The sequence below is a fragment of the Coturnix japonica genome, chromosome 1 (genome assembly GCF_054131305.1).
Source record: "Coturnix japonica strain WE chromosome 1, WE-NBRP24, whole genome shotgun sequence".
NCBI classification, from domain to species: Eukaryota; Metazoa; Chordata; class Aves; order Galliformes; family Phasianidae; genus Coturnix; species Coturnix japonica.
Genome location: NC_140663.1, coordinates 90,935,065 through 90,994,308, shown reverse-complemented (window position 1 = coordinate 90,994,308; position 59,244 = coordinate 90,935,065). Strand labels below are relative to the sequence as shown.

General features: G+C 39.8%; 1 protein-coding gene and 1 long non-coding RNA gene across 6 annotated transcripts in view; one reads left to right on the top strand and one right to left on the bottom strand.

Annotated features, from left to right (window-relative positions):
* Positions 1-5,142: 5,142 nt before the first annotated feature.
* CXADR (CXADR cell adhesion molecule) lies at positions 5,143-35,526 on the bottom strand. 2 transcript variants are annotated; one of them, XM_015880569.3, is made up of 8 exons: positions 35,421-35,526; positions 21,982-22,148; positions 21,147-21,351; positions 20,646-20,804; positions 18,540-18,662; positions 18,132-18,270; positions 17,594-17,780; positions 5,143-5,702 (listed from the first exon to the last, which is right to left on the bottom strand). In XM_015880569.3, the coding sequence occupies exons 1-8, from the start codon at positions 35,473-35,475 to the stop codon at positions 5,661-5,663; spliced, it is 1,077 nt and encodes a 358-aa protein (XP_015736055.1). In that variant the 5' UTR covers positions 35,476-35,526; the 3' UTR covers positions 5,143-5,660. The 2 variants fall into 2 exon arrangements, with proteins under 2 accessions (XP_015736055.1, XP_015736046.1); XM_015880560.3 differs by lacking the exon at positions 5,143-5,702 and having other exon boundaries at positions 13,367-17,780.
* Positions 35,527-50,020: 14,494 nt separating this feature from the next.
* LOC107322484 (uncharacterized) overlaps positions 50,021-59,244 on the top strand; it is a 43,642-nt gene continuing 34,418 nt past the window's right edge. Inside the window, exons 1-2 of one of the 4 annotated variants that reach the window (XR_014946090.1) lie at positions 50,021-50,225; positions 51,315-51,427. This is a non-coding gene — a long non-coding RNA (uncharacterized LOC107322484). Of the gene's footprint in view, positions 50,226-50,465; positions 50,617-51,013; positions 51,124-51,314; positions 51,428-59,244 lie in introns of those variants that run through there. The other 3 variants (XR_001558965.3, XR_014946091.1, XR_014946092.1) reach the window with 3 other exon arrangements.

The window sequence follows — 59,244 nt, the reverse complement described above, 5'->3', positions numbered from 1 at the left end:
TCACAGAAACTTCTGCACAAGTCATTAGAATTGATATTGTGAGATAATGTTGGGCCTGGTGCTTCCTCTTTTGGATCTGGCTGAAAAAGCTGAAGATGGTACCTATCTACCCAGCAGCTCATTTTTGTTGCCAGATAGTTCTGCTGGTGTAATAAAAATGATTAAACCATCCTCAGGTTGGATGTCAGGAAAAGGTTCTTCCAGGGTGGCTGGGCGCTGGAATAGGAGCCCCATGGCAGCAGTCATGGCCCCAAGCTGCTAGAGTTCAAGAAGCTTTTGGACAATGCTCTCAGCCATACGGTCTGATTTTTGGGTGGTCCTGTGTGGAGCCAGGAGTTGGAATCAATGATCCTTATGGATCATATCCAACTGAGGATATCCTATGATTCTATTAATACTTTCTTGCATTGAATGTGAAGGAGATTTTGTGGAACTGTTAACAGTTCTCTGATGGTTAAATACTGACCACTGAAATACCATCCTGAGGGATGAGAAGAGACTCCTTTTACCTTAGGATAATCCAAGAAATTTAAATAAGTACATAAATACATAAATAAAAAGAGCAGTAAGTAGGACACCTGCCCTGCCCTAAGAAAGTAACAGCAACTTTGTGCAGCATTGTATTCCAGGGCAAAAGACTGAGGGCTAGGAACTGCCTGGAAACTCGAATATCCAGTAACAGGCCAAGATTTTGTCTCGAGGGAGGGGCTGAGAAAAAATACAAGTTTCCATATCCAAGGGATCTCAAGCCACTCTACCCTGATTGCAGGGATGCAAACTGCACCAGAGGGCACCCAACAGCAGGGCATCAGCTCTGCAGCTCTGGCGTGGCATAATCACAAGTCATTCAGGGTATGATGATTCTTAAGGCTGAAATGTATTGCATGTGTAGTAATAATGGCTGGCAATGCATCTTGTTAACGACAGTAAACTCAGTAAGACTGTACACTAAACTTGAAACTAGCCTAAATTCTTATAAGCAGTCCCATCATAGAACCATAGAATGGTTTGGGTTGGAAGGACTTTAAAGCTCACCCAGCACCACACCCTGCTGTGGACAGGGCTGCCCCCACCAGCTCAGGCTGCCCAGGGCCCCATCCGGCCTGGCCTTGAGAGCCTCCATGGATGGGGCACAACAGCTTCTCTGGGCAGCTGTGCCTCACTGCCCTCGGTATAAAGGATTTCCTCCTAACAGCTTAACTAAATCTCCCCTCTGTTAGTCTAAAGCTATTCCCTCTTGGCCTACTGCTATTCTAATATGTACAGTAAGTCTCCATTTATTTTTTTTTTTTTACAGGCCCACCATTTAAACCATCAAAATTAAGATTTGAAAGTATGAAACTTTTATAGGAGAGGCATCAGTGTGTTTGTTAGTTTTCTATTCCACAGTTTCAGCAACTCAAGTACAGCTTCCTTCAGTGAGTTCTGCAAGGGTTGCATGCACTTCATCCCCATGTTAAAGCATGATTTGATCAGAGAAGCATTAGATTTACAGCCCTTTCCTGAAGAGTAGGACGATTGGAGCCCCTGGCAACGTCTGTTTTCTGATAAAAGAAGGCTACATAGAAAGTGGCCCAAAGCGAGAAAGACAGGTGTGAAGGGAACAGATTCTTCTGCAAGGACAATGCATACTTGTTGCATTAATGACACTTCAGTCAGGAAGACAGACACATGGCACTGGCATTTTAAATACATACTCTCAGGTGGTAAAAAGCAGCATAAGGCAATATTAATGCAGAAGGCAGTAATTCCATAATTAGTTCTCTGTCATGAAAAACTTTCCGAGTTGCATTATTTACAGTTATCAAAACAGAAATTTACTTTGTAACTGGGAAATTACTTATACAGAACAATGTACATACAGTGCATTGTAAGCGTTCTGACACATTCAGTATCAGCTCAGGCTCCTGTTCGTGTCTAGTTGCTTCCTCAACATTAAAGAAGCTTGTGTTATATAAGCAAACAATTCAAAATAAATTATTTTCAATTCTTAACATATTACATTTTCCTGTAGACAATTACAATTATATGAGGAATACAAATGACCTGGAATGAACCACACTGAAGTCTTAGCTATCCATGTTAAAATTCAGTGAGCTGGGCCTTGTGTACGCAGATTAAAAGCAAGCAATCCTTGGACACTGCGCCACACTGCAGTGAAAGATGCTGAATTTTCCTTCTAATGGCTTCCCTCTTCACCTTCCACAATTTACTGGAGTAAAGTTTGAAGCAAGCTGTTCTCTTCACTTGCATTTCACTGCTTTATGTACTGTAAACAACAACACGCCAAGAGTTTGCTAAGAGAATCACACCACCAGTGACCCATCCAAGCTGCCTTTGAAGATAACAGTGATTGGCCCCCGTGAATCTACTTCACAAGATGCCTTAGGGAGAGACTTGGAATTACTTTAGAGTCACATAAAATAACTGTATACATTTTCACAAGCTCATAGTTGAAGACAACATCAGCATTATCAACAACCATCTCCCTTAGTTATGAAAAGAAAAGAGACAGCTGCTGCCAACATGCTTATTCCCAACTCCAACTGGGGCAGGATGTCCTGAGAACACACTCTGTTTTTGTGGAGATGTTCATACTGGCTCATTTGTGTGGCAGCCAACAGGATGCACATACAACATGGCACAGCTTTGCATCCAGTTCAGACTAACTGGTTTCTCAGTTAGGGCCTGGAGCCATCAGTGTCATAAACTGAGCTGCCTGTAGCCTTCAAGCACCTTCAAACATACATGGCAGCCGAGGATCACCAGCTTTGATGAAGGGAGCATTTGAGAGTGTGTGCTTATTTCACAGAATCTCATAACAGTTAAAGCTGGAGGCAGCTCTGCAGTTCCTCTAGTCCAGCTCTTTGCTCAGAGCACCTTTAACACTGCTGCTGAAAGCTGTCCCTCCTTTCCCTCATTCTTTGATCCTTGTTTCCACTTTCACACTGCCTCCTTCCCCTTTTGTCAGCACAAGTGCTGACGCAGTCACCTTGTGAACTGAAAGGATGAACATATTCAAGTTAAAACTAAACTAAACAGTGTGCAAGTAATTCTCAACTAAATCTTTTCTCTGATGTGGCTCACAGCAGCTGCAGCAATGCTTATGCTGACAAAAGATAAGAGGTAGCCCAAGGACAGGAATGAAGAGCCAAGAGCAAAAAGGGCAGGGCCAATTCAGTCTCTAGCATGCTGAATTCTGCCACTTAAAACACACGTGCTAGAGCTACAGTCTGGCATTTTAATTTTTATGCAAATCATTGCAATGATATAAATTCAGGCCTGGAAAGATTTGAAGCAATATGAAATTGCCTTGCACTGGCATAGCTGATTTCTGAGCCTGATGCAGCCACACTGCCTGCTGGGCAAGGTTAGAATGGGAATCAGCCCCCAAACCGCAGGGAAAGTTCAGCTGGTAAAGGACCTGGCCCACCCTAAACCCTGGGCAGTGCAACAGACAACATAGAGGCAGTCTGAACCCATGTTATCAACTCTGGTCTGAGATTGCAACACCCGGTTTCCAACCTCAAACCTAAAGATTTGTGTGACTGGAGCACATGTTATTAGTGAAGAGGAGGCCAGTAAGTGTGAGAACACATGACATTGCAGACATCTGTAATTAAAGACCTCTGGAAGAATTATACTGAAGTGGTCTGAACTAAACAGAGTACTGCAACAGCTCGATCCAAAGATATGTATTTGATAAGACCTACCAAGTAAGCAGTGATAGTGGGAAAGCACTGCAAGTTAGCTTCTCCATTTTGCAGTAAAGATGCAGGCTAGTAGTGTAGGCAACATTTAGGCTTAGTCCATTGGCCAGGTCAGCTAGCTTGCACATGAAAAAGAGATTCCTGGGTGTGGAAAAGAGCAGAGCTGGCAAATAAGCACTGCTTGAACTCTTGTATGAAAAGCAAGCCCGGGCAAGAAGGTCTCATTTTACACCATTGGCACAGGAGTTTTTTTTTGTTTTTTTTTTTAGACTGACATAACACCTTGCACACTAATTCCTACATTTCTCCCCTCTACTAAAACATCAGCAATTAAGCCTTTAGACATTAGCATTCATTGAGGAGGAGGTGGAGGAGGAGAATACAGACTCACAGAATTGTAGGGGTTGGTAGGGACCTCTAGAGATCATCGAGTCCAACCCCAATACCTACCCATCTTAGACACTGTAGTACAAAACTGAAGTTTCATTTACAAACTACTGCCTTATAGATCATCTACCAAAAAAACAATTGCTGCTTCTTGATCAGGTTACTTTCACGCTGATCCCAACAGATTCTACTCTGATTAATTACCTCCCGGATTTGCTCAGGCAAGTTTAGGCAGCATGGAAACAGAAGAGAGGATGAGGAATGTAACATTTTAGCATAAAAACAAGGGCTTCTAAAAGCAAAGAATCTTATCTGCAATTCTAACACAGAAATCAAAGCAGATTTGGAATGACTTAAAAAAATATTGGCTACTTAAGCCTGCGACATTTACTTAAGCCTGTGACATTACTGGTGAACCAACAGCTTCACCAATAAAGCATACAGTTGCCTTCAGAGAAAAGCATAGCTGGTGTCACCGGATTAAGCTTTAAATTAGTAACTGCGTGTAACTGATGAACAATAAAAATAGCAACAATAACAACAAAAACCCCAGCCACACAGCAGAGAAAGATGTTGATGATCAAAGACGGGTTTAAACTTGTCTACCCTCGCTGTTAATTCCTCAGTGCTGGAGTGTCCTTCAGCTTCCTCTGATTTACACTGACTGTGTCATTATCAGAAGACAGTTATTAAATCTGCCCAAATATCAGTGGGGTAGAGGCTCCCACCTCTTTCATCTCAGTCACAAATTCTTAAAAAAAAAAAAAAAAAAGAGAGAGAAAAGTGAATTATTAAGCTCTCATCCACACTATCAATCTACGGTGATCTCCTATGGCTAGGCAGATTTTTATTATGAAATCAATACTCAAAGTTTCACATCACAGAAGACAAAAAAAAAAAAAAAAAAAGTAATTAGCTTCCTTTAAAGAGAGCACTCTTCTTTCTTCTGGTTTCCTGCAGGGTAAAAGCTGAGAAGAAGAATGAGGCAGTGTACAGACATGAATTACTACAACATTGGCATTAACAGATTATGCTGAAGCATGCCTTGACGTTCAAGTAGATTTTATTAAGTATTATAAAATATACACAATCTTAAAATACAGTGCATTTCAAACATAGAATCCGAGTCTTCATTAGTATCACTACAGTACTAAATTGATGCTGCACTTCCTATCGTATCAGCAGGACAGAAGGCTAAGAGATAGACATAAATACTCAAAGTTTAAAACCTCTTTCAGTGTCCCACTGCTTAAGGCTGTATTTCTGCTACCTGGATTGATTTTGTGAACTTGACATGTTTTTTAATCGATTGGAGGTGGGGGGCAGATCAGTGATTGTGTGTGCCTTAAAAAACAGAACCAGTATGAAAAACGTCTGTAAACTTGGCATTAAAAATATTCTTTAACGTACTTGGTACTTACAAAACTGAATACAGCCTACTTTACAGTCTTGGATGTAAAGTGAGATAAAAAATAAAATAAAAAATAAAACAGCACTTCATTATGAACTTCAGTTTCACCATACTTGAAATTCATGCAAAAAATGATGCGTGTTTCTTCACGTTTATACCACTGTTATGTCACCAATCTTGTGTGCGAAGTCAGACTATAAGAAAAAAAGAATATCATTAATCTAAATTAAAAATGGGCCAGGCAGTTTGACATACAGCAATTAAATGCACAATTCAGATAACGATCCAAACGATGGCCTTTCAGGTAAGAATTTATACCAGTGTTGAACATAACACATATGCAGTGGAGTAGCAAGCTAACTGTGTTTATTAGCTAACTTGAAAAGAAACAACTGAGTTTGCCGAGAACACACTTCAAGTCCGCTCAAGTCAGTGGCGCTGGCAACAACAAATAGGATCACTCTTCAATTGGCTAATAATTCAATTTTAATTCATCATCAACTTTATAGTATTTTCAACTAGGTTATTTGAAAATCCTCATTAATTTCCCAGCACACACCCACTAGAGTCATTCTTTAAAGTTTCTGGAGAAGTCTGCTTGGATGATTGTTTCTTCAGTTTCATCCCACTAACCTGAATCATCAAATAATCACGCGCTTTTGTTTACTGCTTGACACTCAAATACTTTTCTTTTTCAAAGTATCCAGTGATGCATCCTTACTCAATAAAAAATAGTCAACCATATTTATTTTCAAGACGTGACACAGAAGCCAGTTCTTCTTAATTAATAACCCACAAACGTGTATACATCTGCTGCATTTACTAGAAAGATCTCATTTTCTTACTCCACCATTCCAACCTATTAAGGCTTTCTGTATTGCCACCCCAGTCCTGGCAGATGCTTAAAAGATGCCTCAGCTCCACCACTGTTCCTCAGTCAGATCTGTAATTATAATGCTGACTCCAGCTATCTCAGCTCCTCACAAACTGTCACATTTCAATTTGAATTACACTTTGAGTAAAACCTTCCAGGTGCCTGTGATAATAAAAACAATTAAGTGTCTTCAAAAAACCTTGCTTGGAAGCATAATTCAAAGCAGTGCCAAGTACTGCTAGGCACTAAGTCATCATATTTGTTGATCTGTTCTACCATCTTGTTCTGGTACTGTTTATAAATTGTTTCCAAAATGTTTTTTGTTAGTTTGCTGTTGTTGCTTTACTTATTTATGCATTTGTTTTAATGAGTAACTACATGGTAAAGTGTGAGAAATCAAATTTTCAGCATCATTAACCTACCATGATCTCCATTTGGGAAGATACTGGCAACATTACTTTTTTCTCCTGGAACTTACATTCTACTCCAATTTAATGCATCTGTCTGTCCTCAACTCTTGTACTGCAGGAACAAGAACACTGACAACAGTCTCAAATTCTATTTGATAGAATTAACTGATATTCTTAAGAGACATATCAATTGAAGTTGTACACTGAGTCAGCAAGCAGCCTTTACTGTCTCTGCTTTACAACAGTCTGTCTTTGCTCTACAGCTAACATGGCAGTCCTATCTCTGACCTTTGCCATCAATAGCTCTCAAATAAGCAAGTGATAATTAGTAGTAATTAATTAGTAATAATAATTATAGGTAGTTAATAATTGCTAATCATATGCTTTCTAAAAAAAATAATTAAGCTGCTCCCCTCACAACTCATCCTTTCCCACTCTACTGGAAAACCCTGAAGAAACAGCTCTCACATATTTTACAAAGCTTGATGGCTGTTCTCAAGGATAAGACAGGCACGCAAGTTGGGGCTTACATAACCAGGGTTCTCCATCAAGTCTGTCCTGCTTACTCCCTTCCACAAATGAGTCTAAAGACAATTAACATCGCCTGCGTGTAAAAAAAAGGCAGTCTGTTGCGTGGCACGCACAGACCAGCTTAGACAGGATGATAGTTTTTGATTGCCCATTTCTTTAGAAGAAGCAGAAGTTAAAAATCAAATTCTTGGGAGAGCTGGAAGGACAACATCAAACAAATACAACATAATCCGCTTTCCCTTCTGCACTGTCCTGATACTTTCAGTCTTCATTTTCTTCTCCTCCTTCTCATCTAAGTAAATCTTTACTTAAAAAAGAAAAAAAGAAAAATGCAGGCTGGCAAGTGAAACCTTGCATGCAGCTAGAAGTTACTCATGAAGCTGCGATAAAGCAACAACGGGAAAGATAATCCAGCCACAACTGCTGTGCCTTATAAACAAAATATGCTAACTGTTCGGAAAATTCTCACAAGGACAAATTGATGAGGAACTGCTGCCTGACCAGGTACCTACAATCATACATAACCTAATGTTTATTCTGGATAAATAGGTTTCTGAAGTATTATGGTGGCTTTAAAGTGCCTAATACCAAAAAAAAACCAAGCAAAACTGTTTAGGAGCAAAAACTATGATGGAAAAGATCAGTGATAACTGTGATCTTCTACAAAAGCTCATTCAATAGCAACACACTACACTCAGAAAAGGGAAAAGCTGCCTAAAACCCATCCCCACTTCAGTGGTAAAATAAATCCAGCAATAAGAAATAAAGGCAGAGCGTAACAGAAAAACAGGAAAATCAGCCATTGGTGGAAGTGGGAAGATGCAGGTAAAGTTGTTCAGAAAGTCAAACCCAGGAGTCATTCACTGCAAACAGTGCCAGCGACAACAAGAAGCGAATCTGCTTCTCTCTGTGTGTAACTAAGTCTGGCTGTTTAAGTATATATGGCTAGTTTTGTTGTTTCCTTTTTTAAATAAGTAGTGTGATGGGCAAATCTAGTTCTAAAGCCTCTAACAGCCAACAGAATGATCTCCGTTCTCCAGGGGCCCTCGGCAGTCAGAACTAATGGCTGGCAAGCCTGCCTCGCCAAGCAGATTGGAACTGGATGATCTTCAAGGTCCTTTTCAACCCAAGCCATTCTGCGATTCTGAGATGTGAAAACTGATGAATAAGGAGACGTTCCCAGTGTTCAAAAAATAAGAAAAACAAATCAAAGCAAAGCAATGACATAGCCAGGACTTCAACTCTAATCCTCTACTTCATTGTCTTGGAACTGTTTTGTTATTGTCACTACTGCAGGTGAGTGTACTTCTGTTGGCCACATGAAACATTAAAGATGTCCTATAGCTCCTTGCGTTTTCAGCCATTTCCCCACAGGAACAAACCAAAAAGCCAGCAGCAAGTTAGATTGTTAATATGGTTGTCACAGACACAGAATGTTGTCAGAATAAAATGCACATGTGTAATGTAATGACCTAATTTTCACTGTCAGTTAATACCCCTCTCAGAGTGCTGATTAAAATCCTAGCTTGCCCAGGTATAACCGAGGGCAGGGAAATTATGCTAATTCAGGAAAAATAGGGCTGCTCAGCACAAAGGCTCTAACACTGCTTTCAGGTCTTTCATCTGGGAATAAAGTATTTTTGAAGGTTGTCTGAAGTTCAGCCCTGCCCACCCAAACCATCCAGTATTAAAAAAAAAACAACATATTGGTATATCTTATTTAAATAATACCACTAAGCTTCAAACAGCAACAATTTCAATATGTAATTGATTAACTTCAATATCTTCCAATTAGGCATGCCTAGCACGATCAGAACTGTTCATTATTTTTACAAGAATCACAATTTCCATTGTCTTGCCCCTGAAAAAAAGCCAACTGCTATAATTAAAGAGGTCTGACAAACTGTTTTGCCCCAAAAGGCCTGCAAATGAAGAAATAACGCTGTTGACACTAACTTCAGCCTTAGCAAAACAGGTATTTTAAGGATCATCGCTAAGCTCTGGTTCACCGTAGTCTGGAATGTAGCAAATTTGTTCCTTACAGCTCAGCAATAGGCTTTGTAAAGCAAACAGGAGTGGCATTTTCCGTCAAGACTGTTAATACCTGTTGAATCCTGTACTCATACCTCAGCTGTTCTGTTCCCCAGAACAATTAGAAAATAACTGTCTAGTATTTAAGAAAGTTACCATGTTCTCTTTTGACAAAATATAACATTCCTTAGCTGTCAGTAGAACTGTACAGTGTCTTTTAGCACCAGCAAAAGGAGGATTAACGGCTGCCAACAGGTCAGCCACCAGAGGGCAATCAGTATTCTCAAACAGAAAATGTATTACTTTGGTCCAAAGTGCTCATATTTAGCCATAATTTTTTTTAAGTCAGCTGGAGCAAACAAGGAAGAACAGAGCATTTTTCAAGTCTTGCACCTTAAATACAGTGAGTTTTCTGTCTTGCATAGAAATACAAAGGTAATTAAATTCAATTAGCTTCCATAAAGGAGTGACCTTAACCAAAACTCAAGTCTGAAGCAAGAGAAAGGCACTGCAATCCTTAATCCTGAATTATAGAATACAGGGATGAAATTAGGGCAACACCGAACAGTCCATTTGAAGGTATTGGCACACAAGGAAATTCCCAGCATATTCAAAGGCCACAAGAAACAGGTTAGACTATATTAAGTAACTACAAGCTTAATTTCGTATTTCATAGCTCTGCTGAGCTTAGATGAATTGTTTCTGCTCTTGGAAGGATTGGAAGTGACATAAAAGGACATCCTATTTATCGGGCCAAAAAAAAACCACAGCGCTGGCAGCAAAAACATAAGCTTTTTGACAAGTTCCACAAAACACCAGCTGTGCCCCAGAGTTGTCACCTCGTTCAGAAGTTGCAAGCTGTTCAATGGTTTTTATGCATTTACCACCAGCTGCCCTCACTTCTGGTTTAAGAGTATCAGTTTCCCTTCCACCTGAGCTTCCCTACCATTAAGTGGAAATCTGAAATAAGTATTTTATCTTATTCTCCTATGGATAAGAATGGTATAGATCAAATGTTTTGACTTCAGCCAACAGTTTCTTAGGAACACTGCCCATTCACGTGACAAGCAAGATGCTGAAAGTCACTGTTGACAGCTGCCGAGACCTTGAACACCGTGCAATTAGAATATTATCAAGCAATATGAAATATGGAGATCTGGATTCCATTATGGGAAGTAGTTTCATTCACAAATCATTAACTATGCTAACGAAAAGCACTACTTTAGTTGTGTACCAGCAACTGGCCACAAAAAGGCTGCAGATCTGTTTCTCTCGTATACACGAGAAACATTAGGCAGCAAAGGTGACGCAGTTGGATGCCATTATACTAAGTGTAGTAGATGAGGGTTTTTTATAGCTCTTCACCATCTGACATGGTGTTCTTGATACCACATTCTGAATTCTGACACCGAATTCTACCTCATAACCTGAACAGTCACTGCACCCCTACAGATGCTTGGAAAGCACCAAGAAACCTGGGCTGTCATTGTTGGCACTGTGTGGGAGACTTTCATTTACTGCAGTTCTTACCAGCTCTAACTGCTTCTTTATAAAGCATCATTAACAACAATATAACCAGAGTTGTGCCATGCAGAAATTCTTCACGGCAGGAAGAGTGCAAGAACTCTGCATTTCCTAGCAGTGAACACAAACTGATTATATGAACAACCTGTGAGTGCTAAAAGGATTAGCAGATAGTCTGAAAATCATCAAGTACTACTGGAAGGAAGTCCATTACCCCCCAGCTACTTAGCTCAACTTTTATCCTGCCTGCCTGCCACTTACAGAACCAAAGCTTCCAGCCCTGAGAAATGGGACAACTGTCATTGCATCACACAGCTTTCTGAGCCTCCCAGTGGACATACTGCCTCAAGAGGTTTTACCCTGAAGAAAAAATTAGATTACTGAAGGTAAAATGATGTGCTTTCAGTTGTTAACATCTATTCTAATATTGCTGTTTTAAAATCGTTACATAATCAAATTGCATAACCAACTTACTCAACTTCTTTGCAGTGCTACCTCTTCCCTCCATCCACCCACTCACCCTAACACCAAATCAAGGTCTTTAGTATGAGCTAAAGAACTGTAGTGTTTTCCAAATATTATGGCAGAAGTCCTTCCTCTGGTCAACACAATTGAAAACAAGCAAGAAAAAAGTTCAAAGACTACACTTCTCCATAAAACAAAAAAGAACCACCACCCAAAATACAGCTACCAGTTCCTGCCACCTAATTATTAGCTTTCTTACTCAAAGTTCCCTGGCCAGTGCCAGACAACTGAGGATTTAAGTATTCTAAGGAGCAGCAGCACATGAGTGGCACTGACTCACACCAATATAAACTCATTTCAGAATTGCAGACCCTTTAGAAGGTCCAGTGTCTCTGTCTGTGACTATTCTAGCACTCATAGAGCCTTCAAATGATTCTCTTAGTGTCTCCTCCGTTGTGTGCTCAGAAAGGCCACTGACAAACAAGGTTTTGCTTTGTTGATTAAATCCTCCTCTTGCATTCATGTTCCCTTTCTGCCACGATGGTGAACTGATTGCTCTGACTTCAATTTCTGTGTTGTTACAGGAATTCAGTGCCTCTTTCAAAACATCCCCCTCCCCAGAACTGAGTACCCAGGTGTAGTCATTCATCAACTGAATAGCAAATTTTAGAATATCTTGAGACCTGGAAAGATGGACAATATTCACAGCTTCTTCCATTCAATTCAGTTTTGCTCCTTGATCAGCTATTTACTTTAGAAGTAGTTCTGTTCTTTTGATTTTACAGATAGAACTTTTATAGACAAGAAAGCAAGACTAAGTTATCTTGCATTAACTGTTTTCTAAAGTGATCTAGTAATTTCTTACCTACCAGTGTAACTACAGAGCCCCTCCATCTGCAAAGTTTGATACAGTAAATCCACATCAAGTCCAAGCTTATTGAAGAAACAAAACAGACCTCATAAGAAACATCATCCAAAGGCACCGCCTGATTGCATGTATGAGGACCACAAAAATTTTGTGAAACTACCTAATGAGTGTCCTCACTTCCTTTACAAGACTATCAGAAAAAGGCTTAACTGCTTTGCTACAATTCCTACATGCAGCTGCTCCTCCAATCCACAATCATCCATCTCTATATAAAAGCACTGGAACAGCTGAAGCACTGAAGTTTATTTGAGAGAAAACTGACATCTTGGGAAAGAAGTTTTGAAGTTACCAAGCTAAAGAGGTAAAGAATGTTCTACAAAGAGCAACAACATGAATCTTCATTTTTGGTCAGGTTTCCTTTTGTATTTAAGCAAATCCCTTAATTTGAAATAGAAAAAAACAAACTGGCTTCTATTCTTAGTAGAAAACAGTGGTACTCCTACTATTTAACTTCTTCTGTTTGTGTACACATTCAACAGATTTAAGATACACACTAAGAAATAACAAGCACCTGATATGGCACAGGTATACATTATCATATGAAGATAAGCATACATTGAATGTAAGTAAATTAGTGCTCAATGGGTACACACAGAACACGATAATAACATAAACGTATCCCTTACTGGGCTCTCTTTCCTGAGACTGATTCTAAGTGCCCAAGATAACACTGGAGAAACTGCATTTGTCATAGATAAAATGATAAATAATCAGTTGGCTTGCAAGGCCAAGGGGTAGAGAACATCCCAGGCCATCTTCATTTGAATTAAAAGAAAAACAGAATTTGATTGACAGCATAAAAACATTCTATCTAAATGTTTTAAGTATAAACATTCTTGTATGAATTCTTGATGAATTAGATTCAGGAATACTTAGTTCTAGCTAAAATAAGAGAAGACAAAAAATAAGATCCTTCCTGGTTTATTGTTTCAGATTTTCTGTTTAAACTGACCACTGCATCAGTGTACTTACAGTCAGAACTCCCACATTAACTGTAGGTTATAAAAGACCTATAAACAGTTTTATTTTCCTTAACTTGGAAGATAATGGGGGAGGGCAGGGGGAATAAAAGAAGCAATAAATGATTACTGCCAGTGCGGTATACACAGCTATATTTATTAGTTCACTTCTAATTACAGACAGAAAGCTGAAGGCATACATAACTGCTGCTTTAGAATAAAGACAGACTACTGTTTTCTCCAACAGTTTTATTTCAAAAAGTACACAAGTCTGTCATGGAACTACAGCGCTTAAAAATTTGGGATTTGTTTGTTGTTTTTTTTGTTTTTTTTTTTTTACAGATTCACTCACAGTACTTTGCATTGTATGATACCATTCCCTAAAAACGTGAATATAAAACCTTATACTGAAATTCATATCAATATTCAAGTTCATGCTTTGTGCACGAGAAGTGTAAAGCAATGCTGCGACATGTCATATTCCGAGAAATGTTATTGCTCCAATTTCATTCGAGCTGTGCCGCACACCAGAGGACCAACACCCAAAGGGCCCTATAAAGCACCTATCAAGTGTATAAAACAAGGTTCAAGTGATACAAATAGTGTCTTTAGACTACCACAGCGATCTGAAACGATCTGGAATATACACAGTTAAGAACAAAACCAAAAAGCTATCCTGGAAAACAATAATATACAATATTCATTATTACAGAGACAGCTTGCAATTGACAAGTCTTATTTGTACTATTAAGCAGGAAGCATACATCTAATACAAACGTGACTATTACAGTTGATAAAGATGTATGCACTGTACATTTGCTCCAAAAATCATCTTTTACTCCTCCAACAAGGCATTTCTGTGCACTACATAGTTAATAAAAAAAGAAAAAGTATTCTTTTTTAGGTAAGGAAGGTTCACACGATTATCTTTAAATATCCATTTTGGAAATTTATGAGAAGGCTCATAGTGTATGGACAAATGTTACATAATCTTTACGGTACTACAAGTCTAATACTATTCAAGCCATGCTAAAACTCAACGATTTCTTCTACACTGTCATCCTTAACAAGCAAGTTTACAGTCATGACATTAGCTAGTAATTTCTTGAGCTCATTCAGACTATTTACATAACGATACCAATCCTCCCTCCTCTATTTTTTTACCCCTCTTTTTAAATAAAATGAGACATAAAAAATGCCACCTTCCAACTGGCATATCAGCTGCCATTACTTCCCAGAGAAGTTATGTTAGCAGGTTTATCTGTAACATCAGACACCTCGTGATTTCTCAGTTTGTGTCCTACACAGCTAAAAACTGCTGCTAAACTAGAGTAGCTGCTTTTGAGAATTAAAATGCAGTGTTGAATTATAATGATGAATCTACTGACTGAAGAAATCATCTATAATAGTGCTATTATGTTGCTGTAGTGTTTTATTCATTCAAAAAGGCATGATGAGAGCAACTTGAGGGAAAGTTTACCCCAAGTCAGAGGTTCTTTATTTCAGATACGGACTATGTCAGATTCCATTCCTTTTATTTTCCATGCCATTACATAAATAGACAGACACTGTCAAGGCTACTAAGCCTAACAGCTAGGCTCTTAGGGCATATCATGCTGTCCTTCCATTCTGTCGATTTTTTGTTTTGTGCAATCTGACAGAGCATTAAAGCATATGTAAACTCCAATCTGCGTGTTTGAGTGAGATAACTACTCTTGAGCGTCCCAGGGCTTACCTGATGGAAAGCACGGAGTCACAGGGCAAACAAAAAAACCAACAGATACAAACAACAAAAAGCCGCACCTAATCTCACATATGTCCATAGATGGCTAAGAATTAAGTTCAGTAGGTTTGCTGCCTGGTTGCTTAGGTCTCTAGCTATTTCTCAGTCTGTGATTCAGTTCTAGTTTTGTACTCAACTTTTATTTATGATCCAAATAACCACACCCTTTTATTTAGGAAAGGCCTTAGTTTCAAGGTAAACAATCAGTTTATGATTAAAATATCCTAAAGTCTCTTCTATCATAGTAATTGGATGCAAGAAGATGTCTCCTCATCTATTGTTCTTCACAAGCATGTGTTTGGCACAGTTTCTAAACCTATTATTCACCACACAAGTGAGAGTCAATCATCCACCTAATTAGTTCAACTGAACAGCTTTCAGGAATATAAACACTTACATCGTAATTATCACTTGAAGGAGTAACTCACATTTTGAAATACAGAACAATACAGAGAGCCACTGAAATCACATCCAGAAACAGGCAAGAAGAGGTATAAATAGTACATAAGAATCAAGAAATCAGATCACAGTGTCATGTTTTAAAAATTGTACCATCATCTAAGCACCTGTCCAAACAGTAAATTTAGGCACCAGAAAGTTCATAAAAACCGAAGATACAATCAGGCAAAGTTTATTGAAAAGGCACACATGAAAGATAAAAAGTCTGATCTCTAACAGTATAAGTTTACAATCTAAAAAAGTTCCAAATGTGTAAAATTGTTAAGTCTAGAACACTTAGTAGCCATTCAAGTATCTAAATTCATTATGAAGGGTATGTTTTCTATATTAACAGAGCCAACCAAAAATTGTGCATCTAACTATACATAAGACAAATATTTAGTAGAAAGTCAAATAATTTATCACAGATCTAACCAGCTACGAGAAAGCAGAACACTAAGCCTAGAAGTTTGAGGAAATCTTATCTCACACTGCTGCTACATACAAACACTCCTAACACCTTTCAACAGGCTCTTCAAATATTTTTTTTTCCACCAACCTCTGTGCCACATACTGTATTCATTTAGTTTTCCAAAAAAAAAATGGGCAGCTTTACATCTTCACCTAGAATAAGCTGAAGGGACTCCTCCCTACACTCCCAAGCACAAGACGAGAAGGAGATTAGAAAATAGGAAGGAAAGTAAACAACAACAAAACCCCCAAAGATTCAAAGAGCCATTAACTTTAAATCCAGCTTCTACAGATATATAGTATCACTCATCAGAAGCTATCAAAAATCCTTAAGTAGGTGTGCAACTAAGATCAGGAATTATCCTATTTCTCCTGTAATATTTTAAGTTTGCAAAAATGGGATGGCTTTTCTTTTATTTTTATTTTATTTAAATGAACTCTTCAAACACCATGTTCCTATCAACAATTCTGGATAACTATTTCCTCTTAGATTCTGGTTGTGTGAAGCTCTTGCTGATGAGAATCTAAACACCTATGAAGAATACTTAGGAGCGTTGAACAGACAAGAAATGAGGAAGTGAATTAGTCTCTTTAGACAATCTGTTGCTTACCTGAATCTAGAAAAGATTTTTCTGAAACAATGTTAGAGCAAGAGCAACTAACAAAAACCAGTTACTTAACAGCTTTAATAAAGCCCATGAAACTTCTAGGTATTTGGGTTAGAAAAAACACTGTCCCAGAATCTAAGCAGGCTTTTGAAAATGTGAGATACAGCTAACTTAAGACCTGCAGAGGTGCATGTTCACTCTTACTTTGACGATGTAACAGTTGAGCTATAGATTTTAGAACTTAGATACCACTAGTAACTACCTAGTAAGACTTGCTACAAAGGATTAATTAATTACCTGACACTACTTGAACTAGTCATTGCAGTAAATTCTGATTTCAAGGAGCTTCCAAAATCTCCCGTCACATTTCTACTCACTGTGATTTTACAGTCAGAAAAGATTCATTAAATTGACCAAACCAACCAAATGACTGGCAGCCCCTGAGATACTAACTCAGGAAACACTCCAGACAAACATCACCAACTTAAAGAACTGCATAAATCCTCTGAGTTTGAGCAGAATTCAGATTCATCCTCAGTATTTCAGCCCCAATGCAAGCTCATCAGCCACAGTGGCCAAATTAGAATAGTCCTGTTACTCCAACATTGAGAATAAAGCTTCAAGAACTCTGAGGAATTTCATGGTCTACACATGAAATGGTTTTGTTACTTCCCAGTTGTGTTACTCTTTCAGATTCTGAAAATGCACATCAGCTAAGAATGTCTCTTCAGTAAGCCACCAGAGATCCAAACACCTTCAGTATCTGATATTTAGGAACTTCCACACTTTCAATAGTTCAACTGTTACACACTAATAAGTTTAAAATTAAAAAATGAGAACTGGTGGCTTTTCAAAAAAACGTGTTCATTTTCTTCAAGGAAAATAGCATGCCATTGTTTAAATGAGGGTTGGAATACTGTAGTTTTCTCTAATACTTACAACAAACACTTAAAAACAAAAAAACAGGACTTAAATTAGTATTTCATACTATGGACCCATCTTTGCTTTGTGCTGGAATCATCACGGGGACAGCTCCCATTCTACTTAAATTAGGTGCAGCTACCTTTGAGGATGCAATGGTTTGGTTTTGACCAGAAGTACGTTCAAAGTCTTCACTTGGAACCTGGCTATATGGGGTTTTGGAGTATCCATCCATATTTGAGGGAGACATTGAACCCAGAGAAGAACGATTGCTGCCTATGTAGCTGCGCGCTGTTGAACTGCGACTTTTTGGAGGCAGAACATCTTCTCTGAAAGAAAGAACAGTTGCACAACAGGAGTTCAGTCACTACTACTACGCAGCTTACATAATAATGTTTCCATTTGTTTCTTCCTATTCTGACTCAGACAAAAAGGTTTTGTTTTTTTTTAATTCTGTTAAAAAAAAATAAAAGGAAGTTTTCCATTATCTTTAAGATCTTTACTGAAAATAGGTAGACATTACTACACCACAATCAAAACAAGTTCTCAGATAAACTGTTAGCATTTTAATAAATTTAGCAGATTAAAACAGAAATTCCAACTATGAGCTATCTTCCTTGCAGAATGACATTTAGAAGTTAATTTTCAAGCAGCACCCCTCAAGCCAGACATGTCATTACCTGATTTCATGATGTACTTCTTTCTCATATTTCTTCTCTCTATGCTTCTTACAGCAACAGAAGACAAGAACAGCCAATAAGGCAAGACCCAACAGAGTTCCCAGAATAGCTCCAGCAATTACACCAGCTGTATTTATAGCTAGAATAGATAAATTAAAGTAGTGTTTAAGCATCAAACCTAGTATATCACTGAAATAAAGGTGTTACAATTCTCCTGTCATTCTAAATCACAGAATCAAATCTTTCCACATTAAAAAAAAATAAATAAATCTTTGCCAAAATACAAATTTAAAGCAGCAACCCTCAGCTGCAAAAGTGTTTGCTGTTTTTAAGCTTTTAAGAATATAGAGAAACAAAATTATTCAAATACACAAAACACTATGTGACTACTACACAGTGAACACTTACGAGGGGTGACATTCAGCTCAACAGAACATTCATCTGTGCCAACTCGGTTTGAAGCAACACAACTGTATGTACCAGAATAGTCTTTAGAGGCATTTTTCAAGAGAAGTTCCCCTGTATTTTTATCTACAAAGAACAAAAAGCAAAAGGTTTACCATTTACCGAAGTTTAATCTCCAATTCAGTGAAACAAAATTATTAATCAAGCACATACATGAAATCTTAACTAAAAATGCCATGTTGAAAGCAATTCTCAAAACCAAAAGCTTACATCGTCACAGAATGCTACTATCTGTAAAAGCCTTTTACTTTAGTAGAAATTTATGCCACAGAAATTGACTTTAGTATTAAGGCCTTCAAGTTGCTCTGCCAATGGAAAGAAAAGGATGCTTAAAATGAAAGCTCCCTCACTCTAGCCTAGAGTTTTAAAATACAGTGGATTAACTGCATCCCAAAGGAATCTCCTTCTCTTCTGTATATTAAGTTATTCTATGCAAACAGCTCAGATGTCAGCAGAACTCACGTTCAACACAAAAGGCTGATCCAGTGGGTGACCATTTAACTCTAGATAGGCTTCCAAAGCAACTGTTTGCTACCTCCGAGATTTTACTATATGAACTTCAAACGGCTTGAACACTTAGACTGTACATAGATTTGCCATCAGCACTTAAACCCCAAGCTGCCAAGAGACAACATCACCATAACAAAGAATCACACAAAGACCTAGCTCTTTCAGCAGCACCTAGGCTCTTGACAGCATATTGAAACCACAATCACAAGCCCAAAGCAACAGTATCTTTATGATGTTACGCACCATTTTCATATACTTCCTCATTTTTGTCCAGCACTATCAATTTATTTATGAGACAAATTTGCAACGTGGATGAAGAGAGAACCACAACAGAAGCTTAAGGTCTTGAGTGATACAGAGAGACATTAATAACTAACTGCGTGCTGTCAAAACAAGAAATAGGATGTATCAAACAGCACAGCACAAGGCAAGCACAATTAATTTTTAGGAGTTATGACCCCTAAGATACACAGATACTGCTGAACTATAGTTTAAGTAGAATGGAGAAGTACAAAGCAGAGTTCAGATGGTCATCTTTGTTTGGCTTAGGTCAATTAAACTACACTGAAGACCCTGAAGCATAAATAACAGGAGGACAGGAGATCATTATGAGAAAGACCCACACATGTTCCTAATCTCTCTCCCCAAGACTATAACTACTCTTGGACATATGATGATACTTTTTGTCCTGTATGTTATAAACACATCTCAGCAAATAATTAAAGGGCTCTATCTGCAAGTCAAGCCTACCATCTCAAGGCTTAAAGAGGTTGTATTTTTGTTGTTTTTGTTTTTGTTTTAACTACAAAAGTAAACAAGAATTGGTACTGCAAAACATAATTACATAAAATATTCCAGAATAACTTTCAAAGTCAGAACTCAGAAACTACCAATGAATTAAACTGATGAGTAAAATCAACTTCTCTAATAAATTTCAGCAACTAAGTTTCCACAAGAAAAAAATCCAGCACCACCACAATAACAATTCTCAATTTATAAGCCAGCGTTTTTAAGAAAATCTTTCCTGGATGTCAGCTCACATAAGAAGAGGGACAACCTTCTCTTTTTCCTTTACTTATAACAATTTCTCTTCTATACACACATATTCTCTCCCCTCCTTAACTAAGCAGTTCCATCACTTGATCAGGAATTGAAGTTCTCACTTCAATCTCTACTAAAATTCAAGTTTCATTTCCATTTTTGAAAATGCAGTTCAAACCAGTGGTGTAGACTCTAATCTGACTCTTCAGCCCATTCATCTGAACAAAAAAGCAGCCAAGAATCAGCAAGTCAGAGCAGTCAAAACATTTGTATGCATAGATGAGCATGAGTCTGCAAACCTAATGATAAGAATCTCTCTCAACTTGGAGTAGCTTGTTCAAATGTCAGTTGTACTATCCACTGAAAGGATAGAAGTGGCACTTCTCTAGACTGCTCTATATTAAAAGCACACGTAAGCTGCTAACAAGTCAAAATTTGTCAAAAATACGAATACAATCTTTATTATTTATTATTCTGAAATACTTTGTTTGACAATACTTAGCACGGAAGTGGCAGGAAGTCCTTGTGTGCCAGTTACTACTTTTCTCCAGTCATAATACAAAAGTGGGGTTCCTTCTTGTGATGCACACTTCAACACGATGTCCTTTCCAATCTCCTGTGATCCTTCAATGGAGCATTTAGTGCTTGCTGGCTTTACTGATAAACAAAGTATTATTGAATTAGTAAGTCACAATCAAAATAGTAATGTTTTAGCTTTTCAGCACACTTTACTATACAAATTTTATACAACAAAGCCTTCTGTAAGAATGAAAAAAAAAATCTATGAAATACGAATCAGATGCAGTATTTTTTAAAATGCTCATTACTCTATTATTTCCATTGCCCGCCCCTGTCCTGAAGACTTAGTAATGGGATGCACTATTGTAGATTCAGTATGACTTTCCCCTACATACATTTTCATTTTATATGTAAAATGAAGGATAGCATAAACACAAATGTGCCACCAAAAATTCATGAAAAAAAAATATACTTGCTTACCAAGTACTCTCAACTGTATTTTTTGGCTTTCAACTCCAGGAGCCTTCTTCACTTTGCACTGGTATGTGCCTGTATCTGCTGACTTTAAATTCAGGATATCCACTGAACCATCACCAGATTTGGGATCAGAATTAGTAAACTGCAGCCTCCCAGCCAGAGCAGGATAATAATGATTATAAATCATATCTCCAGAATATAGAATTATCTGTAAAAGAAGAAATACAGTTCAGGAATCTACTTGGCACATAAACATTTGAAGGAAAAAAAAAAAAAAAAAAGAAAACATCTTCAGATTTTTAGCAGCCTCTCTCTACTGTTTAAAATAATCCCAGGGCATGACGTACCTTTTCCTTCCCCCAAATAACACCACACTAAATGCTCTAACGAATACTCCAATGCAATACCTGCTCAGGTGACAGGATGTCAACACTGTCTTCTGTATTAAAGAAAACTATTTATGTAATCTTCATTCTGTAAAATCTCAGACTTCAGAATAAATGGAAGAGTTAATAACTAATAAAGCCATAATACCAAATTCTCATGAACAACCACCAGCCATCAGGAAAATAATGTAGGCGTACAAGTGCAGAGTTTTCTGTTCTATGAATCATTTTTAATTTTAGAGTTGTTCGCAGTGAATACAGAATTAAGTATAAAATATTGTAACATTCTCACTATTTCAAAACTTCCACATTGGTGCTTCAAAGTAATTTAAGACCACATGCACATCATTTTGAAAAGGTGAAAGTCAAAAGTGTCACCTACAAAAGTTCACACATCAACCAAGTCTAATAATTCATTTACAGCTGCCAAAAATTAAGAAGGTTTTACTTACTGTTTCTTCTTTCTTCTGAATATCTGCTGGTATCAAGACCCACTCAATATCTAGCGTGCCTACATCTTCTTCTGAGAGCACAAAAGTACATGGCAATGTAACTCTCTCTCCTTGAGCTTTTTCAAATGCTGATTCTGCTGAAGTTATAGTCAGGCTCCTTGTAAGACCTATTAAAAAAAAGAATAATTTTTGTTTTACAAACATTTCACATGCAGTTCCCATAGTAAGTGTTCTATTACACATTAGCATATCTTTCTAAAATAAAAATAAAAACAGTCAAATAAATAAAATTTAAAAAGTCAAACTCTGTATATCTGTATGGAAATTATATCACTGAAAAAATCATGTTGAAATTTCATCGCTACTCAATAAATCCTGTGAAATTACTGAACACAATACAAAGTTTGTTACTGTTAGTTTGGAATCATAGCCAATCGGCAGTTGCATCTTTCATCTTTGGCGTACCTCAAGTTCCATACAAAGCTAAATACATGAAAAGGCTGCTGCTGAAAACTTTGACGTTATAGTTATTGGAAAAAGGAAAACACAGGAAATGCCTAATGACATTTGGAATGAATAAAGAAAATTGTTGGTAAAACGAGGGCATGAAACAGTGACAGAGTCAATGAGGACTGACAAAACTATTGTGAATTTGGGACTGCTTTATCTGGAAGGAGTGGAGAAATTAATCCCTTCAAAACATCTCTAAAACTCTTCAGAATGCTGGAATACAAAGCAATTTTCTACTTTATTTATTCTTCCCATTTAGTCAACATTGGAATTACAGGCAGAAGTAGTAAGCATCTTAGTCAAAGGAGATTTCAGAGCCAGCTGGGACTGAATCAAGCACTAGCACTAGGAGGTAGTGGGAGGCGAAACTAGCTGGAAATTCCCTCCTGTAGAGGAGATACCCACCTGCTGCCAGGTATGTTGGCAAAGATGGTTTAGACAGATTCGTTATTAAGAGACTGCCAAGGTTCATCTGGCCCTTGAACTACTACAGTATTATTACTACTATTGTTTGTTATTCCTTTTTTTTGTTTAAATTACTACTACCACCTTCTCTCACTGGCACCCATGCTACTTAAAGACAACCTGAAACAAGAGTGACTACAAAACTGAGGGCAAAGGAAAAGGAACCGGGGGTGCTGGCACTGTGAGTAAACAACTGGCTGCAGGACTGATAGCCTTGAAAAGCTACTACGACTACATAAGCAGTAAAGACTCAGAAAAGAAAGCAAAGACAGTGGTTTAGTGACAGCTGATGTAAGACTAAAGCACTCACTGTGGACTCTGCATACAGCAGGAAAGTAGATGACTGAGGTCACTTCAGTAAATGCATTAAAGATCTATGCAAAGCTAATGCACACAAATGATCAAATGATACTGTCGCCAAACTTCACCCTTCTTCAGTTTCCACTCCAGTCAAAAAGACACAACTTCAGCTCACTCCCCTAGTACATCCCTCAAAACATGAGCAGATTGCCTGTGGCATCTTAGTGCTAGTATGACACTATTAGGCTGAGAGAAAAATCTGTGTTTGCTTTGGGTTAAGGGGGACTAATAAAACTTCAGACTTGTTTCAGGTTCTTTTAACACACGAGAAAGACGAAGAGTGCTCATAGTTATCCCAATTACTCAAAGGTGCTATTCCTATTCAGGTAAAACAAAGTTTAGCAAACTACATTATTACTATTATACTTTTAATCTAGGAAAAACTGAATGTTTGATGATACAAACAGATGGAAATTAGCATCTCTTGTTAAAAAGTCTTCAATACAGAAAACACAACGAACGGAGAAGGCATTCTACAGTGCAACAGAAGTAACAGAAGGTAAATTTTCAGTCTTTTTCTGTATTTAGTTTTTATATATACACATATATACATTTTAATGAAGAATGTGAAGAGTTCAGGATACACTGAAATTCTGGATTTCTGGCTTACACAAACTGTAAATTTAGGCTTGATGTAAATGTTTCTGGCAATTGGATAGTACTGCCATGATAGTGTTATGTAACCCAGAGAACACAATCCCTCCCTAAATAGGTAACATGAGAGAGAAACCATCAGCTGGAACAGAATAAAGTACAGCAACTGAAAAATACAGAGGGGGACTGCACGACAGAGGTAGATCATTTGAAGTAGCACTGTCACCAGGCTCAAAATGAAGGCTGAAGAAACAAACACCACAGAGCACAACTGCAAAGAAGCACAGACAGCTTCCACATGAATTAAGAAATGAGTTCATGCGCTTTGCTGCTGCTCTTAAAATCATAATCGATCCATACGTGACCTGCATTTGCAAAGTACTTCAACTTTACTAACAGGCTCTCCAAAAACATATATTGTTTGCCAATGTTTGCTTGTAAGCAGGAAATGATTTCAGGTGCATTAAAGTTTCCTCATAAAATGAGGTTTTAAAAAGGAAATACCAGTGATAATCAGAAATGTGTATTAGTGTCTTCAGAAGTGCAAGCTATAAAATTCACTTAAGAGACTCTACTTTCAAGCACAGGTTACAGATGTTTGCCTGCACAGCTGTGATCTAATGCTTTGCTTGACAGACTTCACTCTTAAAAAAACAACTCACCACCATACTCATTTTACTTCCAAACATAGCCCTCAACCACAGCGAGTCTATTACTTTTTAATGGCACAGCAGTGCTGCTTCTGTATCTGTAGTGGCTAAGTACCTAAAGAGCAAGTTTTAGTACGCAGTAATTTTAGAGTTCTGCAGATAACTCAGATTTTGATGATAACACAGCACTGCTAAGAGCCAACTGCAAAGCAGAGAAAGTACTGTTAGCTTAATAAGTTTCAAACAGTTAATGTTTAATGCACTAAACAAGCCAATGTTTGACACTGTGCTTATCATACACTGCTACAGCAGATTTCATAAATAAAGCAGAGCTCACAGTAAGTAGCAAAATAAAAAACACCAAAATACCACCTTAGCAAAAATCTGAAACACTTTTAAATCTAACACTTCCAAAGCTACTGACACGAACAAACCACACACCCCTCAACTTAAACCTCAAAAGGGCCCAATCTACAAATAGATCAGGGAAAATAAAAACCTGCCTGCCTAGCTGAAGTCCACCTGATAGGACACACTAATCCGTGAACATCCAGGCAGATGTTCATACCTGCATTTCCTATCTACCAGTATAGTACTTCCTGCAAGTTAACTAGAGCCACACCTCTTTTGCTGTTCAGGAAACATCCCAAGTTTGTGGAGCCAGAGAAATCTTGAATTTTTTACAGACAGTGCCAGGAAAGACAAGATAAAAAACTCTCTTTCACATTTCATCTAATCTGCCTTACTAACAGTGGGATGAAGTTGAGCAATCAAATAGTCAGAGAACTGGTCTAGGTAAGCTTCCATAGCACTTCTTGCACAAACAAGAGCAGCTTATCAACATGAAGGAAGGTTTTGCCATAAGCTACAAAAAGAAAGCTGATGAATGAACAGAGTATTTCAAGCAAAAACAGGGAAAAAAAATCCATGTCAGAATGATCCTGGTGAAGTTATATCACCTAAAGCAGTTCCATGCAGTAGGTTGCATCGGAAAGTGCTCAGGTGGGCTCTGAATAACACTAGAGCAGAAAACTCCACCACCTCTCTGGGCAGCCTGTTCCAGTGCTCTGTCATTCTCAAAGTAAAGAAATTCTTTTTCATGTTTGTATGGAACTTCCTATGTTCCACTTCACATTCACTGCCCCATGTCCTGTCACTGGGCAACACCAGTGCACCTGTCCCCATTCACTTGATTCCCACTCCTTAGATATTTATAAGCATTGATAAGATCTCCCCTTATTCTTCTCCAAGCTGAACAGTCCCACTTCTGCCAGCCTTTCCTCATACAGGATATGCTTCAAGTCCACTAATCATCTTTGCAGCCCTTTACTGGACTCTCTCCAGTAGCTCCCCATCTTTCCTGACCAGGGGAGCCTAAAACTGGGCACAGGACTCCAGATGTGACACCACTAGGGCAGAGCAAAGGTGGGAGGACCACCCTCAACCTGCTGGCCACATTCTTTTTAAAGGCACTCCAGGTTACCATTGGCTTTCTTGGCCATAAGGGCACACAGCTGGCTTGTTGTCAGCCTCTTGTCCACCAGGATACTTAAGTCCTTACCCACAGAGCTCCTTTCCAGTAGTTCAGCCCCTAACCTGTACTGATGCACGTGGTTGTTGTTACCTAGGTGTAGGACTCTGCACTTGCCCTTGTTGAACTTCACAATGTTCCTCCCTGCCCAGTTACTCCAGCCTGTCCTAGTCTCACTGAATGGCAGCACAGCCTTCTGCTGCACCAGCCACACCTCCCAGCTTTCTATCATAAACAAACTTGCTGGGGGTGCAACTCCATCCTTTCATCCAGGTCACAGATGAACATGTTGAATAAGACTGGGCTCCATATCAAGCCCTGGGGGATACTACTAGCTACAGGCCTCCAGCTAGACTTTGCGCTAATGGTCACAACACTCCAAGCTTCACCAGTCAGGCAGTTCTCAATCCACTTGCCTACATACTCACCTATCCCCACATCTCCTAAGCTTACCCATAAGGATTTTATGGGATACAGTGTCAAAAGCCTTACACTGAAGTCAAGGTACACCACATCTGCTGCTCTCTTGATATCTACGCAGCCACAGTAGGCATTATAGAAGCTTACCTGATTGGTAAAGCATAATTTTCCCTTGAAAATCCGTGCTGACTACTCACAATAATCTCTTCTTCCACTTGCTTAGAGATGGCACCCAGAATAAACTGTTCTGTCACATTCCCAAGGACAGAGTTGAGGCTGACTGTCCTGTAGTTTCCTGACTCCTTCTCCATGCCCTTTCAGAAGACTGGAATAACAGGCACCTCTCCCATTCTCTATGACCTTTCAAAGATGACATAGAACAGCTTGGTAACTGCTTCCAGCCAGATCTCTCAGCGCTTCTGGATGCATCCCACTGGGGCTCATGGATTTACATGCACAGAGTTAGTTTAATCTCTGACCAGATCCTCTCTAACCAAGGGGAGCTTTCCTTTCTGCCAACTCTCAATCTCACCTCCAGGCTCTAGGATTCCAGAGGGACAATCTTATATTCCTTTTCACTATCCAGTCCCCAGACTCACTGAGACATGGCTTTAAGCAACGCAGAACCCAAAACTGGACCCATTCTAAAAATTGAAGAGTTTTGCCAATCTAAGCTAACAGTTTTGATAAAATATCTCAAAAAGAACATCTGTAATTCAGAATTTCACAAACACCACCTTAAAATTACCTAAGAAATGTGGCAAAATTCATAAATTCAAAAATAAACGTGAGATTACTGAATCTGAGTCCATCTGAACCCATAAATCCTCTCAACTTACACAAAGGAAAAACAAAACACTAAAACCAACAAGAAACAGGCAAAGCATACTGTCTTTCAGAAGACAAAAGTATTTCTTTCAGTCTGGATATAACCGACTTGTTACAGGAAAGTTCTCAAGGGGGATCAAATTAATAACTTGTTTCAAAAGTGCAGAGTTGCATCCTCAAACTCCAGTTAAGAGACACTGCACAATGAAGTTAGAAGTTGTTACTTCTCCTGATCTCATAAAGAACATTGATTTAAAAAACTCTAAAGAAACCAACAGAACTACAAACACACCTAAGCCTGCAAATACACAGCATGATTTTAAATTTCATTCCCAACTGTAATTGACTGAAATAGTTGGAATAGTTATGCAACAAAGATAACCCAAAAATCACGGGCTTAAGATTACCAATCTTTTTTCACCTCACATTTTACTTCTTTTCCTTTGACATTCTTCAGATTCGACTTAACATTCCCTTCCTTTCCTAACTGTCCTTGTGTTCCTAAGTTGCTCAGTACGTTCTTAAGCTTTTTTTGTAGCTAAACCCAAAGTCATTAGCCAAGTATCCTGGCAACTACAGCAGATGATGACCTTACTTGAGAGGAACACGCTTATCATGTTTAGAGTGGGAGAGCTGGTATCTCATTGCTGAAGTGAAGGACAGGCTTGAGGGGGGTAGGGAGGGTGCCACACAAATAGGGGGAAGGGATATAACAAAAACTGAGATTAAGATTAATTTTAAGTGAAGAAATATTGTTCAGGCAAACACCTAAAGAAAACCACTATGAATTCTGAGTTTTAATGCTTGGTCACATCCAAACAATGAAGTATGGCGCAGTACAACCTGCAGTATTTGGACTTACTGAGAAGCTGCCTTCTCATCCTTAATTCTGATTCCGTCACCTCCTTTTATGCCACTAAAACACTTCATGAAAAAGAAGTAAAAAAAACAAATAGTTGACTCTGATAAAAATTGTGCACATGCAGCATTCTTTCCTTTTTCCTTCCAGATGGAGTTCTCTGAATTAGAGACCCTTACAAGCACATTTTAGGAGCACAAAGCCACACATGTAAAAGCTGTGAGGATACCGCAGCCTTTATAAGAACTTGCTTACTATGCCGCTGTGGAACCCCACCCACAGAAATAAATTCATATTACACCTACACTAACAAAGCTGCTGCCAGAGTAAAAAGCACTGCTCATCCCCATGCTGCACAGCCACAGAGTGATTCAGATTAATGAATGTGTTCAATGAATTAATTCAGCCACTGCACTACACTAACTGTGACAGAAGGCAGAGGAAGAAGGAACCCAAAGCCGTTGCTGAATGTGGTATCAACCTAGGTGGACACATGAAGTTGCACCATATGTAAACACAGCACACCTTTAACGCAACTAGGTGTAATGTGAAAACACACTGTCACACTATACTTACAAGCCTCCGAGGACCCATCCATACATAGGATTCCAAAGAGTAAAAAGAAACGGCACCCAGCCACTGCAAAGACTCATAATCAAAGCTAATAATAATAATAATAAAAAAAACCCCACATTCTGACACTACTAATATACACAAAAGCCTGCCTCTCCTCCCATGTCTATACCAACTGCAGCTGTTTTTTGCTACTAGCCCTGCTGCCAATCACATATTTATCAATTACTCCAACTGATATTGAAGGCTTATAGTCACTAAGCAATCAAGCTGCATGATTCTGTCTTTTTGTTGTTGTTTTTTTTTCCTGACAATTTGATAACATTAAAAAGGCAAATGAATGAAGCAGCCCTTTTGCAGCATGAAAGCATGAGACACATCCGTCAGTCAATGCATTAGGGAGCTCAAGTACAATCAAGCACTTAACTGAGCAGCCATATTACTTTCACTTGAGTAAAGGAGTTTGAGCTCTTCCGAGCTAGTGAACAAGAAACATTTTTCTCTAGCACATGCAAGCTTCACATTAAGACAGAAAGTTATTTTATTCAGTAGTATTGGGTTTTTTAGTTCTTCAATTGTTAATTGCCTCTGACATGGTGCTGCTTTAAAGTGAAGCAACAAAACGTCAGCTCGGTTTTGCTATCCCTTCTCTCTCCACATAGAAGTAAACAGAAGGAAAGGAATATGCTTCAGGAAATAGAACATCCACCCTAAATAGCCAGAAAGTTAAATGCAGCAGTAAGCAGAACTGCAAAACTTTTGTCCATAAAGCAGTTTAGGTGCTCCTTAATGCTGCTGAATGGCTCATGACTAGCTCCAACCCACAGCCAGAAAAATTCACCATCCTGCTCATCTGGTACAATACAGTTTTCAAACACACAATCCAACAAGTGGCCTAAAAAAATAAATAAAATAAAAAAAAAAAAAATAATCAAGCTACCTATCCCACTCAAGTGGATCTGAGGTTACAGACCCTTTTCTTACAGCTCTGTCTAGAGAGCTCATCGAGTTGCATCAAGAAAAGGTACAGGTATAAACTGACCTTACACAAATGTAATGTTCTACTGACTTGAAAACTCCCTGTAGAGGCTCAACATAGACCACATGAATGCCAGCTACCACCTGAAATAAGATGCAAGAATAATTCTTGAATCCAGCCATTCAACTGTCTGATTTAGTCAGACTTCCTAACTAAGATCCCTCAGGCCACAGTTACACATTTTTCTCACATGGGAGAATACTGATAGCACAGAACTCATCTTTTTTTTTTTTTTTTTAATGTTTTTCTGCCATCTTATTGATGATCGTTCCCACCCTGCACCAGGAAAGGCTGTTGGCATAACTCTTTTATGTTTGAAATTATGCAATTTAACTGGTTAAAGTAAAATAAATCTAATGACAGCTTAATGTAGTCTTCATTCAGACATATTCATCATGCCCTTACACAACTAATACATTTGTGTGGTAAAGGAAACTATCAGCAAGAATGCCGGACCTATTTACGTTCAAGCTGATTCTGAAACAGATTTCCACAGAACTCCAGTTTCACTGCCACCTGCTCACTCCCATGACAACAGAGTGAAGTGGCTCTTTTTATATCTACTCCCTGTACAATGAAAACTAGCAAAAAGAGGAATTAAAAGAAAGGCAACATAAGATGACTGTATACTTAGCCAGCAATGACTAAATTGATGTAATTGGCAGGGGAGCTCTTCTTGCTGCTGAGCCATACAACTGTTGAAACACATTTAATGTTTCACACAGCATCTAAAAGCTTCATGAAATGAAGTAGAAGTTACAACGTGAGCAAATTAAATAAATAAATAAAATGAGTCCCTACCATTAAAAGCTCATGAATACATGTAAGAAACAACAAATGATTAATTAAGAAGTATGATGAAACAATATTGGCCCCCAAAAACAAGCTCCTTGGTGTGTATGTACCTCTTGGGTCACTGAGGCAAATGAATTTCAAAACACTCTGAGGGTGAGATAGATCTGAAGATGGTTATGAGGAATTTCTTGACTCACAAATAGAACCAAAGACAAAGCACACAAGTATTCATTTATTTTTTTTTTGTTGTTTTTTTTTAATTAATGAAGGAAGCTGAAAAAAAAAAAAGACATTTAGGTGTGGTAGCTTCATTCCTACACAAAGTGGAATCGGTTATGGAAAATGCTGTGACAAGTACTGAAAGTGAAGACAGGCAGCTGAGGCTTGATCCAACACAGGAAGCTGGCAAAGGAAACCAGCCAGGAGACCAAAGTGACAAGCTATAATAATCTCTGCAGCAGAATGCATCAAATACTTTCAGATAAACAAAAGATTAAATGAAGCAAGATGACTGTAGTTCATATCTCAAGACTGATGTCACAGCAGTAACAACATGTATCAAACCACCTCAGTTACTGCTTTTCTTTCTTACTACTTAATATAAAAAGATTTGGGAAATGCAGGAAAAAAGTCCTGAAATCAGATCACTGTCCACTGACATTAAAAGTTAATAAGGACGTGAACTCTGAAAACTGTTAAAAGTTACTCCTCAGCAGACCAAATGCACCAAGCTCAGCATTTAGAGACTAGGATAGCAATGACCATTTAATCCCAGAGGTAGTCAAATTTCTCCTAGTTTAAGCATCACTGAGATCCCATTGCTGCATAAAAACATGAAGAGGTTTAAGTTCCCACTTATACATACCTGACAAAGTGTGCTAGCCATCAAATGCTGACTTATCACGTTCTGCTCTCCATGAGCACTGTCAGAAATACTCACCTAAGTTTTATGAATACTGTTTAATGATAGTTTTTGAGAAAACTGTATAGTATATATATAGTATAACTGCCCTATCCAAACATTATATAACTAAAAGCTTGGTCTTCTATTAAAAAAGCCTCAAACAATGCAGAATTTAATAGGGTATAAAGTTACCCCCTACTATTGTAAAAAACAATTTAAAAATTAAAGTCACACAAGGGCAGCAATAACTACCACTACGGACCAAAGAGATTCCTGCCATGCTGAATCCAGTTTTCAAGGCAAATAAACACTTAAGGATTTATGTGCAGCACATTACTACCTTTCCTGAAGGCTAAAAGGATCACTGCAGATGTACAGATATTAAGAAGCGTTAACATTGATGAGAATCTATTTCTGCAATCATCTCATAGCTATGGAAGGCTTGTGTTCTGCCATGACACATTAAAAAAAGAAGTTAATATCTTATTTGTTAAATCAGGGTTGCAAGTTAAGCAGTTATATTTATTCTCAAGCCTTCTGAAACTCTGCAGAAACTTTATCGTGCTTCAAATGAGATGATTCCTCCTATATTGTACAACCAGGAAAGAGTAACAAATGTACATACAGTTCCTGTTTGTGTAAGTAAATACATGCTCAATGCCACTGACAATCTCAGACTATGACTCCCTTATTAGCTCTTGAGATGATCAAGAACTCTAGAAAGCTTAGGATTAATTAATAACAAAAAAACTCAACACACCAATTTGCATCATCATAAGACCTACAAACTGACCTGCCACTGAGTTTCCACCCCGCTCCTTACACCAGAACCCTGCATCATTCTTTGGAGAACAATTTAATACCAATTTTCCTCAATAAAATACTTCAACATCTGCAGAGGTACATATTCAATGTTTCTTTTATCCTAATCCAGGATTTGTTGGTGACAGCTGTACAATATTAATTTAAAGAGAGTTTGCACATTTCGGAAATCCCCAGCTACTTGACATGACCGGTTGGTACTTAACTACAATACATAACATCAAGTTGTCACTTGTCACAGGCTTGGCGTGCGTTTAAAACAGCTTTAGAAAAGATCATACAGTTGCAGAAAGCCATCCAAATGTGAAATTCATATCCTAAGTCTTCAAGAGAGCAGAAGGCTGAGCCTCACTACACCGACCCATTCTGTGTGTGGGCATTCACCAGCAGCACCAACTTAAGAAACCGCCACAGGTTCAGTTGCACAACCAAGTAATGCTGAGGCAATTGCCAAAGTCAGCACAGGACCAATTAGAATGATAGGGGTGAAAAGGACTGTTCTCCCCTTGTATCCCAAAACATTCTAGGATGAATTCTTTCCTTCCTGAAAGGGAAAGCTCTCAGTTTAGTTATTTATGACTGTGAATTTGACCTCAGCAAAGAGATTACAGACCTGAGCAGGGTTCAGGGACAGCTTAAATTCAAACACTTTTCTCTTTCAACACAAAATGGCATAGCTCAGTCGCCTGCTGAGCGTCTGTTTTGTACAGTCAAGATAACTAATTTTGTATAGATTAGGAGGTTTATTTCCGACCTTCAACTGTTAGTAACGTGGAAACAAGAAACATTAGGCTTACAGGGAGGAGTGGGAAAAAAAATGAGTACACAACACGGACTAAGCCCTGAAGTACCATGATAAAATTACTCCACTACCACAAACTCAAGGACTTCAACAATGAGACAGCTCTCTATCGCCAGCAGCTCCCATACAACTGCACGTGAGTTCCTTTCCTCTAACTCCAGTCCATAAAGAGGTATCTATTTCCTCAGCAAAGGAAGTAGCATCTGCCAGGAACACCAACAGAAATATTAACTCACCCTGGCGGAGGAAAAAACACCAGCAACCTCTGATGTTGTACTAACTCCAGCGATACACAGATTTAAGTTACTTCCTTTGAAGGACTATGAGATCTGTGTATCTTTCAGGCTAGTTATTCAACTAACCACGCCAACAAACAAAACCACTCCTAATCAAAGCATACATGCAGAAAGCCAAATATGTGAAGCCAGTACATGAAGTCATCCAGTTTCACAGTGGCATCTCAAAACACACGTATACCTCAGAGAAGTGAAGGTGTAAAGGTTGGTTCTGATGTTGTACATTGCCATGAGTTAATCATCCCCAGCTTTACAGCATTATCACACTTTACAGCAGAGATCCTGCACATCTGCAGTGCGTGTGACTCTGCTCAAGCATTTTTTCCACAGCTTTTGCTACAAGAAACACTTTAACAGAAAACTTTATCACTAACCTAGCCCCTAAATACTTGTAATTCATAGTCCTTACACAACTGCTTAGAGAGCGAGTTAATGCTGAACTACCAATACCCTTTTATGCAGGAGATTAGAGCTCATCACTCTGTGAAACAGGCAGAATTTTGATCCCATGAGTAATTTCCCAAAACAGAGGTGACATCAACAATGGCATCAGCATTCCAACAGGAAACAAACTCTCTCTGCCTGACATGCTTTGCTCTAAACATTAACCTCTGTAGGTGTTCTGGCATCTGCTGTAGTTTCACTTAGGTTTGAACCAATTCTGGCTGAAATGATAAGTTTGAAGTAAGGAAGTGCAAGTAATGACACATGGCTAAATTGAGATCAATAAATCAATTGAATCAAGTGTTTGCCGACTTTTGATTTGAACAAGCCATGCATGCTTTTTTACTTTGACACAGTATTTAATTCAGCTGCTTTTACTTCCCCACACTCCCCCATTTTCCCACTTCTTCACCACAAAGCCATCCTCATTGAATCCAGAACAATCGGGCTGCAAAGGCGCTCTAGAAGTCACCAAATCATAGAATCGTTAGGGCTGGAAAAGACCTCTAAGATCATCTAGTCCAACCACCAACCCACCCGGATCCATGCCCACTAACCACATCCCTTAGTGCCACATCCACGTGGTTTTTTAACACCTCCAGGGATAGTAAGTCCACCGCCTCCCTGGGCAGCATATCTCAGTGCATAACCATTCTTTCTGAGAAGAAATTTTTTCCTAATATCCAACTTAAACCTCCTCTGGAAACCTCAAGGCCAGGACACGCTGTTACCTGGGAGAAGAGGCCAATCCCCACCTTGCTACAACCCCGTTTCAGCGACTTGCAGAGGCTCCCTTGAGCTTCTTATTCTCCACACCGAACAATCTCGGTTCCTTCAGCCACTCCCCATAAGACACCAGGGTCCCTTCCACCCTCCCAGAAGAAGAAGACCAGCCCTGCAGAGGCATTAAGCACGCAGATTCTCAGGCTCTATTTCCTCCCCACACTCGGTTTTCCCTGGCGGGCTCTCTGTGCCCGCTCCCAAGCATCCTACAGCCTCGCTGCCCACCGGAGCCGCTCGCACGCAGGCGGTGCCGGCAGGCACCAGGGCAGGGCAGGGAGCGCCCCGGGCACGGCCGTATCGCTGCCCGCAGCTGCGGGGAACCGACGCTCCGCTCCGCTCGCCGGGAGCCGCGTGGAAGCGTTTCTCGCAATCCCCGCTGCCACCACGTTGGAAGTTGAATCGGTGAAAGAAAGAGAGGAGGAATGAAAGGAAACGCAAAGCCCGAGCGGTGGGGAAGGGGCGAGCAGGCAGATGCACGAGGCGAGGAGGAGAAAGGAGACAAAACGCGGCGGCGAACAAAGCCCAGGTCCGCCCCGCCGGGCGCCGAGCGCAGCGCAGCGCACCCCGCTACGCGGCCACACCGCGGGCTGGAGGGGGGGTCTCGGCCGCACCCCGGTGTTCGGCAGAGGGGCGGGAGAAGCCCCCAACCCCACCACCGCCGCCCTTTCTCACAGCTCAACGCAGCCCCGACCGCCTCCCTCCCCTCCTTCCCTTCCACCTGCACCCCGGCGCCTCCCTTGTCCCGGGCCCGTCCCGCCACCCACCTGCGGCACCGAGCAGCGCCAGCCCCACCAGCAGCACCAGCGGCGGCGGTTCCATAGCGCTGATCGAACGGCACCTCCGCCTCCTGCTCCGCGACTCCCGGCGGCCGCCGCCCCGCCCCGCGCGCACCGCCCAGCAGGTGAAGCGCCCGTCACTTCCGGCCGGCACCGGCCCGGCCCCGCGGGGCAGCGTCGTGCCCGGTCGGCCGGGCGCCCCCGAGGGGTCTCGGTCTGATCTGCCACCGTCGGGGCTGTTGCGAGCTGTTGCGTCGGAACTGTTTACTAGGAGAGTGGTTAGGTCCTGGAACAGGCTGCCCAGGGAGGTTGTGGATGCCCCGTCCTTGGAGGTGTTCAAGACCAGGTTGGACGGGGCCCTGGGCAACCTGGTCTAGTAAAGGTGTATGTTTGGTGGCCCTGCCAGGCAGGGGGGTTGGAACTACATGATCCTTGAGGTCCCTTCCAACCCGGGTCATTCTGTGATTCTGTGATAGCTGCTGGCTTTGGCTGGTGGGGAAGACACCGGGAGAGGCTGATATGAGGCAGTCCCCATGGCAACGCCGCGGTATTGTGTGGCGCTCTGCCTGTGCGGAGTGTACGTATTGTGACTGTGAATGATGCGGAATCGAGGGAAAATAGAAAAGGACAAAAGGAAGATAAAATGGTGTAGCACGGCTTTCTTTTATCATGTGGTGCAAGCTACAGGACACCCAAAATGGTAGTCGCAGCTGATTCCAGAAGGACTTGGTTTTGTGTTGTGTTCTGTGTACAGGAAAACTGTCCACTACAGTTATCGTTAGATAAAGTAGACCCTATAGAGTTTGTTCTCAAGATCATAGGATGGCTTGAGTTGGAAGGGACCTCAAAGACCATCAAGCTCCAAACTTACTGCTATGGGCAGGGTTGCCACTCACCAGAACAGGCTGTCCGAGGTATAATGCATTTAGAGTACTCACTGCTATGTATAAGCGTAACAGTCTATATATAGTGCCATGACACAGTGTTAAGTGACCCAAATGGCTTCCCATTACCACAGTTGATTCTTGTAAAGGGATAGGCTGCATGGGGAGCACTTCTTTTTTCATGTACACTGCTCTGCCCATATTAATGAACATCCCTGTAAGAAATCTATTGACACAAACACAGGACATAAGTAGTTCAGACTGTGTAGCCCAAACACAGCTTTTGAGCGCAACTGCATTACTGTTTGTCATTTCTTTTTGATGCCCATGATGCATACAGCTCAGGTGTTTTATATAATTATATTCTGTAAGTATGTAAGAAATGGGAGTTCAAAAAACAAGTCCTTTCTGCCCTTGATGTAAATGTTAGATCAAATGGGCAACTCATCACGAGGGCATTTTCCCAGCTGCTTGGCTATAGAGGAGGTGTTACTCCATTCATTCAATTAGGGATTCCCAGTGATGAAATTGGTGATATCTCCATCTCTGCCAAAGTAATGAATGTATGAGTGTACACTGACATCTTTCAGAATGATTGAGTGCTGTAAATAAAGCTGCAGCATTTACCTACCAGCTCAGAATCTTTATTTTTCTTGATAAATAGAGAAAACGCATTGCTGTTTTCTGTGAAAGTCCAGCTGAAGTACTGCTTATGTCTTGCCAGGACGCAACAATTCCTATAATGTCTGTTAGATCTCCTTAAAGTAACAGATCTGCCCAATAAGATGCTAGAAACTACATGTGAAGCTCAGAATTTTGAATCAATAGATTTCAAGCATTTTACTTAATGACTGAATAGAATTCTTTCCCTTTTATGAACAAAAGAAAACAATGTTAAAGTGATATTATGCTAAGGACACCAGGACCTCAAAGTGGAGATATTCGGATTTCATTTTCATCTATTTCTTATATGTGCTGCAAACTCATGCTTTAAATGGTAAATCTGTCTTAATCCTAAGCTGGCTGCATGAGTGAGGTTTTCACTGTATATACACGTGTGTCAACTTATAAATTATACGCCATGGAAAGCATAATGAGGCAATCGCAGTCGTCACAGAAAAAGAAAATGATTCATCATTAAAATGGAGATGCTCACCCTTCTGTAAAACAAATCTTAACTAATAAAGAAGTAATATTGTACTGCATTCAAGAACTATGAAACCCACACTTTGTCAACCCTAGACAGAGCATTCTGGTCTCCTTTAAATCAGAAGGGATGCTGATGCTGTTATGTTCACACTCTTGAAAACTGTCGTGCATTAGAAAATGAAGAGTCCATCAACATACAGTGGTTAAATAACAACTTTTTTTTTTTTTTTTTTTTTTAAAGAAAAAATAAATAAATAAAAAATCTACTCTTCTTCACTGCAAAGGTAGACCAGGCTAATAAGGCCAGTCTACCTTTAATAAGTTTACCTTTACTAATACCTTTAATCTAATAAGCTACCAGATTTATTAGAGGATGTGACATGCTGTAGGTTTTGAGTGGTCTATAATTCCTGGAACTGTAAACACCACGCTGGAAAAAAATAGCTTTGAAAGTGACCAAAGCTGTTCCACTCACAAAGTAAAAGGTCAAGTTCAAAACTTCTTGAACACATTTCCACTTATGACAGCATTTTGGATCAAGCCCAAAAGAAGAATCAGCGTTGAACGCAAAATCCACTCAACTAGGAAGAGAGAGGTTGGAGTGGAGACCTACAATCTTGACCTACATTTTGCAAATGTAACATTTCATTTGTGACAAAAACCATCTCATGGTCAGGGATAATAAGATTTGAATCAAAGATAAACAAATCACATCATGTATTTAAAGCAAAGAAAAACATAAGTAGGAGAACTCATAAATCAGTGTCAGCCTATATGTACAAGTATCTTGAAATAATACCAGTAAAATCTTGCTAAGGGTTAATATATATATATATATACATCACAAATTCAGAAGTAATTTTAAAATGCATTTACAAAATGCTGAGGTGAGACAGGCATGTATCTCCAAAACTCATTTTTATCACAACTGGAATGAAAGATTGAATGAATATGCTTGCATGTTCTTGCAACTTGCCACTACTTTTCTTGGAAATAAACAATCTAACGATTTAAATCTCAGTTTGTGAGTAATTTCTATTCCCTTCTGGTGCACTTCCTTTACAATCTGACCTACAAGGACTGTCCTCTGTTTCGGTTTTTGCTGGCAAATGGAGAAGTTGCTGGGGTCAGCTGACATAAGTCTTGAGGGAAAACTGCCTATAGGCCTATATAGTTTCCAGTGTTGTTAACAGTGTGTCTCAAGAAGGCCAAGAGAAAAAAATGAGAAAGAAAGGTAAAGGAGGAACCCACGGGACCTTTGGTTTGGATTTCTACTTGTAGAAGGGAGTTGTTTCATTTGTTTCCAGATTGAGTTTTCTTCTTGATCAACATAATGCATCAGTTTACATTAGCATTCAGGCAAAAAAAAACACACAAATGAGGGAGCAGTCTTAACCAGTAGAGGGGAATGGGACAGTTTGTGTTCCAAAGCTGCAGGCTGCTGCTGTTGGGTGTATATTTCAAATTGGAGGTCAACACTAGAATTGCCACATGTGCTATTTTGCCACGTCTGGAGCTTGTGACACTAGCTGATGTTAGCTCAGGAAGCTCAGCCAGCAATACCTTTTGTTTTCAGCATGCTCAGCTCTGCAAACTCTTTTCCTGCTTATTTGCCTGAGTTTCAGCTGGCCTTAAAAATGAGGTTGGGTGGCAGCCAGGGAAGGGCAAAACTCAGTGGCCTAGCTGAGATCAGTTTAAGCTGCTGTTCAACCACATCTTGAACTGTGAGAAGGGAAAGGTCTACCACGTGCAGCCATTTTTTCCAAAGAAATTTCAGCACTGCATAAACTGGAGTGCGTGCCCTGCTGGGAGGGAGGAACAGGCTCTTCCGCAGTGAAGCTTTTTGTCTCTAGCTGTCCTAACATCAACATCAGTTAAACCAGCCCAGGGGAAATCAGTTTGATATGCTGAAAATACCTGCCAGAGCAAAGATACAGACTACATTAAGATCTCATCAACATAGAGATTACAGCAAAGGATTTTAGAAGGCAAATTTTCAGAGCACTACATATTTCATAATATTGATTTGAACACACTCTCTCTTGTGTTATGTCTCAACTGGCAGAGCCTGGAACAAAGTCAAATTCCTGAGGCCAGGACATGCCTAGCATTTCAGCTTCCCAACTGGGATTGCTCCAGCTACGTATCACCACCCCTTCCTCACCTTAATTTCTACGCCAGGATGGATGGATTAGCAATTGGGAGACCAGAATGAGTTCCACCTTTTACTTTAATGGCTTTGGGCAGTTTCCACTTAAATTTCCATGAGATCACTACCTTTTTATAACAATCACTAAATGCAATCCATTACCTGGGAAAATAAAAAGAAATAAAGAGAAAAATAGCCAACAATAGCTGATGTTTAATTATCCCTTGGGTTTGGGTTAATGTTTTTCACAGGCAGTCTTGTTCAGAGATAAAATAACAGCTTTGAAATTTAACACCTCAATCAAGCGACAGTTGCTATCAGGATACAATTCACACCTTGCTGCATTCCTTTTGGGGAGACTGTTTCCGGCAAAAATGTTTTGGGAGGACATCAATTTACACCTTTGTGTCCCCATGATGTTAAAGTTTAGTAATAGAAATTGCATCAAATAATTATTTTTTCATAGGTCACTTAAACGTATGCATCATATAGGGTGTTAAAACAGCAGAAAGGGGTAAGAAGGGACACCAGTTTCCTAGCAGTTAAGTCTGGCCCAAACTTAAATTTACGTATTTTCTCTATAAAAGGGAAGCAGAATCCATGTAATACAAAGTAGATTTGGTTTCTATGAAGTCCATAAGATGAGTGCATTGTGTGATTTGTCTTTGTAAAAACATTAATGCCTTTATTAATTGTATATTGAGATTAATTTGTATTCAGACTTTTGTTGTACATGTGCATGGTGGTGAAGTGCAAAAGAAAACACGTATGTGAGGAAGTATTTCTGTAGCAGCTGATCTAGAAATAAGCAGTCTCCAAAGGTTACATTCACATTCCTCTCTCCCCTTTTCTCTCTTCACATTGTCTTTCAGCTGTGAAGTTAGCTGATGCCTGTATGACCCAGCAACAGCATTTCACAAAAAGCACAATCCCAGCCTCCTCTCCCCACTTTTGCAGTCGGCAGACTTTTCCCTGTGAAGCTTTTATAGCTGTCTGACAACCCAGTGAGCTAATTCAGCTCACCCGACTAGCAAATAATTATCCTCTCCACTTTTTTTTATCAGTTAGTTTATCTAATAGATAGTCTGATAGGTGACCACTGCTAGTGCCTTACAAGCCCTGTAAGCATGAGGTAGGTGAAGGTGAAGTTGTAACAAAGGGTTGGGAGTACAGGCCCATGTTTGTTCCTTGTAGTAATAACTAGATGGTCTCAAATGCCTCATGAAATTTTGTCTCTCAGCTTTGGCTTTATTTCACTTTAGAGTGAAATTAGCTGCATCATAGTGTAGTTGTGTTGAAGAAGTGCTGAATTTCCACTCCTTCAATTGACTCCTTGTGCAGGGAATTCAGCATGCACATCCAGCTGGTTGTGCTCCTCACATAGATATTAAATATTACAGCCAGACAGAGGAGTTAGGTTCTTGAATTCAAGGTTTTTATGAATTATGCTTGGTTTGGGTTATAATCCAACTGGATCTCCCCAGCACTGAGATGGATTCTTGCATGGCCAGGCTGGAAGTGGTTCATAGAGAGCCAAAACACCAAAGGGAAAATGGAAAAGTCCCATAAAGACGCAGGAAGGTGCACTACAGAAACTGGTATCTATAGACAGAAGGAGGATGTTTGCAGTTCATTTTTCCAGTCTGCAGAACAAAAGGAATCACTCATCTTGTAAGGATCAAACAGAAGACCTTAATTGAGAGGAGAAAAGAAACAAGATCTGAAATCTGAGAGCATTCATGAAATAAGGGTAGCGGGAAGGGGTTTTTCCAACCCCTTCCAACAGGGAGCTCTGTTGAGCATACAGATGAACAAACTTCAGACTTTAATGTCTATATCTACAGATACATGGTACATTTTTTGAACTGCTGCTCAGCTGGCATTATCCTGCTAAGCAGCAAGTTTCTCCTGCTGTCATGGCTGACCTTTCCCATTCATTAGCATCTGCTCCAAGCCATTTCCTGAAATGATATCCCTGCATCTGAGTCAAGATCCTCCATAATCAGGGGAAATTACCCTTTCATGCTAAGCTTGAAGCCTACTTTGGCCTAAGTGGTGTGAGGGAGAGCCTGTGGCCTGGAGTGCACAAGTCTGCCATACAGTATTTCCACTGGCTGTCTTAACTGTGTTGTGATACAACTGTTAGCCAGTGAAAGATGCAGGAAGGTGCCAGGAGCCAACTGCATGTCACATTCACTTCATTTGACATTCATTTGCTTATTCTGTCAGTGAGACCAGATCCCACAGGCATGCCCAGATCACTGCTCATGTTTGTGTTCTGCCAGCACATGTCCTCAAAGCCTGAGTACAAGCCAACAAGGGTGGAAGAACAGAGTGTCAACACAAAAGACAGTGGAAGGAATAAAATGACAGGGAAAAAATAGGAGATGGGGAGTGTGACAACAGGATGAAAAAAACAGTTTCATCTGGTATTGGCAAACTAGTCTTTGCTGCTGGCATAAAGAAGATGTTCATAGAATCATAAAATAGCCTGGGTTGAAAAGGACCTTAAAGACCATTAAGTTTCAACCCCTCTGCCTTGGGCAGGGTCGCCAACCACCAGACCAGGCTGCCCAGAGCAACATCCAGCCTGGCCTTGGATGCCTCCAAGGATGGGGCATCCACAATCTCTCTGGGCAACCTGTTCCAGCCTGTCACCACTTCATAGATTAAGATCTTAAGGATAGGTAGGTGGGTAGGTGGCAGTTCAAATCCATCAGCTAGTTAAACTGTCAGTAGCTTAGATGACTATTCAACTTGTTGCTCCACACTTTTACTTTCATTTTTCGCAAGTGTGAGACACTGCACTCAGCTGGCTACTTTTTGAAATATTTCTTGCGTAGGTGTCTAGTATCCCCCTTCTCCCAGGAAGTATAAATGCTTAGCTTAGCAAGCTGCTTGCTTGCCATGGGGTAACTGCAACAGTACTTAAAGCCAAGCTCCTCAAAGGTATCTCAGTGTTAGTTGCCATTTTTTGCCAGCTAAATTGTTAAATAACTTTGAGAATCTGTTTGTTGGGGCCAACAGTTAAAAAGACTGTGATGGTCCTATTGTTGCTATCTGTAAAATTACTAGCAATCTTCTCCAATTTGCTTGAAGGACCAGATTTTACACTTGTGCAAATCAGAACTGTCATTAAAAATGAACAAATACTAGATCCTCTTTGCAACTGATAGACTGGGAAGCGACCTGCAGAAATCACAAAATAAAAATGCAAAAAAAAAAAAAAAAAAAAGGATCTTAACTTAAAATGCACCTCCTTCTGCTGGCTATCAGGGAGGTTCTTAGGAAGCAGAAAGGATTAAATAGCCAACTGCCTGCCTGCCTAAATACCTAACTGCAACTAAAATAGCAGTTTTACATTCATACTCTTAATCATAGTTCCACATCCAGTATGTTGCCCTCCATTTTCCTATCCTATGTAGTGGTTGTGTATTTGTCAACTAAGTCCAGTCACTGACATATTGGCACAGTAATCCTACAAAGGAAAATAAAATCTATTGCTTCTTGTTCTCCTGAATCATATGAAACCACTTCATCAACAGATCTGTCAACAGAAACCGGTAGTTTATCAGGGTTGGGTTTGGAGAAAGTATTCCAGCACTCCTGGCAACGGTCTGCCCTTAAGTGAGCTCAGGCGCATTGTACACAACCATGGCCAGACAGAAATAGACCTGGTGTTGAGCCAGCCCCTTGTTGCTGAGGCTGACATTAGTCCTGGAGTGTTCTATAAACCTGTCTTTGCCTTTTACTGTAGCCACACCTGCTGGGTATAACAGGAACTTTGGACCAGGAATATACTTTGTTGGTTTTCTTCCTCCTAGAAGAAAGTTTTTAATTCTCCAGGTTGGAAATTCTGGAAGAGCCCTTCCCCATGAAGGCAAACATAAAAGTCTAACAACTTTTAATACGAGGCTTCACCAGTTTCTGAAAGGGAGTGTATGACATGGCTGCTTGAATACTGCTCACTGATCCGAACAGGAATCCACTCAAATGTGCACCTGTCTCTAGTTGTGATTCTTTCTGTATATCTTTGCCAGTGCCTTGCACCTAAACAGCTTCCTGTCATGAGACAGAGCTCCAGTTTGTATTTCAGGTTGATTTGGATGCATTTCTGTCTTCCGGGATCTTTTAACATCACACCACAATCAAATCACTGTAAAAGACCAACTCAATAAAAGTTCTTCTTTCTTTCTTTTCCTTCTTCTTTTTTTTTTTTTTTTTTTTTTTTTAAGAATGGTTATGTAATTTACCTTCCTACTGTTTAAACGGGTTGGGTTAGTTTCAATAGTGCTTTGTAATTAGATTCACTTGGGAGAAAATTGCTGACAGTGTTAAGAAATACATATTTTCACTGATAACGACCTTTGTAATGGCTTGCGTAACTATTTACAACGAAACCTGTTTTAAATGGCCTCTCAGAGAGCCAGCGGAAAATATTTGCTTAGTAGAAGTATTCTCTAACTGGAAGTCAAGCACTGTTAATCTAGTGGGAAATTATGATTATGTTGTCGTTTATTGCTTATTACAGAATTTTGGTGTATTTTTGGACATTATGCAAGTATAGAATGAACAAAGAAATGCAACATTGTTCATGCAGAATGTTATAAAGGAATTAAACTACTTTTCAAATTCTGTAATTTGCTTTTCTGTAAGCGTTTTTCCCTTTTCTCCATAGTTTCAGCTTATTGCCTCTTGTTAAGGCAGATTTCAGTGCTGAATGTCATCCTGAATTATATTTTAATCTTTCATCAATTAGTGAAATGCTCCAGGAGGATGAGTAAAATGCATTCAGGAGTTCAATAGTGAATTGCGTGACATGGAGAGGAGAGAGGGAGGCAGGATAGCCAGATTCTTAGTTTTGCTATTTGTTCAAATCTCTGGGCAATTTGCTTCATTTGTTTGTTCCTTCTTTGTTTGATCTGTATGGCTGTATCATGAAGTGTTTGCTTGACTAAAAAGGAAAACATGAAAAAAAAAATCAATCAATAGCTTAGACTTGGCAAAACATCCTCTTCATGCTAGACACTCTAAGAGTAAGAGGTGTTAGAGGTGCAATAATAAAATGCCCACTTAATAGAATCATAGAATCATAGAATGGCCTGGGTTGAAAAGGACCTCAAATATCATTTAGTTTCACCCCCCCTGCTATGTGCAGGGTCACCAACCACCAGACCAGGCTGCCCAGAGCCACATCCAGCCTGGCCTTGGATGCATCCAAGGATGGGGCATCCACAACCTCCTTGGGCAATCTCTTCCAGTGCAGAGCATTTAAGTGTATTTTATCACCTTGAACTACAAGTTCTGTTTACTTTACAGGGTGGCAGAGGCTGAGTCTTACAATAACCTGTAGTGACATCAGACAGGCAGTCCTGGTCCTTCCCTTCCCCTTGTGCTAATCACTGCTCCTTTGCGACCTGTCTTTGTGCTAGTGTTCACTGTCCTGTGGCCACTGGGGAAAAGGGATTAGGCTAATCCCAGAATTCAGGGGGGAAAAGAACATCGGGCCCAACCACCTTCTGGTGAAGCACCTTTCCCTAATCCCCCGGCTGCCTCCTCCCCTGGCACAGCTCCATGCCGTTCCCTTGGGCCTTGTTGCTGTCATGGAGAGCAGAGCTCAACACTGCCCCTCCGCTCCCTGTAACGAGCTGTTGCTACCATCAGGCCTCCAACAGCTCCCCTGATCTGCACTGAACCCGCCAAACCTCAGCCTGTCCTCACGCATCTTGCCCGTCAGGCTCTTCCCCATCTTCACAGCCCTCCTTTGGACGCTCTCTAATAGTTTTATGTCCTTCTCATACTGCAGCACCCAAAGTTGCACACAGTGCTCAAGGTGAGGCCGCACAGCACAGAGCACAGTAGGACAACCCATTCCCATGCCCAGCTGGCAGTGCTGGGCCTGATGCACCCCAGGGTACAGCTGGCCCTCTGTGCTGCCAGGTCATGCTGCTGAGTCAGTGAAAGCCATTGATACTTCCCCAAAGTAAAGGCTGCAAGAGAAACTCTGGCATGACGGGAATGAGCCTCCAGCACTGTGTTCAGCAAGGCCAGATCTTTCTGTCAGCAGGTCTGCTTTCCATGCAGCAGCTCAGGACGGTGGCAGCAGCTGCCAACACAGCACCTACACAGGTGGCTGCTGAATCCCATCTCGAATCACTGCTGGTCACCATGGTCACCAGAACATACATGGGGGCCAAGGTACATACTCAAACAGATGCCACTGCAGGACAAAGCAGCACTGCAGGCCAGTGGTTTTGCAAAAAGGCAAGGATGACCACAGGGCTGGGATTATTTTATCAGCTAGTGCAGTTGTCATTTCAGCTAAATCTACTATTAAATAACTGTCAAAACTGTAGCTACTCTTGTCTCTTTGTGCAGTATCTAAGGGCTCCCGTCACAAAGCATAGCTCTCTTTCGCTAAGTACTCTAAATATGTGTAAAAAAAATGTGGATCGGTGTCCTAAGCAATGTGTCTGCATTCTTCTCTGAAGCTAGTGTTTTGTTTTTTTTTTCTTCTAGCGCTTTTAAAGGTGCAATTAAACTGTCATAATGAACCCAGCTACTCCATGATACATTCTCAGGGAAGATAAGGTGCTTTAATTTTCCCACAGAGGACTATTACTTGGATGATAATTGACCTGGCATTGTAACCTCATACAAGAGCAAACATGATTGGTTTTCAGCGTGACCATGACTATTTCATAACAAGCCCTTCTTCTCAAGGCTGTAGCCCTGAAAAGCACTTCCCCCCCCCCCCGCCCTGCATTTTTCTTATCCTTCTCTCAGTGATTACCACTCTAATAGCAGGAACATCAAAATAGCTGCTGTACTTACATCTCAGTTTCTTCAGTTTACTGTTTGGAAATCAGTAACATCTGAGAGCTTTCAGTTCATCAGCTTCTGAATGAACCAAAGTGAATGGAAGAGAGAAAGAAGGCAAACAACCTCTTTTTTTGTTCCTGTTTTTCTGCTTGGTAATAACTTCTGTTGGAGAGGCCAGAGGGTACCTTAGTGGAGGGAATGAACGGGACACTTCCCTTTTTAATAAGCTACTGTTTGTCATTTGCTTTAGTCAGGACAAAGCTAAGAATTTCATACATGCTATCCTTCAGCAGTGCAGAAAAATCGAAACTAAAACAAGTAGTAGTCCTGACCAAAACTACGGGCAGTACGCTTCTCTCTACAGATGTGCTTAATACTATTAATTAACTGACCAAAAAAAAATTAAATTAAAAAAATCCCACAACAACAACAAAGACATGAAAGGCATAATGCAGACTTGTCATTTAGTCATTGTATGCAAAAAGTTAAAAGAAATGTGGTCAGAAGAAATACTAAGTGCTTCTACAGTAAGTATGAAGTGGACAAAGAAGATGGTTCTTGTTCATTAACACCCAAGTGCCTACTTACTAGCAACTATATATATAGATAGCAAACTATCATGTTTACATGGAGAGAGAAGTTTTAAGGAAGAGTGTGGAATAAATCAACTTAGTGGCCTTACTTATTTTTAAGGGGAGAATGTCTTTTGATGCTACTGAGAATCAAAAGAGAAAACAGAAAGGTGTAAAGTGCAGTAGAAGATAATGTCATCTGACAAAACAGAGGCCAGGAAAATGAAAAGATTGACAGGATGTGGGAAAAAAATAGGTTTGAGTAGATCTCAATCAGCACAGGAGTATTTGTGACATGATGGAAAGAAAGAAATAGTGGAGAGCCAGAAGCAGAGATGGTTTGGTCAAAGTGATGAACCCAGAGGAAGGATGTGTTTCTATAAGAATCTAGAAAATAAGGCTGTGGCTGCTAACTTTGTGAAGGAGCAATGGCAGCAGTGTTATTTGCATGACTTTGCTATAATATAAAAAGTGACCACTTTTAATTTAAGAAAAGCTTCCAAGATGTTGCACAACATTTACAATGTGGATATAATTTCAGAATAAACTGAACCTCAAGTGTGGCCTGGGCTACAAAGAATCCCATGTACACTCAGAACCAAAATAAGGCTTTGTGTCTCCTCTGCTTTTTTAGATTGTTTCCAGATGTTTTATGCTCTGTTTCAATAAAATCTGATGACTCTCTATAGATATGTGACTATTTTTCAGAACATTTTAGAAGTGATTACTGAGCGTACAGCCATAGTATTCAAAGAGATATTTTAGAGGAGACAGACTTCATGATCTGGAGATTTAGCTGTTGACATTTGATGGACAAAGGTGCAGTTTAGTAACAGTGAACAAACACCTTCAGTCTCTCAGGTCTTCATTTGCACCACATTTCCTTTTTTTTAAATCTCTGCACCACTGCAAGGCCAGTGAGCTGTAGCACTCAACCATGGGAATCCATCAGGAAGAAGGAAGGGGCAGGAAGCTGAGGAGCTGTTTGGAGAGCCAGGTAGCAAATGCCATCAGTGCCGCTAGAGCTGGTCCAAGCAAGGAGAAAGTAGAAAGGTTAGGAGAATATGCAGTCTGAGAGACAGATCTGACAACTCTGAAAGAAGTGTCTGTGACATTATTTAATAGATTTTGAGCTAAGGTACCCAATTATAATCTTTTTTTATTATTATTTAAAAATGTTGACTGCGGGCAATACAAATGAGGGCAACAAAAGCTAGACTATGTTTGACACTTCCCTACATCCTCTGCTCCATTACGCAGTATTTTGCCATGTGCAGATAGCTTGTTGTTAGGGATGCATGGGGAACAATCAAAGCAAATAATGCTTCAGGTAAAATAGGGTGATAAAGACAAACTGGACCGAGTTCAACAACATAAGCACGTTTCAAGCACTAATAAATCCATAAGCACTGGTGAAAATATAGTATTTTAACATAGTGAGGCAAGTAAACAAATATAAGAGCTAGGTTTGTAGTTACCCTACGGGAAGAAACAAGAAACAGCCAAATGAATAAAATAACTCTTTGAGCTAAAGAGCCTGCAGGGACCATTTAAATTCAAGCCAACACAGATGCCAGCTTCAGTTTTTAAAGACCAGGAGGGATGCTTAGAAACGCAAACCTCAAAAAGAAAAAAGAAAAGCCAAAACAACAGATAATCTTCAGAATAATTCATTTAGAGAGCTCATTTTTATGATGGTCTCCAGTCTCTTAATTCTGGCTCTGAAGTGGGAGATGCTATTTAAGGGAAAGATAAGACAAAGAGAGGAAATGATAAAAAGATGTAGTTCAAAAATATAGTAAACAAACAAACAAACAAAGTTTTAAATATTTAAAATAAGCTCAACTTCCCAAGCAAACAAGGAAAGTAGCTCACACAGATGTTTCACACAATGCAAAGCAGTTCTCTGATAGATGAATCAAACTGTAGTGATGCTCAACTTGTAAATGTCATCTTTGAGACGGAGGGATGCACTAATGATTCTTTTGTTGTCGTTGTTACTGTCATCATTAACATGGACAGAAATATCTTTTTTTTCAAGATTGTGTCTGTTTTTCTCCATTAGGAATTCACTGTTTACCAAAAAGGCCATTCACATTCTCCAGTTTATGTTAGGAGTTCACAGCAAATCCTGTTTTCAAATCTGCTTTTTCCTACGAATAAGTGAACATTTTTTATCTCTTTATAGCACCATTCTCGTTTAATTAGACTGTTTTATGCCAGGATAACTGAACTCACATAAAAAGCCATAGTGATGCAAATGCTTTTCCTCCCCCTCCTCAATTTTCCACATTAAAAAAAACAACCTTCCAGACAATTACAGACAATACAAGGGAAGGAGGAAAGAACATTTAAAATAGTAGATATACCTAAAAATTCAGGCTTTAGACTGAATTTTTATTCCATGTAGCCACTGTAAAAGAAACATAAATAATTGTACATAAAAATGCTTTTAAGATCCTGAAATGACTCAAAGCAATGTGGCCAGTACAAGCTAGTTCAGGCATGCACAGCAGCAAGGAGCAAAAGGTGAAAGCTATGGCTGCCTTCCTAAGTCCCTTTTATTTAATACCTAAAAATCTTTCCACCAGTCTAGAGCAGCACTTTCTCCTGCTAAAACAAGTCAAGAAGCAGAATCAAACCTGAAGTAAACATAAGGCAGGAAAGAGTGAAAGTAGGGCAGCAAAGAGTGAAAAACACTGCAATGGGATGAAAAGTGGGGGGAAAAAAACCGACGAAAAAAACCTCCACCTTTTGATATATACACATATACATATGCATACATATATACATACACACATATGTGTATGTGTGTGTGTGTGTGTGTGTGTACACATATAGTGATCTTTTTCGTTTCTCCTTCTCTGGATGGGATTAATCTTTCCAAGAATTCCATTCATTTTACCGGGGAAAAGCAAACAAAGGGAGCGAGGGGCAGTCAGGAATGCAGCACTTTCACGCTGAAACCCGACCCCTGCAAGCTGGACGTAGCCTCTTCTGAGCCCTCTTGGGGCAAAGGCTGCCCGATTAGCAAGAAGAACTCTCAATCACACATCTCCTTCTGCAGATCACACGAGAAAGAATAAATCAACGCCAGACCGAAAAGGCTGCAAACAAGCAGCTTGCTGGAGAAGAAGAACAGAAGGAAAATAAAATATTCAGGAGATATCACGGGAAGGGAGTGTTGGCTATATGAAGTCATTAAGCAGTTTCTCAGGTTTTTGGTGTTTTTATTTATTTATTTATTATTTTCTGTAAACAAAATCGGCCCCTCAGAGAGTGAGAGCTGAACACGCAGGAGCTGTACCAGAGCTTCAGCTACAGAGATAAAAGCTGGCCGGACAAAACCCACAGCAGCGTGTCGAAACGCTACCATCTTCTAGGAAAACAACAGGCACAACTTGAAATCCGAGGGCTTCAGGCTGTCCTTCCCGTCCCACCCCCTCCCCGCCCAGGCGCAGCCCCGGGCTGCAGCTCGAGCTTGGAGCGGTGCGACCAGCGGAACGGCAGGGTGCCGGTTTCTAGCTGTGCTAATGACTAAGGGACGGAGCTTGCTTTCTGGCAATTTCCAGGCAGGGAGAGAGAGCTGCGGCGCTCGTACCTCAGCGGTGAATTAACTGAACTGAAAGGAAATGTTTGTCTCTGCTCCTTGTGCTTCCAGCTCTGTGGATTAATAGTAAAAATAATGGGGAAAAAGAGCACAATTTGGGGGGCTATGTCTGTATGTGTCACAGTTCCGTGTGGAGCAGGGTGACAATATGAGTGGTCACCAGCGTCTGATAACCCTGTGTGTCCCTGCTCCTTGCAAGGGAGTTGGACCAGATGACCTTTACAGGTGTCTTCCAACTCAAACAATTCCGTGGTTCTGTGATTATGTATCTGTCTGTCCTTCTCTCTGATACCTCCCAAAGGGAGCTCAGTGATGTGACGTGAGGGTTAAAAACGCAGCCTGTGTGTGCTGTTAAGGGCAGCGTGTGATTACCTGCAATGCATTATTTTCCATATATTAACTATGATAACCATGTTTACAGGCTGTCATTAAAGGTTTGTCTGCATTGGTGCATTTTTGGCCTCTTACTGTCATTGGAAGCATCTTTATTGGCTTTACCACTCAGGTATAAGTTCTTGCTATTCAGCTATAATAAGCGTCAGCTGCTCCTATCAGCCTCTTTTATGTCGCTGTCTGGCAGCAGCAGCAGAGCTGTTTGCAAAAGGAACTCGTAGCATTTGCTCTTTACAACATCATTAACACCAGATAACAGGAGCAGGGGCTTGGTTAATTGTTTATTTATTTATTTATTTCCAGACAGAAAGAGCAGAAAGAAGTAAAAAGTGGGAAAAGTAGAGAGAATGATGAACAATATGTACAGGAAGAAAACTGAAGAGAAAAACAGACTGAGGATGAGATGCCTGAGGGAAGTAAGTAAATAAATCACGTCATTCCTGTTACATGGGGTATTTCTCTATGCATCTTTAGTATATTCCGTACATACACGCACATCACCCAGTGTTTGGTACACTACTGCATTAGAAAATACTATTGTCTCAAATAATATGTGAAATGCTCTTGTTAGATAGACTCATATTCCACAGTGCTGTAAACCCATATAACAATTTTGGTTCTGTGTTAACATATAAATGCTGAAAGGAAGCCAGGCCTGGGTGTGTTACCTTCCTTTCATTTTAAATGGTTCAGTCAACCTTGCTGCTTATTTGCTGTCTTTGTTGGAGTTGCATGGGTGGAGTTCTGTGAGAACTGGTTCTTTCACAAACCTCTCTGCTGCTTGTGAAATGCATATTGCTCACCATACATAAGCATTTGCTTTCTAAATATGTCTCTGTGCCCTTTGTTATTCATCCTAACCCAGTAAGAACTTCTTTGATTTGCAAGGCTGGTAATATGATATTATATTTAATGGCAATTTCTTATGTTTACAAACTTTCCCAGGCAATCTTTATGAATCAGCAGCCAGGGATGAAACACAGCTGAGTAGTTTCTGCTGAGTTATTCATGCTAGTCCTGCTAGCCAAAGACAAAGAAATTAGAAAACATAAAGCAGGTCGAGAGGAATATGGACATTTATTGTGTAGCATCAGCATCCTTGGGGTTCTTTAATGAGAGAAAGTGTTCTTGAATGTTCAGCATAAACAGAATTCATTGAACAAAAAGCAGTTAACCTCTTTGTAGAATATATTTGTAAATACTGGAAAACCAGTCTTTGGATTAGGGGAAAACGGCAGGCATGTGATATCTCTGGGTAAAAATAAGAACTGATGCTGGGGAAAGGGAGAAAAGGTTATGCCCAGTTGCTGGTGGGAGGCAAACGCCAATGTCTGTTCTAGGCATAGTATCTCAAGGAACACAATGGAAACAAGAGTAAAAAGGTGGAGCATTCATGGCACTGCCTTTCTATTCTACGTCCTGCACACAGGATCTCCCTGGACTTCCACGTACATCTTCTCTGGGCTGTAGGTGCTTCTAACTACACTAAATGTCGGTACTGCCAGAGAAGAAGCTGCCTCTCTGCGGTTGCTGATGTTGCTTTGCCTCCTGTGTCATGTCTCTTATTTGTGGGCACCTGAGCTCAACTCCTACATGCTGTGCATGTACACATTCATCTCCTGCTGTAACCAGAGGCTCTTGAAATCTCTAATCACTGTCTGAGCAGAGCAGCCCAATCAAGTTTGGATTCTGTGTGAGCAGACATACATACATGTTTAACACATGGAAACCTTGCAGTGTATTATTTCTGGACATTGAAGCAGTAAAACAAAGAGATTGAGTGGTGACAAATAATCTTGCAGGTCTGTTTTCTTAGTACTGTGGAATAGTCTTCTAATATTGGAAGATGGTGCCAGAGTTGCTGTTGGTGTTGTTTCATGGCTATTTTCATTTGTTGTGGCTTATTTGATTACTAGAACAACAAGGAAGCTTGCTCTCTGCTCTGTCAAAATGACTTCAGTTACAAAAGGTCTTCAATTACAAAATCTCTAGGGAAATAAACACAAGTGTTTGGGCAGAGATTGCTGAAATGTCCAGCTGGCACACCGATCTTTATTGAAAAGCTTAAGTGTTGGCATTTCAGGATCTCATCAAAGGGCTAAGAATTCATTTACTTCAAGAAAATATACAGATTTTTGCTGACATTTAGACATGTCCAGTGAAACTTCAGCATCATTTCAAAAGAATTCCTTTGTAGGAATAATTTACAATTGAACTTCAAATGGAAAGCAAAGGAATGTGCCTCACTAAGCTGACAGCATAACTTGAAGTTTTTCAGCTTTCAGTTTAGTTTATCCAATATAGTTGGTGACACAGGAAGATTTAGTAAGATGCTTTGTAGAAGCTCTTAATTTTTATGTTTGTTTGTTTGTTTTTCCAATCAGTTTGCAGCTAATCAGAAAGTTTTGCTAGACAAAACGTTAAGTAATTCAGGTGATGATGGAAGCAGAATCAGGAAATATAGGCAGCAGTAGTTAATACTGATGGAACTGGTGAAAAATGGGTACACTTAGAAAATGCCTTATTTGTGAAAAACAGCTGCATACGGATAATAACTACAATAATTCATATTATATAAATATTATTATTTCAGACTTTTTTTTTTTGATTTGACAAATCTGCTGATTTGACAGTTAGCATTTTTGTTGTCCCAGATGGATTAATAGTTAATGGTTAACTAATGGTTTCTTTTCTTATTTGTGAAGAGCTGTGTTTCCTGCATGTATTCACTGCTGGAGAAGATTCTGGTATACATATCCACACGCAGGCTTTTGGCATGTTTCATTTCTTGTGTCATATACTTGATGACTTTTAAGGAGAGTTCAGCCTGTGGGCTATCATTTACTATAATAATAGGGTTCAGGGTCAGAAATTCAGGTGTGTGTTGAGTACAAGGACTTGAAATTTCGTTTTGCTGAACACCAAAATGCAAAGGTAGGGAGGAAGATCATTGACAGAATTGACATTCTGTGACATCTAATGCCTTGTGAAACACCAGGAGAGCAAAGAAACCCAGAACATTTTATAGGAACAGAGAACATAGATTTCTAGACAGTCGGCTTTAGTTTTTTGTGATTCAGAAACTACCTGACAGTAATGCTGGGCATCAGCAGTGATAAAGCTTATCCTCATCAACATGTCACCTGCGTTTTACATATTTATAAGGACTGATAAAATCCCCTCTCCATTTTCACTTCTCCAAGCTGAACAATTTCAAGTCTCTCAACCTTTCCTATTAGGGGAGATACTCCAGGCCTCTGATCATCTTTGTAGCCTTCTACCGGACTCTCTCCAGTAGTTCCCTGTCTTTCTTGTACTGAGTAGCCCTGTACAGGACAGAGGACTCCTAATATGGACTCATCAGGACAGAGCAGGAAAAGAGGATCACCTCCCTCAACCTGCTGGCCGTGCTCTTTTCAGTGCACCCCACAATACCACTGGCCTTGGCCACAAAGGTACACTTCTGGCTCATAGTCAGCGTCTTGTCCACCAGGACAACCAGGTCCTCTTCTGCAGAACTCTTTTCCAGCATGTCAGTCCCTAAATTGTAAGTGATACATGTGGTTATTGCTCCTCAGGTGTAGGACTCTGCCTTTGCCCCTGTTGAACCTCCTAATGTTTTTCTCTGTCCAGCTCTCCAGCCTGTTCTGGTCTTGCTGAATGGCAACACAGCCTTCTGTGTGTCAGCCACTTCTCCCAGCTTTGTATCATCAGCAGACTTGCTGAGGCACTCTATCCCTTCATCCTTTTGCAACAGCTAAGTCTCTTGCTAGGGCAGCAATTCTCAATATAGATAGCTCATGAGGGAGAGAGGGTTAAATTAATCAAGCAGCAAAATTTATAACACTGCACAAGTCAATGGAGGCACTTTGCTTGTACTCCATTGCTTCTGAGAGCAAATCCCTCACCATTATTTGTAAATGATGTGGAAGATTCCCCTCCAGCAGCATATTGATTCAACAGCCTATAAACACACACAATATAATACCTTCTGTCATTCTCAGTCCTCAATCAGTTCAAGGGCAGAAACTCCAGGTATTATCTACTAAATAAGTCTAGTGACCTTACAGTAAGTTTGCTGATGGAATAACATAGAAAGGAAGTGCCGTAACTGAGTTATGCCCTAGACATGTGGTCATGACCATAACTAGCAAATAGCAGATGGACAAAGCAGTATTTAATCCTGTTTGATAGGACACTTGCATGTACATACATCTAAATGTCCTTCAGCAAACACCATCACTAGGGAAACTTGATTTCCTAAGTATTTGCTATATGCATAACTGATTCAGGTGCTTTTCCTGCTACTGGAAGATTCTTGTCTTGTCTGTCTATCTTCTTACTCTCAGCTTTCCCAGATAAACTCAAGTGTATTGTAATTGTAACTGCTAAGACAGCAGTTGTACAAGTTAACTGTTGGAGTCTGTATGCTTGAATGACATTTTAAGGAAATTAATGATTTCTGAGAGCTCTGTATATAATTTGTGGAGTTAAACTGTTGGAATAATGTTAGTAGAAAATGGTATCTGCAGTCTCAACCCAAAATTGATTTTGTAAAATTCCTGGAAATCCATTTGTTTTCTTGCTTTTAGAAGAAAAGGTCAAATGTAGAATAAGTCAGTACAGTTTCAGTGCCATATTTTGTTATATCACTGGTCTCACAGGCCCTTGTAATACTACTCAGAAGTGATTGTTTCTTTAAACAGTTCAAAATTCGCTGGTTGAAGCTCAGAGACAGAAAGGTCTGAGGCCTGAGGAGTAAAATTTCTTTTACAGAGTTTTAAAAATAACAACAACAAATTCTCAAAACCCTCTCTTTTCTCTTGGAAAGCAATTTATAGAAGATGCAGCCCATGATGCTGGGGAGTATATGTACCTTCCCCTTTACACGTGGATTCCCAGCCACCTCCCCAGTATGTGGTTGGTTCTAAGTGCCAGTTAGCCAGCCCTTTCCTCCCTCCTGCCCAAACGGTGCCACTAGGTAGGACAGGAAGTTCAAGATACAGGTGTGCAATTCGGTAGCTTGGCTCTCAGTCAGCTTGGCTGGGGAGAAAGCACCGCAGATTTTGGTCTCTCTGTTGAAGGAGTCAAGAGTCCAAACCCATCTCCAGCCTTCCAGAATCATACTATAATAACAGCGTTGGAGTGGTCATTTCCTCTCCTATTCTAAGTAACTCCAGTTCCTTTGTAACAGTTCAGCAAAAAGAGCAAGGAGAGGCCATACCTAAAGTAGCTGATTATTTGCAGGCTCAAATTCACTTTAAAGAAGAATGAAACAAGTTTTACAGGAAAGTTGTTGCTCACACTGAATTATCTGGAAAGTCTTAGGCCATTAATTGCATTATGTGGCTGCAAAGCATAATGGCAGATGGCCACTGAAGAAGTCTGGAGACGTTTCTCGACTTGATCCGAGGGTTTTGTAGTGGCTAGTGGCTGCTGGTGCTCTAGGAAACTTTATTTTTCCTGCTGAACCTCACATTTAAACTCTTTAAAGAATGAAGTGCCAGTGATTGTACAGAGCTATCACTTCAATTCCTGAGGAGCTACTTCTAACATAGGATGGCAGCAATCTCCCTGGTCAACTGATAGGTGAATGAGATTCCTGAACAGAGGGTTTCAGTACCCCAGTATTAAACTTGGATGCCTAATTTCTGCTACTTGAGTCTTGTGATACTCATGTCTTTTCCTCGGATCTGTTTCAGGGAGCTAATATTTATGCATAGATTAATTTTTTTTTTCTTTAAATACAAAAATCTCAGTATTGACACATGAATAGATACAAAGGCAAAATGAACTCTGCACTGTTCTACTGCTGTCAATTGCATTATCTGGATCTATACCCTTAAACTGTGGCTTTAATAGCTTTTGACATGTTCTGAACAGACTTCTTGCAGATTATTAAATGCAATTAATAAGACCCTGCCAGCAAATCTTTCATCTGTAAAATACTGAAAAATAATTCATTTTGCTTACAAAATGATGTAACTGGAATTTGAGAATTCTGAATTGCGTTCACAGCCAGAAATGTAAAAACATATGCCCCATTTATTTTTTCACTACACCCTTTCACTGTCCACAGTGAGAACTAGACCATTGCTAAAGGCAGATAACAGATGGTAGACCTCCACTGCCATATGACAGTACCCTTATCCAGTTTCTCTGCATACCTAAACTGATAAATTCAGTGTAATTGACTATGAAAGTTCATCCTACATTCAGACACATCCTACTATGATACACCCCCAGCAAGAAAACTAAGCAGACTTTTTAAGCCAATTCTGAATTTCCCAAATCTACATACTTACCCAGTCAAGAGTAGTTAGTATGATTTAAACTGTAGTTTCAACAGGGAAAGTTAGTTTCTTAGAGCAGTAGGAAATGTCCATTTCCAGGAGTTTTTCCAACCCCAAATTAAACAGTCCGTTAGTGTCCAGTTTTGTTAAAGAACATTAAACACCACAAACAGAGAACAAAGTGTTTTTTTAAAAAAAATGAGTTTAATTCATGTAACTTCATTTTTTATTGAACAGATCTTTGTGCTGTCACTTGCATCTTGAAACAAAAGGGACCTAAATGCTTCCTTAGTTTCTGAAGTTTTCATCTTATTGTCTTCTCTTAACTGTCTTCTTTTTGACAGTTTTTGAAAGAGGTTATAATGTACATGGTTTTCAGTCTCTAAATCAATTTCCCCATGCAGAAAAACATGTAAGCATGTTAAAGATGCTTAAGTTAAAGCTCCACTTGAATCATAGGATAAAAGAATTGTAGAGTCATAGAATGGCTTGGGTTGGAAGGGATCTCAAAGATCATGAAGTTACAACGTCCTTGTACAGGCAGGGTTGCCAGCTACTAAATCAAGTACTAGATCAGATTGCCCAGGGCCCCATCTAACCTGGCCTTAAACACCTCCAAGGACGGGGCATCCACAACTTCTCTGGGCACACTGTTCGAGCACCTCGCCACTCTCTGAGTAAAAAACTTCCCCCCCCCCCTCCTTGTGCTAATGTAGATCATATCCTTACATTATCACATCTAGAGCACCATTATTGCAGCACTCTGAAACATTTCCCTGTAAGCTCAAATTCATTACTGAATTATCATGGTTTAACAAGTTGCTGTGGATCAAGTGAGCCATGATAACAATCCGCATGAATGCTTTTAGTCCATGGCAAATCTGAAGTGATATGACTTGGCATAGCTTTTAATGTAAGATGCTGCCTTGCTTTTGCTGCAGTCAGGCCACAGTTAGCATCATGTTTTCAATCTGAATTCCCAATTAGTGTAAAAGAGTTTCAGACCAGTACAGCTAATTTCAGAGGAAAGACTCAAGATTACCTTATGTCCTTCTACCTGGAAGTGTAGCTACATTCACTCTAAACATTGTTCCTTCGAAACTATTCCTGCCTAAACTTCACAAATGAAGACCAGGCTTGCTAAATAAGTAAGTAAGTAAATAAATAAATAAAATACAGGAGAAAAAATACCATTATAAGTAGAAGCAGTCATGGTAGCTTCAGGTAAGGTTATTCACAAATGCCCTCCCTCTACATTAATGGCTTTGGTTGTTTCTAACTTTACCAGATTTAAGTTATCCAAGCTCAATTTATTCCAATTTCATTTTTCTCATGCTGGATGTATTCTTCAAGTTCATTTACAAACAAATGAACAAAATGATTTTGACAAATATAGCCCAGCTGTTCTGACAATGTTATTAGAGGAAAATAAACTTTACTTTCCTTGTGAGAACAGAACAGATTTGTTGTAAAATCCTATTGTTGCTTTGCCCAGACCACAGAATGCTCTTTCTATATCCCATATCTTGACTCAGAGAATTGGGCTGCCTTGCTTTGTGGTGGGACCTATGAGACTGGGGGTTTGTTTAAAGGAGTTTGCCCTGGCACTGTTTTTCTTCCCCAGCAGTTTGCAGACATTTCTATTGCAGATTTGGCTGTTGCAGCTTTGTTGATGGCATGAGCCCAACCTTGGAGTACTCTGTATTCATTTATTATTTGGGACTCTGCCAGTGTTTTTCTCTGGCATCCAAGTGGTGGAAGAGAAAGCAGAATGGAACTTTATGAAATTAAGTAGGTTAATTAAATCGTGTGCATTTAATCCAAGTTTAATAGCAGTGAGGGGGAACTTTTCTAGCCTATGGGCTTTCTCTTTGTTAAACTGCAAGGAGCTGCTATACCGATAGCAAAATAATTTTATACAGTGGTTATAAATTTCTTGG

Excerpts from the sequence above, each read along its gene's own strand:
- CXADR (XM_015880560.3), bottom strand. The coding sequence starts at position 35,475 with ATGGAACCGCCGCCGCTGGTGCTGCTGGTGGGGCTGGCGCTGCTCGGT. Across the intron at positions 22,149-35,420 it reads GGCGCTGCTCGGTGCCGCAG|GTCTTACAAGGAGCCTGACT; the intron begins GTGGGTGGCGGG and ends TTTTTTTAATAG. Across the intron at positions 18,663-20,645 it reads TCCTGCCACTTCCGTGCTAA|ATAAAAATACAGGGGAACTT; the intron begins GTATTGTCAAAC and ends TGTTCTTTGTAG.